A 60,948-nucleotide genomic window follows, 5' to 3' on the forward strand; every position below is an offset into this window, starting at 1 on the left:
ACGTGGATTCTGAGATACTACGATGATGAGAGCACGCACAGGATCTTCTGGGATTTCTGTTAAATCATCATAGTGGGCGTTCAAATCAAATTTTATTCAATTTGAACTTTTAATATACTAATTATATATAGTTTCGATTACAAAATGAATCAAAATTTCAAAGTGAATGTATTCAATTTCTTAGACGTGACGTATCGGTGAATAAGTACGCAAAGGGTTTCAATAGCGTCGCGTGAAATGAATATGGAAATTAATTTCGATCTATCGGAACTCAAAAAGTATCCAAGCGCGGCTGAAACCACTTTGGTTTGACGCACAAAGACAAAGGGAGAGCTTGATGGATATTGATAATTCTAGTTTCGGCCTCCTTTGTTGTTCAAAGGATAAAGTTGGGAGACAAACGGAAAGAATCAGTCTGGGGGTATTATTGTCCCTTCGGCTCTTTTGTTTGCGGGAGCTTCCTAAACTTTTCGCTTGAATTCTACATACATATAAATATAAAAAAATGTAAACCTCTTTGGATTTGTTCGAGATTCTCGTTTTTCGCTTTGCGCACACGCTTCCGGGGTTTAAGTGAAAAATAATTTCTGTCGCAAAGCTCTAAGGGCTCAAGTTTGTACGGCCGAGGGATTAAGTTTTAGCAAACCCATTACGAATGGTATAAATGTATATACAAATTCGTCATTTGCATACGAACGCCAGAAACCCTGACTAAATTCGACGGCTTTCCCTTTGTGGTTATAATGTGACAAAATGAACAATACACCAAATCTCTTCTCATTTAGGACATTTTATGCATTGATAACTTCATTTGTATGAGCTTAGAAATACACAGATATGTTTTTTAAATATACCCTAAAACAACAGTAACCTAATCAAATCGATTAAATAATTGTATTATTATGTTCTTGCGTAGGTGAAATACATATATATATTATTTTATCTCGCCTCACAAAGTATTACATAGTATTGGGCTCACCAAAAAATTATTGTGTACCAGAAAATTTATTTAGTAATTAAAATCAAATGACGTTTTTATAGTTTTTTTAGTGATTATTATATATAAACATGTGTATATATTTTTAAGTTTTTTTTTTATTTCACAAAAAACCTAATTTTTATGAAATGTTGTAATAATTAAATAGTTAATCTCTGTTTTTGAACTATGATGTAAAAATAAAAGTAAAAGTAAATATATAAAGGGACATGTTCATATAATATATAACAGTAGAGTAGTATCAGTGGCGTAGCTAGGGTATGTGCCCCCCCCTCCATACATTTTTTGCAGGGTCATATTATCAACATTTCTTAAAATAATACATTGGTTATTATTAAGCTCTTGTTATTCGTGGATTTATATATGTTTTAGTACATTCAAGGTTAAGAATCACACTAGACGATCCCATCGCGAATGTGCTGCCCCCAAGCAAGTGCCACGCGGCCCCCCCCCCCCCCTTTAGTAGTATTAATACATTTCTTCAAATTTGTAAAACATTTGTGGAATGGACTATTCACTTAACAATATTGCTTTTATTTCCTCTATGATCGCAAATCGTTACCCTTTTAATGTCTTTTTATCGGCGAATACCGTAGCTGCGGCATCAAGACGGTGTCGTTTTTGACCAAAAATTCAAGAGCGCAATATCCAAGAATTGTATGTCCACAATTCTAGTTGTTTTATTCAGATTTCCTCCAGGCTAACAACGTAAAATTGTATAGTAATACTCATGCATTTTTTTTAACAAAAAAGGTTCAGGAACTCACTTCTTGTCAAGCATTTTACTAAAGAAAATTATATTAAAATATCATTTTAATTAAAAATAAAACAACTTTTCAACAAAATTTATGTGAGAGATTTATTTATTTAAAAATGTATTGATATGACAGTATTGGTCAAAATGTATTCAAATCGAATTTTGGTCAATAGGAGGGCGCAAAAACAATTGTCACTTCTCAGAAGTCAAAAATTCACGTCAAAAGCAATAAAATCGTGTCGGTGCCGTAGCAGTGGGAACGCTCGGTAACGAGCGTTCCCACTGCGACGGCGACGGCACGATTTTATTGCTTTTGATGTGGATTTTTGACTTCTGAGAAGAGACAATTGTTTTTGGCGCTCTTCTATTGATCAAAATTTGGTTTAGATGTCCTTCGTTTGATTCTCATTTATTGAAAATCGTAATATTGTAAAAAAATCGTAAATTAATTTGTAGCTTCTATCTCTCCATATTTTACATCCATACTTTCCATAGCTTCTTATCATATCAAAATTTTCTGGCGTCGTTTCTGTTATTGTTTTGCTATTTTATTTAGTGGGACCGACGGTTGCGAAATAACCGAAATATTTTTAAGCTTGGGGTTAAACTTTTACACTTAAAAATAATAATATTGACGTCATATTTACATAAAAATAAAGAAATAAAATGTTACGCAGATTGTCAATACTGTAAAAAAAGGTGCCGGAACACCGTTCCACCGCGTTACATGACAAAAATAAGAATAAGCTGGCAATAATATTTTTATTGAACTTTTACGTTATAATATTAAAAAATATTAGGAAATAACTTGACATTCAATCGAACTTTACATACTTTTTATCTTGGCCTTTCAAGCGCTTTCATTGAGACAGTTGGATTTTTATTTCGATCCCTTAACCATACAACACTAATTTGTTACATGTTATAAGTCTTTGAATATATAAAATGGGTCAGAGTTTTTATTTTTGTAGCGTGTAACCTTAACCCTCACACGTTCTATCGGGTTTGAAGGACCAGCGAAACAATTTTATTGGTCGTGTCCGTAGATTACCAGCGGTATAAGAAAGAGCGGAAACTCTCGCTTGGATTGTTTTAAACATCTTAGCTATAACACACGTTATACAATAATCAGAACAAGCTATTTCAATCAATAATTGCTCTACAATTTTTTTCCTGATTCTGTAGAATATTACAGTTTTAAGAAAAAAATTGCCTTCTACTCATTTCATGTCTAAAATATCAGGCAAATTTAATTAACATAATCCGTATGAAAAAACAACTTTTTCAGCATTTGGTGATAACTATGCCCATATTTATTTACATTTTCTCTGTGTTTGCCCCCCCCCCCATCTGTTTTTATTTATTTTATTTTTACAAACCAGAGCATTATGGCTTGGCAGGTTTTTTTGATGCATCATGATAGTCAACATACGTATAATAATTATACCATTAAATGAGAATAAAACTAAATGTATGTATATTCATTTTAAGATGTTAGATAATTATATAAATAGTTATTAATAGTTGACAATATAAAATATTTAGGAGTAATTGTAAATATAAAAATAAATTTTATGGAACATTTTACTGCAATATTAAAAAAATAGGTGTATTATAAATATAAAAAAATATATAGGACGTGATCGCGACTCTCTAGGCTCGCCGAGCATTGACGGATTGTCGACATCGCCCTTTAGTATTTTGTTGAGTATAAGAATGCAATGATTTTTATTTCAAAGGTAGTACCAAAACGGTACTAGATTACAAATACGGATACGACCTGAACTCCTCATAATCTTCGATGTCTTCAAATCCGTTAAACATTTTAAAACATTTGTTTTAAACTTAAAGCCTTCGTTTGAACATAGTATTTTCAATAAATGCATTTTTCTATATTTGCACCACTTTGCAGCACTTCATTTAATTTTAACCAAAATTTAATGCTAATTCTTAAAATAAAGAAATCGTTGAGCGTGACAAAATGCGTCATCGATACACAAATATAGCTGATAATTGACATGCGCATCATAGAAAGTGGTACTTGATAATAAAAAAATGAGCTCAACTTGAAAAAAAATTATAACACCGAATATTTTTTTTATTACACAAGATCTAAATTGTAGTACTATTGTACCTGAAGTGTGCTTAATATGGCCGTGTCAATTCCTCAGTGATCCGTTTCTTATTATTAATTAAGAATAGAGTAAGTGGACATATTGTCAGTGAAAAACTATTAAGAAAATTCAGGGATCCGTTATATTTATAAACAAGATCAAGTAGTGCCCATTAATTATTTATTAAACATACACCGAAAGATGTCGGAAGCTCTGCGAGCGTTGGGTGCCGAAAAATGGAGCTGAATAAACTCATTATATATTATTTTTTCAATCTATCAGGTTTCTCAATTTTATGATATATATAATACAAATGACATCATATTATTAAAACGCATTTTAAAGCATACTTTTTATCAACATAACGCTCCTTTAAAACGCTAAGAAATATTTATTATTAAATAAATAAATATGTATATATATTATTATAAATGCAGTGACATTAGTCACACTTCAGATGTAATGACTTGTTAATTAATTCATTAGGTGATTTCTCGTCTCGAAAAATGGAATATTTTTAAATATATTATGGAACTAAAAAAATGAAAAAACCATCACGGTAGCATAACGGAATCGAAATGTTGTACAAGCTTTTTTCATCGGGCTTTTAATGTATTTCCATTTAAATATTGTTTATTAGCAATAGCTCTCAGGTAAAGTTACCTGATAACCTCGTTTCCTAGAAGTGCTTTTAGAGACGGACGTCCTTCGACGATTTTACACTTTCGTCAACCGTTTTTTTCTTATGAACAACGATAAGTATGACACAACAATGGAATTTTACAACGGCTCAAAATATTCCGATGAGTTGTAAAATGTTTTATAATCTTTGTCCGACTCAAATAATTCAAAGGAAAAGCGAGTTTTGACACCTTTGATAAGTTAGAAACATTTATTTTAAATTTATATGTAAATTCTACAATACGTATACTTTTTGTGTTGTTGGCTTCTTTATTAATATTTATATATGTTTTTATAAATATTATATTATATGTATATCAATTAGTAAAGACTTATTTATATTTTTTTGTATCCACTACTTGATAAATACTTATTTCCATCGTCCGTACAATAATGACAGTATTTAAAATTAATTTGTAGCAACATCCTCTCTGGTAAAGTCCCCCGTCGCGAATGCAAATTCAAAATATCATAAGCTCTCCTTGCACGTTATAAACGGGATAACCGAGAGGGACGTTTAAAAAATAAAATAACCCTTCATCAGTCCCTCTTATATCAGCAGCTTAATGGATACAAAATTAAAGAGCGGCGAAGACCGGACCGAAGCATTTATTCATCATTTCGCGGAAGGGGGAAATTCGATAATAAAAAATCGTAACATGATCTCGCATTCAAAAGCATTTCATAGTTATATAAGATATAAATAACTGCCCTCAATCAAATCTGCTAGATAAATGCTTGATAATGAGCTCATGATTTCAGCTGTAATTTGTTTTCGGTTAACTCTTCAAGTGTTTGCTCCATCATAACTTAGTATCCAATGTCATTCCGAGGTACTTTTGGGGTATCACAATTAATTGATATGATTGATCCATCATATTTTTGAATTTGACTTTGTCAATATCAATAGCATATTGAGGTTTATTAATAGATCATTTAGCCCATTTAAGAGTTGTATACAACAATTTAAATAGCAATCCCAGTACATTCCCTTGAGGTACACCAGATGATATCTTTCTTAGAGATGTAAATGTGTACATATTATTACTAATGTATCTCTGTTTTTAAGAATGATAATAAAATACATAGTTTAGTTAAAAGTGTGCATTATAAAATCAAAATTTATGCTTGAGCAACGTCCAGAAATATTCCAGAGTATATATTTTTTTTATCAATAACAAAATGCGATAAGCTTGCTCTATGATCGTCGAAGAATTTCAAGTGTTCAAAAAGCAGTTTTTTAAGAAGCTTGGAAATAGTAAAAAAAGTGCATAATATAACATAGAAAGTAACATTACTTAAGCACATGTTTAAATGAATAGATAAGTTTCATTTAGATTTTTTTTATGTAACATTTTTGTTGTACGGGTGTTAATGGATGGTAATTAGACTCAGATTAGGCCGCTGTAGTAGTATTTATTAAAGTTTATAGGTAGTAGTTATTTAATGTTATGAATGTGATCGGCGGATGAGGCACCGCCGATCGTCGTGCTGCTGTCATGTTGCTCTTGCTAACGCCATTTTCGTATTGTTAGAATGACGTCTAGCCTTTGATTAAATAATCCCCCACCTCGCAGATTTTTTATGTAGTTTTTGTCTGAATATCGAAGTGAAGACATTTGCTTTTTTTTATTGGCCTTCCGTAAAAAGTGTAATGGGTACTACTAAAGCTTCTGATACGGGCAGAACCGGAACCGGGTACCCGCGCGTTTTAACGGGTATGCGGGTATTTTAATTTCAATATAATATTTTATTTCCCTTATTTCTTTATATGCTATATTTACAGAATAATAAAATATCCGGCTATTCTTCCATTTCGCAAAACCCATTTAGAGGTTAAGTGTGTAGTGAGAGCGGTGTATCGAAAAGGGATAGGAAATACCTATTCAACAGTCCAGAAGTATTGTTTCACAATGTAAGTTATATAACACATTTCATTTCGGCATCCTCGAACATTTGCCATTAAACAAAAAAAATGCGAGTATTTCAAAAAAAATTCAGACTGCATAATCGGGGGACGGTTGTACACAAAAAGAACGACATTTAGGTTTATTTTTATTATTTACCGTCAGTGATTTATGATCGCTTTGTGATCAGATTTTTACTTTTTGCTTGGCACGATTTTATTGCTTTTGACGTGGATTTTTGACTTCTGAGAACGGATAATTGTTTTTTGCGCTCTCCTATTATTTAGATGCGCTTTATTCGATTTAAATGTCTTAATATAAATCTTGATAATCAAGTGTTTTCACCGCGAAAGCACGATTTTATTGCTTTTAACCTGTACTGAAAATTCACTGTATGACAACACTGAGCAGCATAGAAAACACGACTTATTATCATGTAAATGTTATGAGTAGATATTTTTCATAATTTTTAATGCCCAATTAAAATGTTTCGCATAAAATTTGATTTCAGAAAATATGTCGCAACGGTAGCTAATTTTTATATTTATTTGTAGCATAGAAAGAGTTGACTCATACTTATTATTATTTATTCAAGATTACGATCAATTACGATGTTAAAAAATGTATAAATTGCCATTTTTGTCATGAGGCCCAGAATCATTGTTTGCTCTCGGTAGTAGAAACACATTTTTACTGTCAATAATATATTGGGACGAGTAAGCCATTTCACGTGTTTTTACGGTGAACAATTTAAAATATTAAAATTGTCGCACGCTCGTGACAAAAGGCAGAACAAGCCATTTTATTCATCTTATTTTAGCATCATGAAAATTTAATTTTGACTGTGAGCATTTTTTTCTTCTCTATATTTTCGTGCGTGCTATTATATAATATATTATTATATTGCACATACGTTTTAAATCAATCAAAATGTAATATTTCTCAGTGAAATGTAATTTTATAATAGGGAAAAACTAATGATACAGTTGTAATATTAAAATTAAATTGAATTTTTAAAAATGACAAAATGTTGTACAGCGATAGTCTCTGAGCTATTTACTTAAAAGATATAGCGTAAATACGCAGAAATTTATGGACTGCTTTGATATTCTTAGAGCACGTTAAATTTATTTAATATGCATGAACGTATCTACTCATCGTCACTTAATAAATTTAAAGCTAGTAATTATCGTGTATAATAACTGTGCGACGTACACGAACACGTACCGCGTTGAAAATAATGCGAATATTTAATCAAAAGTGACACTTTTGCACGCACATCTAACGCTAATGACTTGTCTGATGTTTAATTTTGTGGAGTTGATTATGCGTTGACACGCGGAATTCGTAATTATATATCAGGGGAGAAAAACAATTTTTGCCATTGTCGCACACCTCTTTGATGTCTCGTAACGTTTACGCAAGTGCTACATTATACTATTTCATATCAACAATAGTATATACAAAATGAATTTATATTGTGTAACTTTTTTACAAAAAAGTGTTACACAACAGTATACCAATGTTTGTATAATCGCCACGTGACCAACAGTGTTAATTCTATCAAAGCGCGAGTTCGCTAAATTTTAATTAGCTTACATTGGCGTCAACGAGCAAATTGAATTAACGCATCGTACCTAACTAAAATTGGCATCAAAATCTAATTAACACATTCCAGTCTGAAGGCTCTGAGCTGTGAAATATAATTGAATGCCGCATTATTAATTAGCAATTATTATTTTAATGAGTCAAGAGCAACCATAAAACAATCAACATACGAGCCACAAATGACATTGTTAACGGTAATAATGAACATATTTTTTTTAACAACCATGTTGATATAATATATATTTGTATGTACATATACATTTGTTTACTTATTACTTCTTTTGAATATGGTTTCCTTAGCCTTTTGTTCTTAGTTACTATACTGTAAACTCCGACATTTGTCCATAAACGTTCTTTTCTCTTTGATGAATATAACCTAGCTGTAAATATATATATTGGTGTTTCAGATTCTCTACTTGTAATATTACAACATATAATGCTTAACAATATTCTATAATTAAAATAGCAGCATTTCTACCAGATATAAAACTCATGAAATGCTGCAAAGATTGCGAATGGAACGGACCATTTCTGCCTGAGTTTTATAACAGCAAAGTATTTATGAATAGACGCTTTTGCATTTTAATATTGTTTAAAACTGGAACATGTTTGTGTTAAAACTTATTATATTTAAAATGCAGTCGTTAAGACTTTCGTTAGATTATTTTCAATTCAGTAAGTAAATTTTATTTTAATTAAAACATCATTGCCCTATCTTCTCTTTTATAGTATTGTATTCTGGCAAGATTTTATTTTACATTTTCACCCCAACATAAAATTGCCCATGAAAGACGATTTCATATCCTATTAAATTCAACTACCGTTTTGCTTTATTAGTTTAATGGCGAAGCTTGAATTATAAATGTACTAAGGTTCTGAGAATAAACATATTCTCGCCTTTAAATTTGTCAGTCAATCGCATCCCTTTGCATTGTTTTAGTGGATCAAAACTTCTCTTTGGCATTCATTAAAGGGCTTACAGTCTTGACGGTTACTTTCTACTAAGTAATTCATAAAACAGGCAATACAAGAACAACTGCTTAATAATATATTCCTTTAACTGCAAATGGCTTCATCTCTTAACTCGAGAAATTTATTTTATCATTTTTTTTTGTAGTTACTTAAATATTTTTTTTATAATGGCAAAATACTATTATTTTTATTTTAACATTTTTGTGGGTAGGTAATTACCTACATAACATTAATGGGTATGCATTTTTCTGACCAAATTCCAAATTGGGGGGGGGGGGGCAAATTTACGATAAGACGTCCGTATATGGTGATTATCGGTAAAAGAATAGAATAGCTAAAAGGGCTTATCAATTAAACGAACCAATGAAATGCTTGTGTTGAATATTGATTTCTGGCAGAATATAAAATAAATCAAAGCGATTCATAAATTATTTATTGCCTAAATCAACCTTACCCAAAGGGCTTTGTTTACAGGATAGTTAAAATCTATGCAATAATGAGTTTTAGTGAGACAAACTTTCAGTATCAATAATTATTCTTAATCAATTTATTTGGAGCTCTTGCTATAGTGGTGTCGTATTATAACTGACGTGATGGAAGGTCGATAACCGGTGTCAAATTATAACCAACGTGATGAAAGGTTAATAACCAGTGTCAAATTTAACCTGTTGAAGCTTATCTTACAATAGTTACAGGTGGTAGGCGATTTACTTGCAAGTAAAATGAATAGTTCAAGGAATAGTTTTTGTAATTTGAGGTTGATAATCACTGGTTTTAATTCTGAATAACAACAAATTGACCCCAACAATAAATTGTATATATTGTTTATACAGTATACATATAATTACTTTTGATCCTCGTCTTTTTCCATCGTACAAAAAATATTTATAAAATTAAGTTGTCATCGGCGACCCCGCCCAGTCGGTGTAATGAAGTCAGGTGAAAAGGTGTAATGCAAATGATGTGACATGGCGGTAAACATCAAAAGGCGGCGGCTGAGGGCCTCACAAAGAGGCCAGGGGCGAGGGGCACGGGGGGCGCTAATCGGCGGCAAAACATCAAAGGGCGGCGCCCTTTGCCGGCTCTCCCTTCGCCAAACTTTTCGACGACGCACTAGGAAAATATTATTTTATGGGAACAATTTTAGTGGCTGGATTGTATAATCATAATAAAAATGTGATCTATATATTAATTATTTTTTGTGGGTTATGTGATGTATAATGTGTTTGGATATCTATGTCTTAGCTTTCGCAATAAATCTTGAAAGGCTTCTTCACATTTGGCAAACTACACTTAAGCGCTCGGGGAAGTTAAATGAATCCGTGAAAAGTCGATCTTTGCTCTGGAAATAGAAGAATGGGAAAATTCCGAAAGTAACTGCTCTAACTAGGGAGTTTTGTTTTTCTCAAATAGTTATAGTTTTCGTTGTCAATTCTATACAGATTTTTTGACATATAATAAAACAGGTGTAGATTCAATGCAATAATAATCATATGAGATGATAAATAACACTATCATAAAATTTCCCCTATCGTATGTAGTATGACCCGCATTTATCTAATGACCCTTTTATATTACAAGCTTTTATCTAAACATTTTAACTGGTGAACTTAATAAATATATATGATTCACACATGAATTACGCAAACAAAATGTTTTTACAAAGCTGAGTCAGGGTCAAAAAGATTGACGAGCAAAATAAAATACAAATTAAGAATTATACGATATTAATTTTCAACATCCATTTTTTTATTAATATTAAATAAACGACAGTTAAATAAAAAGTTTTTATTTACAAATAATTTTACAGTGAATTACAACTTAATAATATTTAATTATATTTTATTATCTAGCAACAAACTATATCAATAATATTTCAAAGCAGAAAATAACAATTTAATTATAATTAACTTAGGGTAGAATTTCTCCCTCAAGGAAAATCCAGGGTTTTTCTTCTTACGCGTGCGTAATTATCTGATCCACCAATTCTTGAGCTACGTATTTTAAAATGTGCCATATGAGCTTTTTATCTAATTTATTAAAGCAAGTCAAGATTTGCATCCTTTATTTTTTATTTGTATATACATATATACCTTTTGACAACAAAGAAAGCTTTTATTAAATTCGGAGAGATTAAATATATTAACCTTACTTTATGATACCGAAATTAATCACATCACTAATATGGAAATAAAGATCATGAAGAAAAAGTACGTAAACTAAATTTTACAATTATTTTTTAAGTCTTTCAATGATCCTTTCCATAACAGCCATATTACTATGGCAGTGATGGCGCCAAGACATTTTTAATGACACGCATTTTAAAGTTCTTGGACAAAGACCGAAGTGACGGTTTCACAATGAGAGAAGAATTGTTAAACTTAGAATCAGTTCCAATAAGTACAACAGAAAACGAAATATGTAAGGTTCCTATAAAATCATTTTTTTACCTAAGCATTGATATGTCTAAAATTGTTTCGGTAATGACAGTGAGGCACCCAATGTAGTCGTAAGAATAGGATTTTTCGAAATTGTTTATGAAAGCAATTGGATTTTCATTACATACTTTTATTATCGTTCCATTATCCATCAGTGAGTGGTGTGTTTCAAGTAGGGGTTAGTTTTCAACTATTCGAATATTGAATAAAAAATGGATGAAGTATTCGAATAATTAAATATATTTGTAATGCATCTCTCGGTTTTTACCGATATTAATTTCTTTAACCAATTAGTGCCTGTAAAATATTATTTTATTAAAAAAATAATTATTGTTTAATTATTCAATAATTACTTTCATAATCATTATTTATTTCAGTTTTAAAATATGCATAATACAAAATTTTGTGCAAATTATTTATCAGTAAGGGTGTCAAAAGAAAAATGCTTAATTATTATTACATACTTTTTGATCAGGGATGCCAAAAATTTGCAACGCACACTGATTTTTGCGACCTTTCCAACATTTTGTTTCGTTCAACGAACGAGTTCTGTGAATTTCCGTCATAGTAGACAATGACGATTAAAATTCACAAATGTTTTTCTAAGGCGTAAAAATAGTTGAATAGTCGAATATCATAGTTGAAAATCAGGTGAATAATTAGAATAATCGAATATTTTAATATTCGATTGAGAACCCTAGTTTCAAAGCAGGATTCACAGAATTAAATGTTGGTTGTAACAAAAATAGTAAATTTAATAGCTGCTCGATTTTTCACCGAAATTGCTTTAACCTACAGTGGAGTCCTGATGTTGGACTTCTTGAGAAATTTGTTCTGTACAATAGAAGTTATGGTATTTCTTGAGGATAAGAATCTGACGAACTTTTCTCATTTCAATGCTCATTGATGTTTTTACCGATCTCTCTGTTCATATAAGTCAACTGAACATAAAATTACAAGGTTATGTTTGGATACATGTAAGTCTTTGAACGTGAAGCTTAACGTCTTTTCAGCGTTTTCCTGAATAAAGCTGAAAAGACGTCCCTGATTCTAAAGCAGAAATTCTTGGGTTACCCAAAAAAGAAAATCTAAATAAAATAGTCTCGAATCTATCCAGTATTTATTTCAGTCAAATCATATCTGAATACATTTTCACCAGTAGATATGTATTTTTACCAGTGAAAATATAAATTATTTGCCAGGTGCTAGTACAATTATATGATTTCAAGTCTTACTTAACCCTTTGGACGCGTTAATCAAAAATAATATTTAATTGTTTTTTTGAAAAATTTTAATTTTATCTTGATACTGTGTTTAAATGTTCTGATTTTTTAATTTTTATATATTTAAAATGATATTTTATGTTTATTCACAAAAAAAAGTTTTTTCTTGAAAAGCATTTTTTTACTGATTTTTGCGTAAAGAAATAAATTTCCGCGTTCAAAAGGTTAAGTATAAAAATAGTTTAAGAAACACAGGTAAACAAATTTAAAAAATGCACAGGTGTGTGTATTACGTTGGCACAAAAGAAATTTGCATCTCATTTTTCCTATTTTTCTGACACCTTACAATTTCGCAGAATCCCACGGCGATAACAGCCCGTTTTAGTAAAAGGCCTCCATCGGCTTATCGGCGCATTGAATGGCTGAAAAAAAATAGTAATCGCCGGCAAGAACGGGCGGCTCTTTTCAAACGTGCATTATATACCCTCTGCGAAGGTTTTATAGATGGCAACTACTTTCAAAAGGTTTTATATGGCTCCGCGACTGGTGCAATAAAACTGGCACTCAAATTCCAATAATGACCAATAAAGGCAATTTTCCTTGCCTTGTTTACGGTACATTTTTAATGTTTGCTCTTTCCTGTCGGCATAATCTTTTAGACCCTTCGTTTTATTTTATTTTGCATTTTCGAGTTTTAGGTATTAGCGCCTAATGGATTGGCAACGGTTGTTAATCGGTTTGAATTTGGTTGCCGTTTCGGCTTTGTCGGCGTCTCTCGCTCACAATGTGGTACAAAAACAATGAAGCACAATTGTTCAATGAGCGAACCGACAGTGGTCGGAATTGCTCAGCCGCAGCAAAGTTTGGTGACTATGCTTTGACCATTCATTAGACTCTGCTTTTATTATAAATATAAAATATGCACAAATTCCTGCAAATGAAAGAAGTTTCAGTACACTAAATCTAGTTCTAAAATTAAATATAAAATTCATACAAAAATATTTGATTTTCTACAATAATATTGTCTCTCCCGTGCAGATAATTATATTAGTCAGTAACTTCAGAACATTAGGAAAGTTATTCTCGCAAAAAAAAGAAAATGCTCTACTGCAGGAATCTAATCGTCGACTACTATCTATTTTTAGTTTTAAAACCACAGAGGAATTTTAAAACAGTTATTTTATTCTTACCCATTAAAAACCCTAAGAATCTTTAAACGATTTTATAAATCTTTTGTTGCACTATGGTGCTTTCATATCTAATCAAAACTAGATATCGGGCTCCCAAATATCTTAAACCTTTTACGTTTTGTAATACATAGTTATCAGAAATTAACGATCATATACCATAGAGAATAATATTATTTTTTATGTGTATAATTTCAAGTAATCTCACGATCAAAGCTAAAACTCCAATATACACACAACGGCTACCCACATTTAAACAAATGGGTTAATCACACCCAATTTAACCCCTCAACGGCCTGAGATCCCCCGATAATTCCAATTTATCTAATCCCAACGCATTAACAACCCGGTTACCATTTGCCCCAAACCGAAATTTGGTCACCGCAGGCCCGGTCGGGCAAAAAGCGGAATCGTTCCGAGGAAAGTATACTCGTATAGCGAAACGAGATAATTCCCGAAACAGGGCCGAGACTGCGATATTCTCGTGCCGCCAAATTTTATCTGGGCATTTGCTCATCCCGGCGTGAACAGATGAACGGCTTTTTGCTCTGGTCGGATAAGCGGTGGGATGCTGAGCAGACCGGTGGTCAAGAACACCCGTTGGCTACCGCCAGCGAACGCCACTGGAGAAATTAATGATCGACACGAGCACGACTGTATTTGAGAGGCTTAATATCAAAGCAAAGTGGCCGCTCTATATTGATGCAAAGTGTAGAGATTAAAAACATGTTTTTAATGCGACAATATCCTGATAATTAATGAATGGCCCTCATTCCACATGAGATTCGGCCCATGAACAATTTCGTTCTAGGACTGACGTCCTACCTGGATTGTCGCGAGCGAGAGCTGTGATCAGATATACCACCACGAAGCTACTGATAGTATCCGGCGTCTTTTCGAAACAAATAAAATCACAGTAAATAGTAAATTACCGAAAAAATTAGCATTTTTCAACGTTTTATTGCTTTGATTCATATTACTACTATTTTGTGTTAGTATGTAGTAATAATTTCTTTCAATACTATTCTAATAATAAATTTATTTTACATATTTTGTAGATTTTTTTATATCATTTCTTAAGCTCTTAGTAGTTTTTTATAAAATTAATATAATTTTTTTTAATGGTTATTTATTTCGTACTCTTTAAAATATCGATGTTATTTTCTACCGAAATTATTTACATTAAATCAAATTTAAAAAAAATCATATACATAAAATGCCCTTTATTTATTATTTCTTTGGTTAAATATGTAAATATTTAACTATTTGGGGTAACTCAAAACATTAAAAGACTGACCGCCGTATGGCGATAGCGCTCAAAGGGCTAAGGAAATATGTACTATGATTCTTAATGAAAACAAAATATTAAAAAAAACGACCACTGACTAACAAACTTTTGCCCCCCAACCGTCCTTCCCAGAAAAAACTGAAATGAAGTCTTTGATTCTAAACCAAAATTTATCGGGTTATCCCTCAAAGATAATCTATAAAAAGACAGTCTCAAATCTATCCCGAAAATATTTGTTAAAATATGTCATTTCAGTGAAATCATATCGGAATACATCCGGTAGATATATATTTTTACCAGTGAAATTTTATCTGGCAAGTATTAAAATTAAATGATTTCAAAATTTCAATATGTAGTAATATACTTATCAATATTTATTTACATGCGATATGTAAATGTTACATATTTTGTAGCCATAATTTCACTAGTGAAGTCCAAATACACTTTCACGAATATGAGGCGACAGAGCAGAATACGTCCTTCTGTCGCGTCGCCAAACGAATAAGTCCTCCCGCCGCTGCTTTGCCACGGTAATTGAATCGGTCCCTTAAAGTATATTATGCAAAACATTGAACTTTGCAAAAATTAGACCACATATTTATACAGATTTAATCAGATCAGCAAATCCTCTTGATCATTGTATCATAATGCAACCATTTTCCTTTTTAAACTTATGATTATTTTAATCTCGCTTATACATAGTTTTGTATAGAAGCAGGTCAACGTATAAATATCGTGTGACTTTTTATCCAGAACTCTTTGAAATACTTAATTTCGTTGCACAGTAGCTGAATTGTGCAGTTGGCAAGTCGAGTGGCCTGGAAGCTCGGTTTTACAGCTTTCAACTCGTATGAATGAACACTTTGTCAACTGGCCAGAAACGATTCTTTATCCGAACTTTTACATGCGTCACCGCAAACATTTGCGTCCTTTTACGATGAAATCTCAAGAGACGTTCCAAGTTTTGAGATCATTTTCGGTTTTATGATAATCGACATTTTAAAATTGGAACATTTTCATTTTTTTTCTTATGAATGAAAGCTGGTGACGATCTGGAGAAATATAATACAAATAATCAAAATGCAATCAAATACAAATTTGATTATCGCAGAAGGAGAAAACACCTGAAAAAAAGGATCAAGAGGAAAGGGAAGATTCCCTCTTTCTTTAATTATTTCCATGGTTCGTGTTGATTTTAACGTTTTTAAGATCAACACTGCAATTTATGTTACTTCATAACAAACATAAGTTGAAAGAGGCTCCACGTGCGTATATACCACACATGCGTACACAAAAAATGTTTGTTATTGAAGAAGATCGTAAATAAAACACTCGAGATAAGATAGAGCCAGGCGATTTTTTGACTTATTAACGTTTCGAAAAAAAGTTTCCTTTTTCGTAGATAGATTTTTAGTCACGTCGGTCTAATTGCGGCGGAACGGTTCACCGGGCGTGTGTAAGAGTATTTCACTAGTATATGTGTGTGTGTGTCTGTAATAATTGTTGATTCGTGTGGGCCGCGAGCGAACGGCGGCCCGAGATCAAAAAACGGACCTCTGAGGGGACCTCTATTAGTGGTCGCCTGTCGGCACGGTTATAAAGGCCCCTTTATCTACCTACCGTGCGTTGGCCAGGTGCGCTCCGGTGCACAAAAACCGAACCCCTCTATGGATGCACCGGACGAGGTCGTGTCATCCAGCTACCATGCCATGATGATTTTCTCAACATTGAAACCATAGGTTGTTGCTAGGGTAGGACTTTACCAACCATATCGTTTATAATAAATCCGCATTCATTTATAAGTTATGCGAATAATCATGTTGATTAATTCGAGTTACCATAATATACGAGTGTTTAACTATATCAGGTTGCCTCATTAGTCTTTGCGTTTATTTTACATTTGCAAAAGCCGGGAAATGAAACAATTCTGATCCGTCATATTATTACAAAATGGTGGATATTAAAAAAATTTTAACTCCATTAAAAATATCATAAAGAGAAAAATAAGACAAACATGTGCTATTTTTTCTATATTTAAAATTGAAAAAATGTTTTTTGTTTTTTGCCACTGTAACACGATATATGCTGTATTTTTTTATCGTATCGATCTTGTTTCAAAATGGCGGATATTAAAAAAAACTCATTCAAGTATAAAAAAATTTGAATATAAAAGCTGTTTGAAAAATACTAATAATATTACAGTTTAAAATATTCAGGTGTTCATTTGTTTTATAAATAGTTCAAATATTTTATTATCATCTATTATTGTATGGCAATAAAATAAAAATGACGATATGATATAAACTAAGGATCGAAGTCTCCGTTTCGTGTCGATTGAGTAACGATAGTAATCGATAATGAACGATATTATCGTTTGTTTAAGCGATATTTGGCGGGAGAGTACAAAATAAAACAATGTTAACCAATGGTGCGCAAAATTATGCGCTCTTTGACTTCACGTTTATGACCGAACTAGTCCTGGTTTTAGAAAAAGTTAAAGATGTGAATGAGGGACTTCTGCTGATTCCGCTCAAAAAATATTCCGATTTTTCTTATCTTGGAAAAGTCCTCGCTGCTGACACAACAACTCACGAAAGAATTCATCACTGAATTTCAGAGACAAATGAAACGAGTTTTGCCGAAACCTATTACTGAGAGCACCATGTACGTATGGCCAATAAACTTTACCCGTATTATAAGGGATTACCTCTTACTCAGTTCAACAAGGAAGAATCCACTCTAAGAAATTTTTTTGACTCACATCCATCGTCTCAAAAGGTTGAACAGGAAACTCCAACAAGGCAGCATATCGGACTGGCATCAACTCCTGCCCTCGACGACATGGATTTCATGGATCAGTTGGTGGCTGAAAAAGCTCAGCATGAGACTCTAAATCGGACAAAATCGGCAGTGGAAAAGTAGTGGGACTCCTTCAAGATATATCCCGGACCTTATAAAATTGATGTATTGACCTGGTGGAAAGACTACAACGGGATCTTCCCGTTGTTGGCGACTGAAGCCAGAAAATGCCCAGAAAAGTGAACGGGTTTTTTCTGCTAGAGGAAACTTTGTAACATCTCAGAGTATAAGGTTTGACCCGTCAAATGTTGAGAAGATCCTCTACATACAACTGGATCACAGTAGAGTCCGTATCATTAAATACATCATTGGGATTCCTATTGTTAAAGAATTACCTGTCGGAGAGAGGAATGATGAAGAGAGTGGACCATCATTTTTAACTCCAAGAAGTCGTGCTGGCTCTGCATCCAGTGCAGCAAGTAAGGACTCCCGCAACACTGTGAATGCGATTACAAGAAAAGCTCAAAGACAGTTACCGAAAACTTAAAAAAAAAGTTAGAAAGAATTATGTATGCTCTAGAATCAGATTCAAAAGATGATGTTGTCAGCATTGGTCCATCAGAGACTATCAGTGCAAGTTATACAGAATCAGAGGCAGATACATAAACTGATTAAAGACTTATCTTGCTGTGAATGCATCAATGCATCTTAAAAAGTGATTAAAATAAGGTAAATTTTTTGAAATTTTAATATTTGTGATTTTTTGGCTTTAAAGATAAAGTAATATTTTAATTATTTAATGTTCTGGTAATTTTAATTTATAACTGGTAATTTCAGATAATATTGTAATAATAATAATTTAATTAAATTTTGTTAACAAATTTTTTTTTATTACAAACGAAAATTTATCGTTAATTTTTAGGTTGTGCAAAATTAAACAATATTTATAGTGATATTAATCGATAAAAACGTTGTTATCGATTAATATCGTTCACACATTAATATCATTACACGAACGGTAATATCGATCAAACGATCAATTTCATTTTTCGTTATCGACCATTATCGATCTAATCGATAATATATTTTTATCGTTTCGTATCGTTTCGTTCATTATCGATTCGAATATTTCGCTCGAACGTATATATACGATGTGTAGCAATTTTATTCCCGGATTAGTATTATGATAAAAAAACACTATTTATGAGTTTCGTATTTATTCAAAGTAATATCTATTTGTAAAAAGTTTTTGTAGACCGTTGTATTTCAGGAGTTTTTACTTGCTAGTTTAGTGTTTATTTTAATATTAATGTCCGTAAGAATAATGAATTAATATAATAGAGTAATCGAATATTTGTCGATAGTCCGAATATGAATAGGCGGTCATAATTTACTGCCAATTTTGAATCCATTATATCGAATTCTCGATTCCATAATGTTATTCGAATAGCGGAACGCTACTACATATTTGGCATTCAATACATAGATATAATGATCCACTATTGTATGCTCTAGATTGGCCTCTAAAATTTTGTTTGAAGTGTGCTATATAAAAATCTAAAAATCTCACTACTACTTAGTTTCGATTTTCAAACGTATCACTTCCGCATACGGCAAAGGTCAAAAACAAAAATACATCAATATCGTCCATCGACCAATTATGCAAAAAAAGCGTCAAACAAATCCTTTGTCCCACCTTTCACGCCGTAATTGATACGAAACGGTTATCTTGTCGTTCGTTCTTTGCGGCCATTATGCGGCCCGAGAGAGAAAGATGCGCGGCTCGCTCAAAGGCCCGTGGGCCGCTTTTGTGACGTGCAACAAAAGTGCATTGTGATGTAGGCAGATCCATTTCTTCCTGTTATTGAATTCGTTGCACACAATAAATTGCACGCACGAGTTCGTGAACGTATCGTGAATCCATTGTGAACACACCGCTGCTGCAACTTTTTAAAGTGCACATCGGCGAATGTTCTAAAAAAAATGTCTAATGAGCCAATTTGTGAGGCTTCGTGCGAAAAGCAACAGCAGTTGGGTTTTGTGCGATGGGTGTTTTTTCGTGCTCGTATGTTGTATTGCTCTTCAATGTATCGCAAAGAAGACAGGTGTGAGTTCGTTTTGGATATAGTAATGTAAAACGTTGTTATTATGGTAATTTTGCTCTTGTAAAGGCAATTTTGGGAGTTTACTCGTTGAAGGATCATCACCGAAGTATATATAATGCTAACAAGACCAATTGGTCTTTTGATTATTTGAAACCAGCCATACAAACCTTATTTGAACTAAAACACAATAATAAATGGTTTTCTGCTCACTAGAGGGACCAAAAATAAGAGCAAATAAATAAATTGTGAATTTATATCATCTGTAGCTAAACTCACTAAGCATATTTTTTAACAAAATGTTATACTCTCACGTAATTCGGATTTTTTAAAACAACTTAATTTTCAATTCCTAGATATATTATACATACATTTATATGTCATAGCGATCAAATGAGTTAACGCATTTTATTATTTTTGTAGTTTTTCCAGTTTCTCTAAACTGTAATATGCAACTTGTTTAAATTAAAAAAAAAACGTAAACTCATTTTATTAATTTTTAAGCAAAATAACTATAGGAGTTTACATATGCTTAATATAGCAGCAATGGCTTCAAAAGTCGTTAATATAAATTTCACCCAGATACCCAGAACTCACCGAGAATTGTATACAAAATACAAATCAAATTTAAAAGTTTTAACTTTTATCCTCAAAGAGAGCCGCTGGCTCGCTTGCGACCTTGACCTTCACGAGAATGCCTCTATCAGGACCTCGAAGGACCAGCGAAACACTTGAATTGCCTTATGGATATTTTACTCCGTTTGTTTTGCATGTTTTGACTATAGATACAGCATTTCAGCTTTGCCAGGGGGAATTGGCCAGTCAGTGGTCGTTATTTTAATAGCTTAATTTCAATAAGATACATAGTACTTATAAAATGACAAGCATTTTTCTGGTCACCTGCCCCGCTCCCCTTGGTAAATAACGTCTTTATTTAAAATTCACGTCAATTTTAAACAATATAGCGACTAATAATTAGTGAGAATGGAAGAAGCACATCAAAACCGAATATTGCTCAAGAGGAGAGCGCAAAAAACAATCACTTCCCAGAAGTCAAAAATCCATGTTATGGATTTTTGATGATTTTTGTGGATTTTTGACTTCTGAGAAGGGATACTTGTTTTTTGCGCTCTTCTATTGATCAAAATTCGGTTTAGATGTGCTTTATTCGATTCGCATTTATTGTTATATATTTTTTAAAATGAACGCTAGTTATCAGAGCACGATTTTATGACGGGGGGGGGGGGGGTAGATGAATTTATCCCTCCACTAAATTTTGCAGGAAATGCATTTATTTAATGAAATACTATGAATTTGAATGAAATCTAAATATTATAAAAAACAATCACAGACTAGCAAACTATTTTCCCCCCTGAAAAAAGTTGAAATGATATCATTGCATAAGGTAAATTGTAAAGAGTAAATTACAACAAGCAGCTGAGTAGCAGATTTTAGTAGGAAGCAAATAGTTTTTGAAATACGATGAAATATGAATCAATCCATATTTATTTATGATTTACCACTAACTTTTATCATTTCATTTATATGAAGCATTAATAATTGATCGAACGAATGCTTTCAAGGTTTACCGCGACGTTTGTTGTGCATCGTCTATTTTTCATCCGTTCACGGTGATTTGTTAAGTCACGAAAAGTCATTAATGACCTCGGTTAATGACGGAGCCGATACTGGTTTTTGCGCTCGGTCATTAGAACTATTTTATCTTTTACTGCTATTTTAATTGAGGATCCGGTGAGCCGGCGCCTTTGGGATTATTCAAATTTTTCGAAGGTATCGGTTTGAGATTACACAAAAAATAACGAATCGGAATCTAGATCTTGCCATTAAACAGGAGGGACCGTGAAATGTTTGATAATTGATTGTTTTAGCTTTTTTATCGGTCAAACTCGGTGCTCACATAAAAAATAGGTTTTTGCTCATTTGCAACTCTAAATAAAAAAATAATATACCTAAGCACAATCTTTTTAATTTTATACTTAATGTTTGTCTGTATCAATATTATGAAGTTAGACGAATAAACATATAACCAATATTTAAATATAAAGCAATTTCGTTTTTTTAATCAAAATGTGATGCCAGTTGCAGCACGTTCATTTTACTAATTGAAAAGATAATATATAAAAAAAGGCTACTGGGTATCAAGTTCAGTTCTTGAATTACATAAATTAACGTAAATTACCAAAGCACAGACTACTTGTCTGCTGAGGAATTTTAATTCTTACTGACTATTTGCAGAAAAGAATGTGCTTATTCCATTGATTCTTATTGATTACCCTTTCCTAATATAATCTCCAAAACGTATTGCTTTCGTAAGGACATTTGCTGAACGCGTCAAGAATTTAGTTTTTTTATTTGAAAAATTTGTAATCTATCCTTAAGGGACACTAAGCAATTTGTTTGTCCGTTTAATGGCAGGTGGGTGAGTCGCCATCAGCGATTCACTTCGCAACTAAAGATATCATTTTAGTCTTTCTTTTATAAGATTTCCTTCCGCTTCAGGCGTTTCTTATATTGGACGCCGTCGCAGTGGGAACGCTCGGTAGCGTTCCCACTGCAACGGCGCCGACATGATTTTATTGCTTTTGACTTCTGGGAAGGGATAATTGTTTTTGCGCCCTACTATTGATCAAAATTCGGTTTGAACTTTAACCATTACTCTCATATCAGAAGTCCGTAGTAATTGTATTTAGAAGTAAGACTGTAATTAGTTATAAAACTTTCATTAAAAAAATTTTAAATTTATACATTGCATAAAAATAAATACATAATAAACTTGTCAGATAAATTATATTTTTACCGGTAAAAATACATATCTATCGGTGAAAACATATTCCGATATGATTTCACTGAAATATTTAAAAAAATATTTTTGGGTTAGATTCAAGACTGTTTTCTTTAGATTTTCTACAGATGAAAATGTATTATGATATGATTTCACTGAAATGACATGTTTTAAAAAATATTTCAGCCAACCCGAGAATAAAATTTAAAATATTCTAGATAACCCTGGGGGGGGGGGGCAAATTTAACCAGTCAGTGGTCGTTTTTTTAATATTTCCATTTCATTAAAATTCATAGTATTTCATTGACATGCAATTTTCTGGACAAATTCAAGAGAGGGCAAAAGCTCTCACCTGCCCCCCACAAATGACGTCCCTGACCTTATGTTTCTCTCTTTTGCTTCAACATATTTTTGTATAGTGTTCAATGCAGTCGTAAGATCAAATAGTTTTAGTACCAAATTTATTATTTGTTTCTAATTAATGCACGCTCACATTCAAGTTCAAATTCCAAATTTCAAGCTTACATAGATTTGTGATTCGATCCTTACATTTAGAAGTTAGCTGATAAAATATATACTAATGGATAAACAACACATCATAAATGCTATCACAGTCCATATCATTTCAAATGCATTCCAAACATAGATCTGTCGCAATTCGAAGCTCCGTCTCGATGACTCATCCGAAAGTGTTCTGAGCGACACATCGGAATTCACATCTATGTCACTTCGGCGTAAACTACCCGCGACAGAGCGATAAAATTCTCAAAGCAAGGGTGGGCCAGACTAGACCAGACCCCTTTGTTTTTCCAAGGATGAGACGCCTCTTTCAGAAATCCATAAAAGTGTACACGGATTACGTTGCATCATCGGGTCCCCGGTGCGTGACGGATCAATGGCTCGCAAGTCCAGGCACACCCACTATAGGGGGGCAGTTTTTGTGTTCCGGGGGGGTGCTCGCGGGACTAATTGCTTGATTTATGTGGGCGGTCTTCCGCAAAGGACTCTCTTCTTCTTTTTATTCGTCTCTCCCGGGACATTTTTCAACTAAGGTCGGACCTCCCGCCTCGTCGTCGCGTCGCAAATTGACATAGCAGACCGACAAGACAACAACGGACACCAGATATATGACGGCTGTCGATAAACAATTTATTTTTGAGTTTTTGCCTGCGGCAGACGCATGAGAAATGTCCTTTCGTCGGAACCCAAACAAAGAAAAAAACGTAATCTCGCAACCCCCCGCTTGCCAATTGTTTTCTTACGTGCGCAAGAAAATAGCTTATTTGCAAAATTAATTATGAAACTCGATATAAGAACAACCAATGTCACTCTTTGAGATACATATGATAATTTATAACAACGTTCACTTATATATACTTTGTTTTTCACACAAAACTTTGAAGTAAACATGTATTCTGACTAGTACAGTTCTAGTATTCTGATCAATACAGTTCTAGTTATAATGGTATGCTTGGAACCTAATAAAAAGCTGTTGATCTACATATATATTACACTTATTTTTTATTTTTATTACGAATCATGACTTGATAGGTTTCTCCAATGCGTCATAATTGCCATTATACAAACAACAAATATTTAAAAAAATAATTAAAAAAAAAACAAATCATTAAAATCTTGTTTATATCAATAAGCAAGATTGCAATTAATATTTTGTAAGGAAAATTGGAACACTTTTTTCCATTTTATGTCACCTGAAATATTATCATATGAAGTATAAACATTTGATATTATTAATTCTATTATTTTGTAAAAGATCCATAAACATGTAGAGAAAGACATTGTTTATGCACCGATATAAAATGTTCAGAAAACGAGATGTAAAATAGATTTACCCATAAGTTTAGCTAATTCTCTACGATCTTTAATCTTACATTTACTGCGATTAGGGATTGCAATAAAACCAGTACTTTTAAAATCGGTATTACCGAGAAAAATATGACGATACCGGTATTGTCATATTTATTTTATTAATTAGTAATAAAAAAGACCAAAAAATAACATCTATTTTTTAAAAATATTGTTGTTACACCATTGGCGTTCGTAGAAAATATAGAATAAAATATTCAAATAGCAATCTACGTGTTTCGCTGGTCCTTCGAAGTCTCGATAAAACGAAAAAATTGTAAAATAATTGTTAGCAGTAGTCGTATCAATCTATTTAGTAACGCAATATATATTTTGTTTCAATTTTTCAACTCTAAATCAACAATTGGAGATTAAAATATTCTCATTATAAATAAGATAAAATAACTTATTATGCGACAATAGCAAATAAAACATCTGTAATGCAATAATCAAGAATGCCATTAAATGTGCTTCTAAAAAATTAAGGTTAAGGGTGTGTGGTCCTTAGCGGTTGTTAGTAATGATATTAGGGCTGTTACCAAAGCAGGCAATTTTAACTACGACAATTGTCGCTAATTTGATTGGTGGCACCTGGAGTCAATTTATGAGGTTTAATGATATGTAGCAAGCTGTGTCATCAGCATACAGAGAGAGCTGTCAGTCTATAGGAATTGGCATATCTCTAATGTACACATTAACGTTTGAGATTCAATGACAGTAACCGCGTATAATCTGTTTCTATGCTGGGTATAAAATAAAAAGGTATATCAGCTTTCAATAATTTATATATGAGGCGCGACGACGCCTTTTCGATGTCTAATAGAAACAAACCCGTGCCTCTTTTAATAACCCTTTTCGTGCCGCAGTATTTTTATATGGTTAGTAATACATGCCGCATATTTCTCAATTGGAAAAAAATGATAACTATAGAATTCATGTATTCTTTGATTATTTTTTTATATATAAAGTATGAAGAACAATCCATTTTTTTAAGTTCTTCGCAAGAGAGCCATCTTGCTGATATGTGACAGTAGAACTTCATGCATCAAAACCATCCATCTCCAATATTGATTAAATATATTTTATAGGAGAAATAAACGAGGAAGCTTTCGATTAATTTAATTGCGGGACGCCCCTTCTCGTTCCGGAATCAATCAGATTTTGTGACGAAGAGGGATGAACAGAGGAGGCTCGAGCGGGAGTGCCACTGACTGTGATTGAGAGTGTGTGTGCGAGCATACGTGTGCCGAGGCAGGTGTGCCGTGGCCATTAGTCCCCCCCCTCAAGCCTCGCCTCATACATCCCAAGCCCTTCTTGACGCATGCAGGCCTCTCCAGAAATGTCTGCGTATAGAGAGCACTCGTAGAATGTGACATTTTCGAAGAATCGAATGCTCCACTTCCGGTGATTTGAAGTTCGCGCCGATATCAACAACATCAGGCTAGCCAACGCGACGGGTTAAAAAACTCTCCCCCAATATATTCAATATTTTGATGTGGGATTTGTATAATATTCTCGATATGGGCTATTTAACAATTGATTGGAATTTAACTTTTAACATAGAATTTGACTATGCGAGACTTTTTTTTATTAACTCAAAAGGTAAATGAATTATTTCGACATAAGATATCGCATTTTTTTAAATCCAAATATAACTTTGCAATACCCCAAAAATATTATAAAAAAGTTCATTCTGTCTGTGTTTTAACATAGTCAATGAAATGCCCGTACGAAGATTCGCATTTTCTGTTAATAAAATTAATACCTCACAGAAAGGCAAGCGAAGCAATTGTAATAAATAAGTCATTTATAGTAAAATTCGGGTTGAATACACTTTAACCAATACTCTTATATCAGTAGTCCGTAGTAATATCGGAAAGGTTAGCTATCAAATTTTAAAGTGCAGACTAACTGTACTTCTTCTTACGCTTATTTTTCCCTGAAAGATGCGTTGGCTTAGTTTGTATTTTGGACTTGACCTGATGAAAGTTCTAAAGCTTTAGTTACTTTTATTGTTTGGATTTGAACAGCAATCATATTGAGTTTCATAGACATTTTAGAGCACCATTTTAGTTCAAATATATTAATTATTATATAAGCTGGTGCAAATATATTTGACTTCCCTAGTGAAAATATAATTTGACTAAAAATACACATTCGCTGTAACATTTATACGTCGCATGTAAATAAATAATGATAAAGTTGAAATTATATGATTTTACTAGCATCCGCCAGGTAAATTATATTTTTACTGATAAAAATATATCTTAGATTTTCTCAGAGGCGTCATTTCAGCTTTTTCCAAGGGAGGGGGGGGGGCAAATTTCAAAATTATTTAGATTCATAGTATTTCATTAGATGAGTTGTATTTTGCTGGCCATATTGAAAGAGGGACAGATTCCCCAGTTCGCCCTTAATATTGTAAGAAAATGGAAGAACTCCGCCACCCCGAATCGTCGGCGATGAGCGCTCGGCCGTGAAAAATCGCAACCTAGAGCCGTAGGAGAGAGGAGAGAGGAAAGACGTTCGTAAATAGAAACTCGACGATCTCGCCCTCGGAGAAGACGGGAGCGGTGCGCGGCGGCGGCGTTTTAAAAATAAATTGAAGTTGGCGGCGCCACCGTCGGCGTCGGCCTCGGCAGTCGAGGCGCGATCTTCGTTGGGGGAGGTCGCTCGCCGCGGCGCTCCGTCGTGCGGTTGAATTATGTTCGCGCGATCTTCCAGTGAGTGTGCCGTTTCATGAGACGTTACGAGGCGCTGCCCGCGGCCGAGGGAGGCCCGCGCCGCCAGCGCCCCACGGCCGCACACCTGCTGCGCTGGTGGAGAGCCAAGTTCGCGCAGGGCTGCAAGCACTTTTCCGGTACGTCCGAGAGCGATTTTCGAAAAGAGCGCTTCGTGCGCGCGTGCTTCCGCGCATGCGCGCGTGCATGTGCGCCGCTTCGTGCGACGCGACGACTCCGCGGCGCACCTGCGTTTCAAAAAGTTTATTCACTAAAAACGTATCGAACGAAAAAACAAACATGCCAACTAGACTAAATTTTGCACGCACGTAGTACGAAAATTACTAAAACACATACGGAAAACCTCCGGCCCGCGAGCCGAAAACGGCCCCAATTCATACAAGCAATTCTTTTTTTTTTTATTATATACCAATTATTTTGAAGTTTTAATTCGTTGCGCTCTAATTATGAATGGCACTTGGTCAAACTCGATGAGTAATTGTCTACTCTTTCGAAGTTTTTTAATGTATGAAATATTACAAATTCCACTATCTTGCTATACGGCATGATTTCTGCTTGAGTTGTTGTGGTTTGTTGACATACATTCTCGAAAAAAAAGTTATTCACCACCAAGTTCACGGAGAATCCATTGTCGTTCTGGCTGTGTGCGCAGTGTTTCCATCCTGCTGGAACCGTATGTCATTCTTAGCAATACAAGTTTTTAATCTCCAGAATTGGATTGACAGATTAACTTTTAAAGAGCTGCCTCTGATTTTTCATTTCAAAATTGTATGTAACTTGTGCAATTTCAGAATTTTAAATAGCAAATTTGAAAATAACATTATTTAAAAATTATTTAATAAAACAAAACAAAACAAAATTTTCACGAATATAATCAACTTTTGTCAAAGATTTTTTGCTATTTAAATATTTTTATTAAATAATAATAGTAATAGTTTATTTAAATATTTTTTTGCAATTATTCACTACTACCTAAAATTGTTCATGCATACATAGACATACATACATATATGTATATATTTTTTAATCAAAAAAAATATATGTATGTTTATTAAAAAAAAAATCCTAGATAAACAAAAATTTGTCTTATACGCAACCAAAAAGGTTTGTTGACTACTGGTTTAAAATAATCAAAAATTCACGCTTATTGACTCCCGGCGAAAATAAGTTTTGATGCGACATCTAGACCAGTAGTCTTCAAACTATTTTGCTTATGTAACCATAAGTCAGAAACAAATTATCGTGTATATACATTCATCAGAAAAAAATCAAATGTATGTAAAATATCTGCTGTCGTCTCTTACCAGTATCCGAATGAATATTTATTTGATGTTTACGATCGTGTAATTGGAGACCCCTGATCTAGACCATTTAAAAACACTTTAATTACACTTATATGGAAGATATTTGCCATTGCATCTATCAGTGTAAATTATAACTATATGTGTAACGAACACGCACAATGTAACACGCGATCTAAAAGCTTTGATTTATTCGTTGTTTTTATAAAAACAAAATTAAGCAAAGGGCAATGTTAGATATTGTTAGCTGCAAATAGTGTTAAAACAAGGGAAAAGGCACCCAGAGGCAAAAATCCAATCCATATCTGTGTAGGTCAACAATATATAAAATAATATTGTTCCATAAAACGAATTGTTTGCATTACTGTTGGAGCAATAACGAATTCTTTTCCAGAGAAAAAATGTGAAGATTTACCTCACAAAAATTCACAATGAACTCGTTTTATGGAATAAAGCATTTATTTAAATGCACATATCTCTTAAAATAATTTCCTATTAAATTGCGCCCATTTTTATTGCGTATGATATTTTCTTAAATGCAACAAGTGTATCTTATCTACGAGTATAATTTACTGTTCTCCTTCCTTTGTATTTAAAGAAGAGGGTATTTTTATTAAACTTGCGAAAACGGTATCGATAAGATAGAAATGGAATAGATCGCATTACCTAACAAAACTATTGTAATACACAGGTAAGGTAGTCCATTGTTTCGACAAACAATTGTCAGCGTATTTTACAGTAAAGCCACTTGTTGCAAAATCTATTCTAAAAAACTGACGAATTCAATATCGCTATAGGGACAATATAATTGATGGAAACGTTTTAACACTGCAAATAAATAATCATTAAATAACCCATTGTAGTAAATTTAGGGTCGGAATAGCACATATCATAATGTCTCAGACTAGTAACCCTGAGGTTGCGGGTTCAAGCCACGGCAGCAGACTCAATTTTTTATGCACTATTATTAAAAACTGTCTGTTTGACTTATCCAACTGGTTCAAATTGATCCCGTTGTAACGCATTGGGCCCACGCCTAGCTGAATAATTAAAAATATTTAAAAGTACAACACTGGCGTGACTAACTATGACAACTAATGCACCATTTTTCTTCATATCGTTATAATAAAAAAAATCCTTAGTAAGCTGCGATCGGACGGTAAACGGGAGTGACGATCTGCGGCTCACGCGTCGTTTTCGGAGGGCATTCGTTTCGGTGCCGAGCGCAACATCAAAGGTCCGTCCGACTAATTGCGCGCAAAGACGCCGGCCGGCCGATCCGGCTGGCTCGAGGGTCAAAGTTTCGATAAATCCCCCCGCGATCGCTTTTACCGAACGTTCCTCCGGCTCTGGCGCGCGAGAGAGAGAGATATGGTGAGATCGAGAGGAGGAGAAAAAACGCGCGGCGCGTTTGAAGTTTTTAAACGCGCGCTCACGATCTCTTCCACGTCTAAAACCCGTCGGGCTACTTTTGACAGCGCCACCGACAGTCCGACCTGCTGCTGCGGTTCATCAGTTTTCTTTTCAAATTATTCGGACTATTCGCTTGTTTTTATCCGCCTCGGTAATAATAATAATTTGCTTCGATATTCATTTATTTTATTTTTTTAAATTTTAAATTTGTTTTTGTTTTTTATGTAATACTCTCTTTGAACTAGATTAAAGAATTTTTGCTACCATATCGGCAAGGCCTTAGTCGATCGATGTTGATCCGTGAGATTAGGAAAAGATCGAATCTGTGTTCAATTAGAATTATATTTATTCGAACCATGTCTTAGTCATCGACTTGTTATTTCCATTAATTTTTAATACTTTGCTACACTACAACTTACTAATCTCAAATTCTGAGAACGTCGAATAGTGTACAAGATTTTACCATTGCTGATTGATTGGTACGCTTAGTTTTTTTTAGATGTGTTATAGAATGTTACTCCAATATGTAAAATTTATACATAGTAAAAGGAAGACTCCGCTTCATTATAATTACAAGACTGCAATTAGAGCACAACTTGCTAAAATACTAAATGCGCTCTGCTTTTATTTATATCTGAGATTATACTTTCTACAGTGGAAAACGGTTTTTGCTGGAAATGCTCAATATTTTTGTAAAAATGTAATGAATTATATAATATCCACTGATCAATGTAGTTGTTAGCCTAGCATATGCTACTTCTTTATCATTTGTGTAAAATTTCACTGAGATTAACTCTGATTACATTAGTCACACTTGAGTATATGTAAAAATATGCGTCTTTGTATTTTATCGTTTTTTTATCATATCAATTTATAATTTTAGGTACATATCGATAGAAATACTATATATTTCAAAAGATCTCGCTCCATGTCATCTATTTAACATCTCTTATAAGGCTGAGTTTTAATCCCATATAGACCCTAGTGTTTTTCTAGATATTCTTAATCTCGCGATTAAATATCGTGATGAATTATTAATATAAAATTGAACCAAGTCATAGTTTATAATTAATAAGATTTCCACTAAACTTATTAATATCAGCTAGACGTTGTTTAGATTTTACGGCTATTCAAAAAAATATAATCCTTAGCAAAAATATGTTCCATAATTGATTTTCAAATTATAAAACATTTTTTTATAAAAATCTAAAATATACCTTTTCATGCCGAAATCTACCTGATTCTTGCGATAAGTGCTACTATATGTTACTTGTTAGTAAGCACGGCGCCACGCTCAAAAACCATCAGTTGTTACTCCCCCACTGTTTCCCGTGCTCTTCAAACTAAAACCTAAACAAATATACCATACTGACATTAGATTTGGGTTTGAACAGTAAATGAACGTTTCGCAACTGTCAAATTCAAGTGTCGCCGTGATAATAAAACAAGTACCAAAATTTAATAAATATTTGATAATTTATTTGACTTTTATAGTACATTTTTTTTAAATGTTACATGAATACATACAACATATTTTTTTATGTATGTTTTATTATTATATGTACAGTGGAACAGATTAACTCGACACACGAACAAAAAACGTATTGCGTAACTTAATAAAAACTTTATCATTAATTTAGGTAGTATGTATTTACCGTTTAAATTGCCATTATTTTACTTCAATGCAGAACATTTATTAGACATATAAAACGTAATTTTCATTCACTGGTATTCAATACAAATATAATATTTAATTTTTTTCACTTATATATGTGCACCTCAAACTGTGAATGATCGACCACCGTACATGTACGGCGATATATATTAGGTAATATTTGGCTTAGACGTTGTTTGCATATATATTTTCCAACTTAATTCATTCAATTGTCATTTAATAGTACACTCTTTTGAATTAGCTAAAATGTAGCTTACTTAAATTAGGTTTTGTGGGATATGCATACTTCATGTTTGAGTACAAATAATGTATATTTCATTGCCGAGTATGCATTTTTTTACAATGAGGTAATTGAACAATATCAAACTTAATAATGTGTGTCAGTTGAAGCCTTGTTTTTATGAATTGTAACTTTCATTTTGTAAGGCTCGAACTAAAATCTTTATTATGTCAGTTATTCTTTATTATTTATTTCGAGTTAGATAATGCAGTATATGTTGAGTTCCACTCAATTATATTTACATACACTTCAATTATAGTGATTAGTATACGTGTGTTTAGCACAAAAAGGACCGCAAACAATGTTATAATAAAAGACTTCTAGCTATTGAGATTGTGTTTAGGCATTTTATGAGGGCAAACCCTTTAAATTAAAAGTTCAGTTATTTTAATGCTTGTTCCTCGTTTTATAAAATTATTGTTTTCATGTTTGTATCAGTTTGATTCGATTATGTTTTCTGCGTTATCGAAACAAATTGGGTTCTCTTATCGAATCGCATTATTGTGCACATCCTGTCGCTGCTCAGTCGACCGGTTCGAATCGATTGAAATTCGCCGTGTCCGAGTCCGGGTATTTTACCGTCGCTTCCGCGGCAAAGTCCGAAATCGCTCCGAGACGCGCATGCATAATTCAACGTTTCGCTGTTATACTGTTATGCTATTCGAACCCAGTTTTTGCAGAGTCAAGGTCGCGCGAGAATTGCACGCGTCCGCTAACTTTCTCGCGACTCGAACACTACACGTGCATATATATACATATATCTCTTCCACCTCTGCGCTCGTGCCAAAATATGCGATATTCGAATACCGCCGTCTCAGCGTTGTTTACAAACAAATCGAAACCGATGATAAAAACAGACCGCAGAAGCGAAAGCAATAACGTTTGATGGGGGTCGATCTTTGGAGTTCTCGGCAAGAGAACCGGCGAACGTCGGCCGTTCCGTATCTAGTTTCGGGGTCAGTATTTTCAGAATTGTTTACTGGCGACGCATCCGGAATGACGCGATTCCCACTAAAGATTGACCTGAGAGACCGATAGATAGCACTTCTCTCTACTGAGACACTAGATCGCATTCAGTTGATCGAGAATATAGCACGTTCACGACGATCCTAGATAAGTGCACATTCCAAAAGTATGTGCTTCGATTTAGCGACTTAACCGTTTCAATGCCACGCGAGCATTTTGTCGCGACGATAGTGCCGCGCGAGACTATTTTCTCTCTCGCAATAAACTATTATTTACGCTAAGAAAAAATATTACCAGCCATGTTGGGTTTAGTCATCAAAATTATGATAATTTGAATAGCAAGTTATCATAATTAATTAATAATAATTAACCACGAAAACATGTTTTGTTTCTTGAGCGGCGCACGGTGGGGTATTTGCTCGATCTGGGCGGCCAAAAATCGATTATAAAAATTTAAGCGCAGGTAAAAAAAAGTTGCTCTGTAAAGCAGATAATTTTGCGCATAATAATCAACAATTCCCCCACTCCTTGCATAACGCTAGCACCCCCACGATCGGTCGGAAGTCAATCATCCCTTCGAATGCACGCATCGTTTTCTCGGTGTCGATTGCATACTCATACATTGGACAATTATTATTATTTTATTTGTGTAGCTACTTACAAATCCAAACCATTGATTGTGATAAAGCAGATAAGTGATTCTACGTTTCATAGCTCTTTGTTGCAGTTGCTGTCATATTAAACACACAATATTGTTTTGAATAAGTACCATTTTTTAGTACTTTTTCCTATTTTTTTTTCTAATTTTGAGATCATTAGTTATATTTCCCACCACTTTTTAATGTAGATTTTATATACAATATAAAGCTTAGGTCTTTCTCTTTATGATACATATAAAATTGGCTGCGGATTTTTGCGGTTTTTAACACATTGCATACCATTATTCTAAAAAATGGGACGGGGGAAATGGGACGAAAGTTAGGACGTATTATAACTTTTTAATTAGGTGACGTGTTAACGTCAAATTTAAAACACAGATTTATAATGATTGTTATTTTTTAATAATATGGTCACCATGGTAAAATCAGTAAACCTCAAATTGTGGATCGCGTACTAATAAAATAAAATAAAAATTTGTTTAGAATCACCAAATATACACATATTTAAAAATTATAAATGATAAATCAGAAAATGCGGATTTAGCCAAACATGTAGAGGCAAAACAAGACACTAATTTTTTGCCACAATATGTATTTATCTTTAGTGTACAGTAAACCCCCTTATAGCGTTCCCCCGATAGCGAAGTTTCCTATAGCGTATGCAGCAGTCTCCTATAGCGTACTTTTTGTTACTGTTTGTCCCTTGACTTCGCTAGACGTATTCTGTGACAGGCGAAACGCTGTCGCGCTATAACATTCCAGTGATATTCATCACAATACAGTACAGAAATATTTATTTTTGTATAGCTATGGAAAAATGTTAATCAAGCAAATCAATGTACGCGTTTTTTAATACATTATATGTACCCTTCTCAGGGTGTTTCAACCATTCTAATTTATAATAAAATTATTTAATTATGTACATATCAATTATAAATCTTATGAATCATAAAATATATTTAGATATATGCTATGACACTTTATATCCAACATTAAAATTTTAGTGCATTTAAAATAATACGTAATCTTTCCAAACTTAGCTAATTTTTTATTTCAAAATTTAAATGCAAAACCCATGTAAATATAATAATTTATTCAATACGGTTATTCCACAGAGCAATCTGCTGAATTAAAAAATAATTAGAAAAATTGTTAACACAATATTATAAAATTCGAAAAGAAATGTTGTAGACTTACGGATTTTAAAAAATAACTCAAAAAACTCCACTGGCACTCGCAAATTCAAGGACATTCTTCGCGCGCGTGTCGCAATATGAACATAGGGCACGTGCTCTTGTTTACAAACAAAATACAATACAATCGTTTAATACATAAAAATGATTTCGATAAATTCACAAAATACAATTGAAAGAACCTAACCTAAAACTTTGTATGCTTAGTCCCCCCTATAACGCAGTATTCCTATAACGAAGTCCCAATCTCTACTCTACAGGGGGGGTCGTCTGTATTTCCAATTATAAATTATTCTGAAATTTGATTATTTTCAATTCTAGTTCATTCTTATTTGCTTAGTTGTAAAGATTTAACTTGCGATTTATTCTATGTTTGATATCTGTAAACAATTTGATGAAAATGTGTGATATTATCAAATCATCGAATTTGGTCTTCAATTGCTTTTCAACATTTTTAATTCCGAGGATCATTATGTTTGGGTCGAATTGAGTCATATCCGGTTATATACGCAAATATTTTTCAATGCACAGGAAATGCTTAAAAATATTTTAAGTTTGCTTATCATATCTAATAAATATTTATCTTTGCCTTGTAATTCAAGATTCTAATCACTAAGTTTTCAGCTAAAGTCTGGCAAAAATGATAAATTAAATAACCATTCTTTGTTTGTTAATTGTAGGTAACTATCACCTCTATCAGAGAGGAAACTTTTTTTATGTCTTCTAATAACTCGAAAAACCTCATAAGGACTTTTGCTAAGCCATCATCTCCCACTGCAACTACCGAGCGTTCCCACTGCAACAGCAACGACACGATTTTATTGCTTTTGACGTGATTTTTTTACTTCTGAGAAGGTATAGTTGTTTTTTGCGCGCTTCTATTGATCAAAATAGTTTAACATAAATGTTAAAATAATGGTCCGGCGGACGAGTCACGGTCCACCAAATAATAAAAGTTGCTCTCACCGCCTTCACGTCAGTGTTCCAGAGTGCTGCCTAGTTTGTGTCCAAATAAATCCGTCCCCCACCTCTGCATAATAAGCTTATGATCGTATATCTTTTGAAATGTAATTTTTTATTATTATAGTCCTTAAATAGTTTCATCTCACACACGCACACAAAACCAATATAGCTGTGCCGTAAAATATTCGATGTAAAAACTTGCCGAATGAAATAGATTACATAGTCCGGATGGGTTGCCTTTTGTTGGTCGGCGCCGCTCTGTTTGTCGAGCACTTTGGCGCTGTCAAGATTTCGAGCCGGATAGTGATAATGCGGTACTCTTTGAAGTCCATGTCACACGCGCGATAAACTCTAGTGCGATTGATACACACTGATTTTTCCGACTCGTTACGCGCCATGTGCGCGATAAGCTCCGAGGCCCTATCTACTCGGCTCCACTAGCTCAGTTTTTGTTTGTTTATCATCCGATGAATCACTTCATTCCGTAGAATTCTTGTTTTCCTTGGCGCCCGTGTGCAGTCAAAGGTTGACGATGATTCGCAGACATGCCGCTGAGATTTTCTATTTCTCGAACCATTGGAGGTCGATCGGTCATTATATTTATTTTAACCTTTTGGAGGTCGCAAACGCCGGTGCAGATTCCAAAATGTTGTTTTTCAAATGCACCAGTATCTTTGAGTAAAACTTTCTAACCTCTGACCCAATGACTAAACAGCTATGAGAATGATTTACTGTTCTTTGAACTAATCTTGGAGTATCGGTCCCTCGAGCCTCAAAAAGTTTGGAACCAAAGCCTTTTGGGTAAATTAGCATGACATGTATCACCAGATAAAGAAGTTTACGACGCCATATTGTCGTTGATAGACGTTATCTATATTATCTAGTATTTACGTTCATCTTCCTTCCTTCATCTTTAACGAGTGAATTTACACAATAGATTCCGATCTAATCAAGGAAATGATAACATTGGCTACTTGATCATAAACTAATATTGTCTTCGAAAAAAATGACTTACTGGCCTTATGATGAAATATTGTGGATTTTACCGGGTTTTACGTGGATGCTCCAGAAACGATACGATTTTTTGAAATGCAGCAGATCTAGCAACTCCTTGAATGAATTAGTCACTTCTCAGACCGCTTATTTTTTTTTTACTTATTTATAGTTAAACTAATTCGGCTAATATCAAATACACAACCCGATATTAAGTCATTATAATTATAATAAGTCTATTGCACCCGATATTGCTGGTCATTATAATTTCGCTAATGTAATAATATATATGTTGGTCCTCTCAGTACTTCCTCCCCAGCAATTTATAATTGCAAAAATTAAATTAGGAAGTGAGATGGAACTCTTGTAGTCAGAAAAAATGTTACTGAATTTGAGAATATTTTTGTAAAATTTACCAAAATATTCTCACAATTTATAATAAAAACACTCAATTAATTTAGATGTTTCCTATAAGAAAAATATATTTTTTTTAAAAAAACTGATTGTCTTTATTAAAAATGTTTAAATTAATTATTTTTTCTTATAAATTACCATAAAATCAATGAGAATATTTTTGTAAATTTAAGTAATAACAAGATGTATAATTTAGCAGCGCAGCGCAAAAAATCTGAACAGTGGTTGAGTAAACAATTGCAAGGAGCGGTTTGAGATGCTCTAATTAAAACTCTTCTTAACTTCCGGTTTTTTTATTGTCTACTTGAATAGCACAACATTAATTATATACACGAGAATATCGTTATGATATTGCCACCACGATAGCTCAGTGTCGGTGTTTTTTTTAATTTCTATCGTATTTAGTTACTAGTATATAATTATAATTCTGATCAAACATCACAGATTAGGTTTTCTTAGATTTTCTTAATCTCACTATAAAATTTAAAAATGAAATCGAGCTAGGTCTTTCATAGTCGCATATATTGATTATAAGCTGTAATACTATATAATATAATTAATTGTATTGTACAATCATCCCTCGATTTACGCGGTAGATACGTTCGAGGAAATATCGCGTAAATCAAGGTATATAGAACGAACTTTTAGCGATACGCGTGCACTCCAAAAAGCAATTCATGACACACTGCATGGGCAGTGGGAGAGGTTCCAGATGTAGGTCAAGTTAAAAAAGTGTGAATAAGCCACCCATACCCATGCGCGTATAACCAAATTACGTTTAAATTGCAGTATTTAAAAAAAATACGTTTTTTCCTTAACCGCGTTAATCTAGGAATACTTTAGAATAGTGGTATAAGTTCGTGACTAAAAATACCCTAAATACCTCGGTTTGAATCCTGTATGGAATTTCAATTTTTATAATGTCTGGAATATCGGAATTAATGATTATTATATATTGGCAACAAATTAAATGGTAAGAATTTAAAACAACTTTGGGTCAAAATAAAAATCTAATTAATAGCATGGTGAAAATAAAATAAATCTAATTAATAGCCAGTATCAAAATTAAAATAGCATACGGTCAGAATAAAAATATAGGACGATCGTATAAATTTAAAAAATATTATAGCATTTATAAATGGGCGATTAATTATTTATTTTAGAAATATCTTATGAGATATCTCGCTCGCGTCTAAACTGTTGCACAGATATTCTTATATATACATATGTGTATATTGAGTACGAAATTTTCGTTTGCACAATAATCACCAAAGTAATTAGAGCAACGAACGAAGCGGGAATAACGACAGAGCGGCGACGGAGCGCACACTTGTTGCGACAATTTGGCCCTTAAACACCTTGATACCGCCTAAGCTGATCAATCATAAAACTGACCTTGAGGTTAAAATCCAGATTAAGTAATAAAACTGGCTATTATTTATAAATACTGACTGACATCTGTCAAAATTTCAGTCAGTATTTATATCAGGATCAATTTTAATCCAGTCCAATTCTTAAATTCAAACTATTTAATATATATTCTGATCATCTAATACTTATCCTGGCCATATTTATTCAGACCGATGTATTCTGACCTTTTTTATATAAATTCTGATCACAATCGTGTTCAAGATTCTGACCCAAAAAATACGAGCCCAGTATAATTATGATTCCGATCGATCATCATAAATTTTCGTAATCTTACAGATGAGTTTTTCATTAAAATCTATTGATTTTAAGCTGTAATGATATTTATACATATATTTTTAAAAAGTACCCTTTTATTATGTTTGATTTACCTCGCGAGAAAAATGCAAATAGCATTGAAACTTTATGTATTCCTTTTTAACCTAATATATTATGACCGATTTTATTTTCCGATAAGTCTCGATTTCTTGGAAACAAGTTTTAATCTGGTTCAGAGAAACGTCGTTATCTCATTCGGCAAAAGTTGTATCAACTTATTAGTAAAAAAAGTTTCCTTTTTTTTTTATTCGCAATGGTAAAAATCAGTTAATACCAAACTGGATTGCGTACTAATAAATTTGTGATAAATAAAGATAGGAGCCACTGACCTGCTTTAACCTCTTCCCGGTCATGCCCGTGTTAATACGGAAATTTGTATTTTGTGAATTCTTATCTCAAAAATCAGCAAATTTAAAAAATAAAATCATAGTTTTTTTGTTAAAAATTAAATTTATACGAACATTTTTAAATGTACTTTACCGCTGCATAGGTAAAGGTGGGTCCGCGTGAGACGTTTTAGAGAAAAATACTGTGAAATGATTAAAGCAAATCGAGACGATTTCTGGGTCAAATATTAGATGCAAAACTTTGGTAAATCGCTTAGATAATTTAGGGATTGATGAATATTCAAAGAATATAGTAAGATTGAGATTGTTTTATAATAAATATGATTTAAGGGTTAAATAAATTCAGTAAAATGAGTGGGTGGGTATATTTGAATACCAAAATCTGATTTCCTTGAACTTTTACTCCATTGTTAATTTTGTACCGTAATTTCGATGTTTCGGTAAATTTTAATGTGTAAATTCTAAGAAGGTGAAATGACGAAATGCACAAATTTGTCTTATCAACTTTGCGATATCTTAATTCGCCTAGTAAATTCCCTATGTCATATATTATAGTATGTGAAATTATGAATCAATTATTGTGTATCTAAAGTTCTAGATAGGTATGTTGGTCAACTCATGTCTAATAATTTCACAGAATCTATACTCTTTAAGACATAAACCATTTACTATTAAATTTATGGCTAATAACCACATAAATCTCTACTTTTATCGATCAAGTTTACGATAACATAACCATATTTCATGTTTCATAATTACAATTCGCTTTTACGAGGACACGCGGGTATTCCTATTCATATTAAAACAACATTAGAATAGAACTACTCGAGGAAGTTCGCGAAGTTCAGCAAATTATACAGCTAACGGTTGTTTTATCCTGTACCTACTATTCAATCAGTTTGCGGTTTCTTCTTACTTGCAGTTCACCAAACCCTCCCATCAACATTTACGACTGAATTCACGACTACGGCTATAGGTTAACTTTAGCTGTCTCGTGTGTAATTAGAATAAAACGACACCTTCCGCTGTGACAGCGTAATATCCGTTAGTTGAATTGAATCGGCACAAAGTAATTGACGACTAGAAAAAAGTCCATAGATATTCGTCGCTAGGATCAAATATATAAACAATCGTTTGTTGCATATTAACTAACTGCCAAAAAAGACTATCCTTTCTCATTGATCAAACGTGGAAACTATGGCGACCGCCCGCATCGTGGTCGTCTGCTCTTTTGCATATTTATGAGCGTGTGACTCAGCCTAATGATCTGTCCGCGAGCTCGACAACAGATCCGAACCGAACGACAGGAAGAACCCGAACTTCTCGATCCTTGTTTTGGAACTCGTCTGCACTCGACCTCGTCAATCGTTGATAACGTGCCAATTTCATTGATCTCGACGCACGCGCAAAAACGTGTTGTTTACCATCCAAAAACTTCATTCACACAACCGGCAAACGTGTGCGGAATAATCGAACCGAGTAACGGAGCAAGATGCAAAACGTCGATCAATATTCCGGAGAGATGAGTGGCCGATTTTTGAAGGTCGGTCTCTGAGGTGTGTGCAGCAGATTCACATTTGTCTCGTCATTTTCTCAGTACTGCAACTAGAGTGGGACACAGTTTCGAGTCGCTCTCTCGCTCGACAAAGGGAGCGGGTGTCCTTTGATGTGTGACATCAAAGGACCCGCGCTGAGCACACGTGACGTGCGTCCTTCTCCCGCGGAAAGCAGATGGGCGCGGAATGATACTTCAAAGGAGAGATGGCAATAATCTCGGCTCGGTTGTTGCCATCAAACTTGAACCAAATTCATCTGCACGCCCCCGCGCGCTCGTGTCTTCGATTGTGAATCGAGAGAAAAGTACGCGTAAACCTTTTATTTCAACATTGAGGCCATCAGGTGCGCAACTTTAAGAAAGATCTGATATACCTTATATATATAGAATCCAGATAGTATTGGAACAACTAAGCCACCTGTTCTGATCGGGACTGCATAGTCGGTACAAAATTGTATGTGTGATTATGTGAAAAATTCCTAAAATGGTAGTGTCGAACGTCTTCCAGTTCCAGTCCCAACAACCATAAAAGCTATAAACTTTATCAAAAGCAGTTCTCTGATTCGTATTTTTAAAATATTTTATCAGTAAGTGTTTCTCGATGGGTGTTATTTAACAGAGAATTGTTTGTGCATTTATCTAAGGAAAAAGGATTCGTTGCAAAGAATTACTCATAAGGTGCTCACTGTTCTTTTTTTATTGGTCGCCTGCGATTAGCATACATTAACTAGTGAAAGCATAAACCAAATTTAGTAAATAAAATTCATATTTTGTCTAGTCATTGCTGAACACAAATTTTATGAAATTTTAAATAAAACTTTTTAGTATAGTGGCCATCATGACGCATTGGGAAAACCTGTCAAGTCATGATGATCAGATTTTTAATAAAATATAACAAAAATTATTCTAGGTTTATTGGCCAATCTGAGTAACATAAATTAATTATATCTACGAGATCGTTTTAATAATATCACTACCACGATAGACCATCCCATATGAATCCTAATATTTTTAACATTATCTATCTCGTCTTCGAAATTGTATTTTTTACCTGTTATCACAGATTAGGTTTTCCTAAATTTTCCTTATCTCACAGTGAGTGTTTCTATTGGCGGATGACCACGCATAGATTTTCAACATCAAATTAAAGTCTTTTACAATCCTCAGTAAAATATATTTTAATTTATTATGTAAATTTCGTCTTCCAGTCTAAAAATAATAATGAAGCGTCTGTTGCTGACCGAATTATTATTGCTAAGCTAGTGACGCGACCTTCGCTTAAGCCCATGATATATACATATATAACATTATTTTTCTGGCAACACAATAAAAAAAATCAGTGACTTTAAAATATGTTTGTTTAAAAGTTGCGATGCATCTGATTAGATATGATTATAACACACTTTATCAATAAATATAGTTTTAAGTGCATAGTGACTATAGATCTGATAATTGCTTATAATTTATGAAACATAATACCAATTTCAGTCTGGCGTCTCACTACCTTCTTAGTAGTTGTGTTGACACCGTTGTAACGCATTGGGCTAACGGCATTAACGCATTAGGCTAACTATAATGATTATGTACGCATGCTTCCTAATTTCAGTTTAAATATAATACATCAATTATACAGGTGGCCATAAGTTTATGCACTTTTGAAAACTTGATAAAAAAATGATATGATAATGAATGTTTATTTCACTGAAAGAACACAATTAGAAAAATTATGTCTTAAAAATAATGTCATCTAAATGTCCACCATCCCGCCGCTGACATTCCTCGAATCGGGCACCTATGTTTTAAAACACTATGATACAAAGCGCGTGGGATGTTGGGGATCAGTTTGTTAGGAAACTTTTCTTTCACTACCGGTATAGTCACATTGGAAGCATGGTAGGTTGCTCAATCTTCCATATGGGTGTAGTTTCATGTGCAGTTTCAAAATTTGACGCAAAGTTGATCCTGGTATCGCTTTAGCAGCAGAACGCTTGCGAGTCGACAAGCCCGGATCTTCTCGCACAGACTCGTGAACTTGCACGATATTCTCTTCGCTTCTCCTGCTCCATGGCTGTCCGGCTTTATTTTTATTTAGCATTGAACCGATCTCCTCGAACTTCCTAAGCCACGATTTAATTAAATTAACACTCGGACATTGATTCACACTGTAATCTGCAATGAGCGTGAACATACAAAAAATGTTTTTGTAAGCTAGCATATTTTTTTTATATATGTGACAAAATTGCCGAGTAGCAATTAATTCCGACATCCGCAACAAAGGAAGAGATTCCAAAGATTGCACACTGCCATCGTACAGCTACATTGTCTCAACACCACTCATCTCGCCGACGCAGCTGTATGCTTACACTTCATTAAATCTCAGCTCTAATTACTACTTTAGCCTTCGTGCCTAAAATGTATATACATATGTATGTACATAGTGAAAAGAAAGCTCTTTACACGTCTACTTGCGAGAAGATGCGGGGGACGTTTTCTATTGCTGGATATATGAGTACCTCGTAGCGTAGAGTTGACGCGTTCAACAGCTGTTTTTCCTCCTCTTTTTACGTTGATGTATGCCGAGGACTATATTTCATTCAACGGATGATCTCATCTTGATGCATATCCTCAGCGGACGCTCAATGGCCGCGGCGCGACCCAAGGGAAGAAGTACCTCCGACAGTTCCGTCTTGCGTCTCTTTCTATGCCTACTATCGGTGATATGCTTGTCTCTGTCGCTCGCGACGGTACTTGCGGGGTAGAACCGCGAGAAATCAAATCAGCCGTAGACAACTATGTTCTTTATATTTAATACATTGAAGAGATATATTATATTAATTCTAAAGTAATTTGATGATGTGAATACTACTATGGTTTTGAAACATTGGATATGCTGATGCAGAAAACAATCTAAAAAGTTGATTTTGATTGCTGATTAAATGATTGCATGGTTTGCGAATAAATATGTCAATAATTATTATATATTTTATAGAAATTTAGAATCTTTAGAAGCATCTCAAATATTTCCGATTCTGTCGGAAGACAATATCTGTTGCCTGCATTAAACACTAAGCCGGCAGCTGTTTCCCGCTGTTAAGCAAATATAGCAAAATCCAATCGTATCAAAATTATAATTTAAAATAATGATTATCTCCGGTCTTCTAGATCTGATATAAAAATAAAAATAAAATAGTTCCATGTGAGATTTGAACCCAGGACCTTCAACTTATAAGCGACACCTCATACGGCTGCTCCATCGCGTTGTTTTTATCATTATTTTGAGTTTATCAAGGGATTTCTTGAGAAATGTCGAGATTAACAGAAACACTACCCATGACGATATAGTAAACAGTCTTGTTTATTCTTCATACCCGTCCGGCGAGATTCCTCGTTTCGCACCGGTGTCACAAACGGCACCGTAAAGGAGAGAGAGGCTGTACAAGACATTAGCATAGATCTGCTCGGTGGTTGTAATTCGAAAACGAAATCGGTCTTACGGAGGTCAGGGTCCGTGGCGAGTGGTTGTCGGTCGGTTTGCGCCACTCGCTCTCCTCAAGATTGTTGAACCTGGCCGAGCCGAGGCGGTGTTGCCAGATGACCGCGGCCTTGGAGCACAACACAACAAACGAGATGCACTTTTATTCCTTATTTACGTCGAAACGGTCGCTCTTCCGCTCGGCGGTGGGTAGCTACTTCCTCGAGAACGCCCTCCTGTCAAGCTACTGCTCTTTTCGCTCGGCCGACTGGAGGTAGACGCGATTAAAACCGACATCTATCAACTGGTACCGCGTATCAATTTACGACTTGACAATTTGATCCTTTTATGAGGATTCAATTACTGAACATTTGGAATGCTTGGAATCAACGTGTGCGCGCATAGCATACCTTACGTTCTTAATTTTCAGTCAATTTTCTTTTCCAATTCAAAATCACATTTTACTGCTAAAACAGCAGTATTGAATCATTGTCCAACTGTAAATCTTATATATCAATATTTCAACACTTCTGTAGAAAGTAGACTTGTAATTTGGAATTTCAAGGATGTGCTTTTAAAATTCTAAAATGTTGAGCAATACTGGGCGGACAGCTCAAATTTATTACATTATTGTAATTCTTCTACGTGTGTATTTTATTCTTAGATCAGTATTTGCGCTAAGTTGAATTAGAAAATTTTGGCTAATAGGTCTATGTTCAAATCCTGTATGAACCCTAGTGTTTTTTTAATTATTATCGCACCTGTGAGATCTGTTTTATCTGATCGATCATAACAGATTAGGTTTTCTTAGATTTTCCTAATCTCACAGATAAATATCGTGATGAATAATTAGAATAAAATTATTTATTTAGCTAATATAGCTTAATTTTATATAATCAAAAAATACGTAAACGCGCTACATTTTATTTTTGTTACAATATTCCCCTGGCAGTACTCGTTTTCCATTACATATCTATCATTAAATTGTATTAAATCTATTTATATTTTTATTTCTTATTAAGTATGTACTTATTAAAATTTTCTAACGTGTATAAATACTAAAACATTCATCTTGAATATCCAATCTTTCAACCATACTTCTAAAAGTAGTAAATCTATTTTTATTTAAAACTATGTACTCTCATTGCCCTATTTTCTAATTTTTGCAACATCGTCTTATCTAATTTATAACGCATATTGCACTATAATTTTAGTGGAGCAATATAATACTATTGTAGATTATTTTTTTGTATTTATTATACTTAACATATTTCTCAACCTAGATAATATACCTATTTATCTACCAATTTTTTTGATTATGTAACTACAATGTTTATCTAAAATTACTCTTAAATATTTTATATTATTATCTAACATGTCTTTATAATTAATAATTTTATTCTCGTTTTGTTTAAGTTCGTTATTTTTTAACCATCATTCTTATTATCTACAACTATGCAATAAATTAAAGTGTCTGCAAACAGATGTATTTTGCATTTTTCGATATTATTAATTATATCAATATAATATAAAAAAAACAATGGTCCTAATTTGAACTATTGTAGTACACCATGAGATTTTTTTCCTCTTTGGAATAAGCATAATTTATTAATCTCTAAACTTATAATCTCTAAAAAAAATTTACATTATACTTCTGTATATTGTTTCAAAAGCTCTCTTGAAATCCAAGAAAATGTTTTTGTTTTTGTTTTCAAAAATCCAATGACTTTGTTTAGTTTTTAAAATGTTTAAATTTATTGTTTTACAAGTTATGATTTTGTTCCTACCCTTAACTAACAGCCAATCATTTATAACTACTTGTGATGCAGTCTCTGTAGAAACTTTTTCTCTAAATCCCGATTTTATAAAATAATAAAATTCTTTAATTGCTTGAAAACCATTTCTTCCATAACCTTTTACATACAAGGCAACATTTTAACTGGTCTCAATTTTTAATTTTAGGTATAGGTATAATAGTAGAGATAAGAAAATCTTCAAATTATCAGCTATTTTTTCCTTCGCAGAGTGCTGTACTTACTGAATAATGTAATTTAGTTCTTTGTATTTCCCATGTTTCAAACTATGTTACAAATTATGTTCTGAATTTCTTCTGTTGATCTATTGATTTTATATAATTTATAAAAATATATGTCAATAATGTCAGTCTAAAAAAAATCAACCATTTTTCAGTAAAATATTTATATATTTCTTTTAAAATAAAAAAAACCGTGTGCTCTTTATGATGTGTATGATAATAAAAAGTGATAATATGGATATTTTACAAAAATAAATCTGGTACACAAATTTATTTAGAAAATCTATTATTAGTCGATGAAATCCATCCATCCATTTTTTCTTTTTATAAAGAAACAATATTTTTTTCATATTCGCCTAAATTATGCAAAAAAAATTATGTTTAATTAATACAATATATAATACTAATTATTTTAATTAATTGCATTGAAGCCCATTTGACATTTCGTACATATTGTACGAATTGTTCATCGCTTTGCAGCACCCCTTTTATTACCTCTAGTACTACAATCTTTCACAATCTTGTGAGTTTCACCAATTTTCGAACACTGCCCGAACTTAATTTATAAAAATATGAAACATCTAAAATATCAAAATGGGGAAAAATTTTTAAATATTAAAGTGCTATTTAAGTGGCATCCCATTTCAAAAAAAAATATTGCTTAGCGACTACTTGCTTTGTCACAAACAAAAAATACTATAAAACGTCATAGATTAGATATAGAGAAAATGTATCCGTTTTACTTAGAAGAAACTTATATATGAAAAAAAATCGAATAAGTTTAAATTTGTGAAAAATTTTTGCATAAATAGTATGGGCCGATTTTTCGGCCCTCTAGCACTAAAAGAGTTAATAGCTTACTCCCACTACTTGCACTGGACGTACATTTTGAGCCTCTCCCGCTGCCCATGCAGTGCTTCGAGTTACTTTTTTGAGTTCACGCGTGTCGCTGAAGATTTTTCTAGTTTGTTTTATATTAAAAAGAACACGAATATTATTCGCCTTTTTTTATTAAGTATTTCGGTTTACGAAAGTCCTTTCCAAGAACTGGTAATGCAGTTTCTACTGTAATTTACTAATCTCTAAGTATCATTTGCCGGTTGTTGCCAGAAGTTGTCCATCAACTGCACCAACCCCTTTAAGGATTACAGATAAGCATTTTAGTTACTACATCCTGTCTTCCTATAGGAAAGATTTGCTTTATATAGGCAATGTGTTGCGTGTTGTTTTTACAAATAAACAATAAATATATCGGGCCAGCGTTCACAAATAATTTATAATTTTTTAACCAGAAATGATATGAAATAAACTTTTAGATATATAAATGAACAATGCGTAACGATTGCTACACAATTGCTTCCTTTTGAATACAAGGAGAAATTGTGAGATATATTTAGGCTTACAAGATAATTTCATCCTTGCAATATTCACGAGAAAACGATATTAGGCTGCGCAGCGCAAAATGTATTATCACTGTCGATACACGCCCGTGCGTAAAAAATAAAAACAGGTTTCTAAACTGTGTATTGTTCAAAGAATATGAAATCTTCATTCAGTTCTGTTCATTTTGTAAAGGTTGGCATCAATCAAGCGTATAAAATCTTCATTCTGGTTCTTTTTTTTAAGGTTGGCATGAAGGATTGCGTATGCAATTCACATGTGCTACCGAAACATGAACTTCTGTAGCTACTGTAAGTACTGCTTAAATCTTTATTTAAACTAATGTGTTTGAGACGGGTTATTATGATAGATATCAGACTCTTCTATTCTAGAAACCTTATGAAAATATTCATTATATTTCTCCACGCGGGTCAAGCAACCGATTCGAAGACCGTTGGTCGCGCACCATTTCGGTTTGATCACGCGCGCAATAATGTCGAGTCGTCAGATCGTGTTACCGGTGTACCTGGCCATTATCTGTGTTATTATTTCGGCCGGGTCGGCCTCTCCACAATGGACCAAAAAGCGGCTGCCAGCTGCGAGCGCCTAAAAAAGAAACGCTCCGAGTGCTGATTGCCGCGCCATTTACACACGTAATTATTTTTTGGAAGGACCAGCCGCCGGTCAGCGGAGGGACTTTGAATCGAGCTGTCTTCCATCCCGCCTATTTATCAACGGATGTTTATGAAATACCAACCAAAACCAACCCTAACTATTCGTGACTAGTCCTCGGCTTTTTTCTTCATCTACTTCTACTTCCACGGTATAGATTAACGGCGACCTAAGAAGTCGACCGTGACGGCATTTTAGATCTTCTTCAAATGCGCTTAGAAAAAAACGTAGGTTTTCACCACCTTGTGCAGTGAGAAAAATTATCTTCCAGCACTAACCGCAATAATCTGATAGATATCTGTGCATATGTTATAGAACAATTGATATGTTTTGGCACAAATTTATGATTCAAAGTTCAAAATCATTAAAAATACGGATATGATATAAATTTCCATTTGATTTTAAAAACTGCGCAAAGATAGCTTTTTTATATATTATATAAGCTTCTTCTTCTTGATCGTCTTATACGTTTTAAACCTCTCCACTCTATCATGAGCGACTATTTGGCACAAGACCCAATTTTAAAATGCTAAAACATATACACAATTATTATGATTTCTGCAAATGTTAAAGCAATAGTATGAATTTCAACAACCAGCTAAATATAATTTAAAATTAATGAATTTTGCACACTATTTTATTTCTCCTGTATTGAGAAAATAAGCATACTAATAATATTGAGATAATCTATATATTCCTATTATGCGATTAGATCCACTAAATCTCACAACTTTGGGAATAATAGCAAACTAATTAAACATCAACATTTTGTTTGTATTTTCAGAATTTTCGCGCCAAAATTAAAATTATATTTTTCTTTATGCCCCCATGAATCTGAAAACTTGTGTTGTAATTATATTAGTGATTTTTTTTATTTACTGTTCAACGTTTCGCCACAAATGTTTTTAGCATCATCAGATCTAAAGTAGCACTTTTTTGTTATTGCACAAATTTAATTGAATTAAAAATAGTGCGATAACAAAAAATTAAATATCAACACACTTTTCTATTAGGTAAATTTAGGATATTTATATTTTTAAATATAAGATATTCTCTATGAGCTAAAATAGCTCATTAATTAATATTATTTTTAAATATTAATAAATACACCTGTCCTTCGATTTACGCTGCAGCACGAAAATTCACGTAAATCGAATATATTAGCACAAATATGATGTAACCACCTTTTTATGATTCGGTTTAATATAACTAGATAAAATCTGCATATAAGAATTGGATTTATTTAACCAAAAAATCTGTTACCAATCATTTTCTTATATAGTTTTTAGTTAAATTAAGTTTTTTATAGTTGCTGATTTTTTTAATAATTTCAACTATACAAATATTCGTTTATACTATCTCGAATGAAATTTAATTTTTTTTATATTATACAACTTGAGCAACACAGGTAGGCGTTTTTCTCTCAATATATTTTTTTTCCAAATACTAATCCAAAATGTATGCACCTGTATTTTGTTTCGAAATGCAAAACAATGATACGCTTCTTCTAAAAAATTGATTTACTCCTTCGTAAAACATTTGCAAATATGATGGTTATCAGCGGTATCTACTATGGCTGAAATTCGCAGAATTACCTAAACGATTTTTTATTTAAATTAGTTTTTAGAATTATCTTTTTTGATACTGAATTTTTACAAACGAATAGTTATTGCTTTATTTTATTATTTTTAATAATATTTATATAGTAATATAAATCGAGGATGGGTTCCATAAAAAATATTTATTATCATTGATTATCAATAAGTTCTAAAAAATCATAATAGCTAATTTTACTGTTATCAATAATGTAACCGACCTTTTTTCTAATTGATTCGATATCACTATCGTTATCATTAGATAAGCAAATCTAATCCTGGTACATTTAAAATGAATTTAATTTGTTTAAAAAATCTGTGACTAATCGTTTTTTTTATTATTTTGTTTACCGTTAGATTATAATTTATTTCAAACATTATATTATTATAGGCTATATACAATATCTTCCCGTATTGCAGTAGCACATAATCGGTCGTTGCACGTCGCTGTTCAGCTCAGAAACTGCAGCTAGAATTACATGAGTAAATGTCACGTCGCTATTGTATACCATACGGGAGTTCTTGTGACAGACAGACATATATTTTCTGTTTTATATTATAGATGTTTTCGTTTGATGTTTATTTTACATTATTTTTCAATTATACTATATACGAAAAATTGCTATAAATAAAAACTATAAATCAAGTTCTTTATTCAATATCAATAAGTTCCAAATATATTGCCTAAAACGAATATCCTACTGCTGGATGATGATTTCGAATCAATGCTTTACCTAATGAGTGTGTTAACTCTGAACTGTGAAACGTCATTTCAGCTTTTTCTGGGGGTGGGGGGGGGGGGGGTAAAAGTTGACCAGTCAGTGGTAGTTTAGAATCGAATGAAGCACATTTAAATTGAAGTTTGACCAATAGGAGAGAGCAAAAAACAATTATCACTTCTCAGAAGTCAAAAATCCACGTCAAAAGCAATAAAATCGTGTCGGCGCCGTCGCAGTGGGAACGCTCGGTAACGAGCGTTCCCACTGCGACGGTGTCGGAGAAGTGATAATTGTTTTTGCGCCCTCCTATTGACCAAACTTCTGTTTGAATATACTTTGACCAATACTCGATGCTTAAAATACCTAATAAATATATTATTTTTATTTTGTTTTGAATACTCTGACAAACGCAAGCATACAATTATTAGTTACATTGTTCATAAATTATTTTGTGTGTTCTGTAACTGAAGTGATTTGACAGTGCATACATTGACTTGTTAATGTATGCATTTTTGAAATTCATACTTGTAACATACATACATACATATATAAAATAAGTATATTTTACCACGATTCAATATTTTATTTATGCATATATTCCACGACAAATCATGTAAAACGAATATATTGGCACAATCAAATAAAATACATTGCATCTGTGATATTAAAGATTCAATGATGTAAATCGAGGATGAGTTCCAGAAATATAATAACTGCTTTATCAAAAGTTCCAAAAAATCATTTGCAACTAATATCTAATAAAATGTGTATCAATGGTCATTCGTTTTATGCTTGTCAAAATCACTACAATGCATCTTCAATATCACTATCATTATTAGATAAATTCTGCATATCTTTATCATCAAACGTTATAAATCTCTGAAATTTAATGCTAGGTTCGATTTTTAAAACCATCGGGGCTTAGTCATCACGTTGATTGATTCTTCGTTTCGCCACGAACTTTTAAATGTCGAGTAGACCGCAGTCGTCCCTTGTATAGATAATTTCTGATTCCCGAGTCCCATGCGTGTGAGCGTGTGTGGGTTGCGGTCTGTCGTATATAGCATTTTGCCGCCAGAAGTTGCTTGATTTTGTTTTCTTCTCGGTTCGGCGTTCCGAGAACCCAGATCCTTTTCAAACGAGATTATGATTTAGAGTGGGCTCCGTCCCTTTCCGACACTAGTCTGGGTCCCTCTTTTATTTTTTCTCTCTCCCGAGCTATTACACAACAGCAACGTTCGGAGCCAGATTTCTTCTCGGAAAAATGCGTATTATGACGATGGCATGGTGTCTATTCTTTTTCAACTCGCGATTCCGCGGCTTTCGAAAGAGATTGTGACGTTGATAACCCGTAAATTATGTGGGTTATGTCACATAGTGGGTTAGTTATAAAACGAAATAAAATAAATATAAAAAAATCGAGAAGAAAAAAACTCGTACAAGCCGGTGGCGGCGAGGCCCGGCCTCAGAAGAAGGGATCAAACGGTCGCCGACACTTTATGGCTTATAGCGGTTACATTCTTGTACCGACGCATGCGTTCGCCAGAGGTGTCCAACTCGATTATTTTATTTCTCGAGCGTAACTTCGTTTCTTAGATAGTTTCGTTCGGAAACTGATGGAACTGCTCGCGAATTGAGGAGCTCTGGATGACATTACACGTTAGGCTTCTCGCGAGGAATGTTTCTGATACGTACGACCGGCGCCGTATGGCAAGAGCCAGTCTGTAGAAACTCATTGATTGGCTCTCGGGAAACGCGGAAGATGGATGAACGGAAGGACGAAGACTGCAGGAATGCGGGGGCATTCTTTCCCTGGAACCGCAGTTCAGATTTTAAAAACCAGACCAAAAATTTAGCTCCGTTCTTTGGAGGTGTCGATCTTTTCAGTGAAAGTGTTGCGCCTCTCTTTGTTTCACAATGGTTAGAAATAGAAGCTGGTCCGTCCGGAGATAAAAACTTTTTTTATGGATTATAAAACGTATTTTCGGAGAGGCGCGCGCGGAAGAGAGATAGTCGATGGATAGAGAGAAAACGAGAACCGTCATTATTTAAATTATATACACGGCGCTTCGATCGGCGGACTGCCATCGTGTGTAATTTGCGGTTTGTGTAAAACGTCCATATTGTTCAAATAACATGGAATTGCCAATATTTATGCTAATCGGGGCGAGAGTGCTCGCTTTGAGTTACTTCCCCCGCGTGTGTGTTTATCGCTTGATCCTCTTCCCTCCGCTAAAAAGGTTTATTTAAGGGTCTATTTCCGGCTTGGATCGGTACAAATATAAAATGCACAAGTACAGTTATTTCAACCGTGTGATCTGGCTCTTAATCAAGAGTTAAAATTGCACTTACAACTCAAATAGTATTTTAACTTTTTTTTAAATAAAACTTATATATATCTCGACTAAGTTCATTGAAAACTTAGTTGAAAAATATTATATAATAAAAATATAAACAAAATACAAACTAAAACAAAAATTTATTTTCCATAAATGTGAGAAACTGTTTTTTTTATTACGATAAAATCGCAATTTTCATCCGATTTCTGTAAAACCTATTCAAAAATTGACCTTATAAATACCGATCCGCCATCTTGTTTTGTAACTTGTAAAGAAATCAAGAATATTCTATAAAGAAATTTGAAACAAAATGCAAATTCAAAATATAAAACTTTTTGGACCATGAATGTAACCACGATTTTTGTGATCAGCTGATCCGCAAATGACGACTATTTTTTTTTTAATTTTGAACTTTGTTGTAAAAATCTTCTATAATGGAAATAGAGATAAAATATACATTAAAATATATGTGAGATATACTGATTTTTATTATTACGATAATTGTAATTTTCATCGTATGTATTTCTATAAAACTTTTTTGAAAAATTGACCCTATAAATATCTCGTCCAATTTCGTTAGCTAATCCATAGCTCCGATTGAAAAATTCTTACCGAAATAAGTAAAAAATCAAAAAGTTCTTAAAAGTTATTTGCAACAAAATTCAAAATAAAAAAATTAGTAGACCATAAATGCTAAGATTTTTGTGCTTTAGTTTTATTGGATTTCCATAAAACTTTTTTGAAAAATTGCTTTCAGCTAAGATCTTGTTTCAAAATGGCGTCTTTTTTAATTTTAAGCTTTATTGAAAAAAATTTAAAAAGCGAAAATATATATAATATAAATGGAAATAAAATATAAATTAAAATAAAAATCTTTTTTCAAAAATGTGAGATTTACTGATTTTTATGATTACGATAATTGTCGTAATTTTCATCGTATTTCTGTAAATTAAAAAAAAATAACCCTATATATAAAAATCAGCCAAGTTCGATAACTTCATTTAAAAAAGTAAAGAAATCAAAAATGTTCTATAAAATAAATTTAAAAAACTTTTTGGATCATGAATGTAACGATTTTTGTGCTTTTTTAGTTTTATTGGGTTTCAATAAAACTTTTTTTTTAAATTGCTCTCAGCCTGATTTTGATCAGCAATCACGTAATTTAGCTTAAATAATATTAAAGCGAAAGTAAAGAAATTAAAAAAATTATAACTTTAATGTAACGATTTCTGTGTTGTAGTTTTTATCGGCCTTCCATAAAACTTTTTTGATAATGGCTATACAAAAATTTTAAAATTCGTATTTTTATTAAAAAAATCTTACAGAAAAATGTTATATTACAAATTATAGCAAAATTTAAATTTTAAACTGTAGGTGGCCAAAACTTGTTTTAACCAGAAGATTTTTATATCGAAAGGCTAACACTTTCGGGTGTTAAACTTTGCGTGTTCATATTAAGTCGGACGGTTAAAGGTTTTTTAAAAGTGTTCAATTTTGCGTGTTCATATCACGTCGGAGTCACCAGTTTGGTGAGTTGACGGGTGGCAAGTAGACACAGACTGAACCGCTGCAGTAGTATTTTATTCCCGATTTGAAGTTACATTTTGTTTATTATTTATATACAGTGAACGGCGTGCAACCCAACCCCGCTAGAGTCGCCAAGTGAAGAGGTCGTCACGCGTATTACTAGAGTGCCGTCAAGTTTTGGCCATAATAAAGCCTAAATATAAATATCACGATTCTTAAATGTGGGATCTAACTTTTTTAATTGTCTGATCCTTATTAAATCTCATCAATGAAGACAATTTCAATGAGCAATATGTAAAATAATTGTTCCATAAAACGGATAGTTTGTGCATTACTATTGGACAGATGTACGAGCGAGCATTAGTCAGAACAGTAAATAATACCCCATGAATAACCCTACAACGAATCCTTTTAGGAAAAAAATTCGAAGATTTATTTAAATGCACATATCTCTTGAAATAATTCCATTTAAAAAATCTTAAAAACTGTTTTGAACCATGAATGTGGTATTTAACATTTTTGTGCTGCAGTTTTTTTTATTTTCATAAAAATTGCCCCCATAAATATCTCAGCTAAGATCCGCAAGAATAAAAAAAATATAACTGTTAAAATTAATATAAAAAAAATGGATCTAATAGATATTTTGGCTGAACTGATCTTTTTCAAAATGGTGGCTATTAAATTTTTTAAAAAAATCGTAATATTTTAAGAAAGCTGTTCTATAATAAAAAGTATGATTTTTTACACATTTTATATATACAAAAACCTGCCTAATTCTTGCGTCCTGAACCGAACGGATTTTTTATTCATGTGTATGTGATATTCTCTCATTATTATTAAAGATTTTTATATCATATATGAACAACCTAACTCGAATTTAATTAGTTATCACTATGAGACTCGAAAAATCTGTAATTTCTAATGAAATTTATTCATCTGACCTTTACCACTGATTTATCAGCTTTCCACCTTCTCAGGAAATCTGTTTAATGCTTTTCAAAATATTTTATCTTACGCAGCTAAATTAAATATTTAAAAATATGTAGCTGCGAAACCAAATCTATCTTTATTTAATTTAGATAAAAGAGCAGACAATAAAAATATTTAAATAATTTGCGCTGCGCGGCTATATAGATTCTTTGAATGAAATAACCATTTTGATACGTAAAAAAACCGTTTCGTTATTTGAGAAACTATGAGCAGCACTGGACTGGACGAGTTTTGCTTAAAACTTATACTAGCCATAATGTTTTGAATGTCTATTGAATTTTGCTTTTGCTTCTTTTGAAGCACATGTTTCTTTTACGGTCTCCTCAGGAGGAACAGCTGCCACGCGATCCGTAAAATTGGTACTCACAAAGCTTGCGTCGTTATAATAGATAATTGCCGGAAATGTTACACGCTGTGAATGCGTACTGATTTGTTGGCAGCAAAAGGATCCTAAGAAGCAAATATTTTATAATGAAAATGACGCTTTTCGCTATCTATTTATCTAAAAACGTTGTAACCGGCGATCTGGAGGACTCGTGTATTTTTACTTTTTATTGGAAGAGGTCGTCACTCGTGTCGAAATTTCTATTTCCGTTCCAGTGTTGTGTTTGCGCGTTGTTTTTCCGCTTCTCTCGATCGAATAATTGTCTATCGGTAGGAAATTTCGCTAGAAACGCATTTTCAATACCACCCAACCCACGGGGGTTTCGGCTATTGATAAGAAGGCGATTTTCGAAACGCCGCGTGCGCTTTTTTTCGCCTCTTTGTATACAGAGAGACCGCAATTTCATGGGATTCTTGGAAGGTTTGAAGCCGGCCGCTTCAGGTACAAATTAAATTTTGCTTTTGTTGACACAGGCGACAGCCCCTTGTGTGTTGTTTGCTTTTCAGAATTTTGCCGTTCCCCTTGTTGTATTATAAACGCATATGTACCTGTGCGGGTTCTTTATGTATTTTTTTTGTTATCCACGAATGTGCAAAGGCGAAGTTTGTCTATAATCGAGTCTATTGTTTTTTTGCAGTTCTTGCCGAAGGCGAAAGGACGGACACGGAAGAGCTGGTGGGAAGAGCGCCCTCGCAATGCTCCGCTCCTCCAGATCTCCTGCCGAGCGAAGCCAGAGCTCTTCTGGTCCCCGATCCGACCCTGGTTACTTCTTCTCCGCCTCCAGCGTCTCCTCAGCCGAGGCCCGCAACGCCACCTGCGCAATCGGACCGACTTCATTTCGAGGTATGTGATGTAGTCTTTCACCAGAAGGGCACCCTCGGGTGGAGACGTGGGCAGCAGACGCATTCCCGCGAGCGTTCGTGCCTGTCGCAATTAAGATGCGGCCAGATTAGCGATATCTGACTCCATCTAGGCAACTAGCGGCGCCGTCTTATGATCATTGCTCTGGTTAATGCCACTTATTTCAAGTGGATTCTCGAAAGCCAACAACCTAGGGCTATTACGATTCTGATTTAAATGCGTCGGAATGTAGCCAAGATCCATTTCGAAACGATCTATGGTCAGCATTATGCATAATGATCTTCGCTATACTTTTTTTCCCTTGCGTCGTTTCCTGCTTTAGTTGTTTTCGATATTACCGTTTCCATCTGAACATAATTATCTTTATTTTGGCTAAAAAAATTCACATCATGGTGTTACTCCGCTTTCCACGTTTTCTCTCATATAGAGAGGTATTAATTTATCTGTAAAAAGTGTCAGAAGTAAATATCATATAATTTCAGGAATTCACTTGTGATGTGCAGGTCCGAGGAGGTACATCGCCTGGAGGAACGCAGCCACTTCATTTCTCTTTCACCCTTTACGACTTTGATGGCCACGGAAGAATCACAAAAGATGTACGTTGATAGCGATTTTTAAAATATATGCCACAATCATAGCACCTTTTACTAATACTTTTTTATATGTTTACAGGATATTGCGGGCATAGTATCGACAATATACGAATCGTTCGGTAAAAACGTCACAGTGCCTCACTACGGATCGAAAACGATACAAGTTCACTTGACCGTGTCGCCTGACCAGAAAAAGGCCGAAACCGATTCTCCAATAACTGCCACGTCGAATACGATATCCGGCGATCATAAAGTTCGATTCAAACGGGATCTAACGAATCACGTCAGAGAAGGCAGGCGGAAACCGCGTCGAAGATTGACCGAAACTATACCGCTGATGCCTCAATCTCCGCAAATGTCTCGCACGGCTGTCGATAGCGAAACTGCGGTTATCATCGAACCGACCGAAGAGGGAAGAAGATCCAGACTTTCGGTCGACGATGACGTTTCCGAATGCTCGGAACCTCTTCGAACGCCCAAAAGTTTCAAAAGAAACCTCAGGCAAAGGCAGTATCAAAAAAATAATCTAAGTCCTCGGTACCGAAACCAACAGAATAATCTATGCCATAGAAACGACATTTGGAACTCTCAAAAAGAAAACGTGCTCCCGACGCAGAGCTGCATGTCGAACTCGGATAATTTGAGCGGACAGAAGGACAGTGTGTCTGCAGACGGGTCTCGAACTAGAAGTCACATGGACAAGAAACGATCGGGAAGCTTACAAAGAAAAGAACTTTTAGAAATAATACAAGCCAATATGGAAAAAAACCATCTTAGTTTCCAAACTCCGAGGTAAATTATCTAATCATCTGATAAAAAATCAACGTATTATACATTATCTAAAATTATTAATTCTCTTTTCAGGAAACAATTCGCGGAACCAAGAATCGTCAGTAGTTTAGAAGGAGACAGCGTCAACAGTAAAAACAGACATCGAGGCCGATCAAACACGTTTACTTCCAAACACACCTTCGAGCAAACCAACAACGCTAACGTCGAGTATCCGAATAACGGATATTTAGATCTCGCTAGTACCAATATCAACGCGCACAAAGAATCGAACATTTGCCGGTATGACAGTTTTCTACATGCAGTAATATGCTCGTCATCTCAGCACGCTAAAACGGGGATTCATTCCAAAACGGCAAATCCGACGCCCGTTCAACCGACGAAGCCGTGGAAGAGCCATCACAGATCTAGATCCCACGACTTAGCTCAAGGACCCTTTCGTTACACTCTCTTAGAACCTTATGAAAACACAGCGCCGGATGCGTTGCAAGAAATTAACAAAAACGCCGAAACTAGAACCAAATCGTTCGAATATTGCAAGGAACAGGATTTAATACATAGATTTAACATTTCATCAGAAGCTAAAAATAAGCTGCACTCGAATCGTTCGGAATCTAAATTGAAAACTTACGATATAGATCAAAAAGCTAACGTTAGTCGAAAGCCTGCGGCGCACAATTGTTCTCTGCATCACTTGAAACATCAAAATCGCGAAAAGTATCACGCCAGGGCGATGGCTCAAGTCGAGAAGTGGCTAGAGAACGATAACAACACTAGACTGACTAAAAACGCAAAGAAGAAATGGATCGAGCAAGATTATAAAGTCAGCGAAAAGATCGATAATCTCACTGCGAATATAGACATCAACGATTCTTTGGAGTGGAAAGGTCTATTGCGGGGTTCGGAGGGCGAAGAAGCCGACGAAAGTAACGGAACGTCCACGGTGCACCGCTACGTTCACGAGCACATCCACCACCACTACCATCACTTTGGAGATAAAATTCCACCGACTAACACAGTCGTCGTGTAATGAACATTATTTGTTATAGGAGACACGTTTATAACCCCCATGACATAAAAAGTGATAAAACACGATTCGTGAAACACGTTTAATTTTTAAATTAGATTATTTCCGCAACTGACTGATTTAGTTTATAATTTACGATATTGTAATTTATTTTTTAAACAACTGCCTGATAGTACTTAACGTGAATAGTAAGTTATTGATCGATATGTATATACGGGAATATAGGCTAAAATTTATTGTCATTATTGCATAAAAAATAAAGTTCAACATGTTATTGATAACGATGCCTTAGTTTAAATAAAACATTGAAGTTTTAGATGATTATTGGATATAAAAGTGAAATGTTTTTTGGCACTAGCTTTACGAAATTAAAATTTATTAATATTTCTGTTAAGAAAAATATGTACATATAAGTAAATGGCATTTAATGTTGCAAATAAAATATAGCTAGTCTCCCTGTGCTCATATATTTTTAGATGTATGCGCTACGAGTTAAGATTATGCGATATATTTATTCAATCAAAGCTGCTGTCGCATAATCGTAACTTTATTCCAACGAGATATTAAAATAAGATCGACTTCAAATACTGCAGGGTATTTCAATAAATTTGAAAGACTGGCATCGGTTGAATATTGTTTATTTATTATATTGTAATTTTTGACTACACAAACTTTCTTTTCAATACAATCAATTCTTAATATATGTATATTTAGTTTTAAAATTGATACTTTTGTATCTCTACGATGAGCTGACTTTGGCAGCTGCGAGCTAATTCTTAAAAATCGAAATTCAACTCATCGACTCCTTTACACGCAGTTATCGAAATTAAAATACGAATCGAGTTGTCTTTATTACGAATGTTATATTTGTCATATTTTAACTCGTTTGAAATGTTTGTCGCTTTTATAAGAATATCTTCTATATATTATAAACGTATTAATTTCCGTTCTTGAGAGAGAATCGTTCACTGTATTTTCGGTGTGTAAATATATTATCATAATGTATTTTTTATGATTAAATCGTTTCCTATATTTGCCTAACAGTATTGTAATCGACGGAGAAAAGAATTCTCAGTGAATATGAACTACCTCTTGTTTAATTGATATTTTATATTTAATTATTGTAAATTCTTAGGCTTCTTTTTTTGTATAATGTGTTTTTTAAATTATTTTCACTAGTTGTAAGTATATAAATGATTGTGATAATCCAATTTATGGACTATCATATTATTGAACAATAAAATCAATTGTAAATTATTTAAACTCGTATTAAACATATTTATTGCTCCTAATAAATAAAAATACATGAACTAATTTGTGTGTTTCATTCAAAAATTAAAACAATATTCTTGAAAAATTATCTATAAAAGTACACATCAATATACAAAACCTAAATCTTCGTTAAATTTGATTTCAATGTGATGCTGAAATATCTTTTATTTTAAGTCAGCTCCAGATAATGTAAAAGCAACAGTTAAGTAAGTATAAATGATAAAATATTTTTATGCTATATAAAAATAAACCATATTATTTACAAAACACAACTGAAAAAATATTGCATTCAAAACGTCATGTG

At 33.5% G+C, this 60,948-nt stretch overlaps 1 protein-coding gene across 4 annotated transcripts; it reads left to right on the forward strand.

The window, feature by feature from the left end:
- The first annotated feature begins 27,235 nt into the window (after nucleotides 1-27,235).
- Nucleotides 27,236-60,686, forward strand: nkd (NKD inhibitor of WNT signaling pathway naked cuticle). 4 transcript variants are annotated; one of them, XM_088203819.1, is made up of 6 exons: nucleotides 27,383-27,602; nucleotides 48,122-48,186; nucleotides 56,740-56,945; nucleotides 57,446-57,559; nucleotides 57,636-58,348; nucleotides 58,421-60,686. In XM_088203819.1, the coding sequence occupies exons 2-6, from the start codon at nucleotides 48,153-48,155 to the stop codon at nucleotides 59,373-59,375; spliced, it is 2,022 nt and encodes a 673-aa protein (XP_088059945.1). In that variant the 5' UTR covers nucleotides 27,383-27,602; nucleotides 48,122-48,152; the 3' UTR covers nucleotides 59,376-60,686. The 4 variants fall into 4 exon arrangements, with proteins under 4 accessions (XP_088059943.1, XP_088059944.1, XP_088059945.1 ...); XM_088203820.1 differs by having other exon boundaries at nucleotides 57,467-57,559; XM_088203817.1 differs by lacking the exon at nucleotides 48,122-48,186 and having other exon boundaries at nucleotides 27,236-27,602.
- Nucleotides 60,687-60,948: the final 262 nt, after the last annotated feature.

This window comes from Plectrocnemia conspersa, unplaced genomic scaffold, assembly GCF_051122295.1.
Source record: "Plectrocnemia conspersa isolate PC_06_02 unplaced genomic scaffold, ASM5112229v1 ptg000014l, whole genome shotgun sequence".
NCBI lineage: Eukaryota > Metazoa > Arthropoda > Insecta > Trichoptera > Polycentropodidae > Plectrocnemia > Plectrocnemia conspersa.

Bases quoted from the DNA above. Each gene is read 5' to 3' on its own strand.
- nkd (XM_088203817.1), top strand. From the start codon at position 27,482: ATGAGACGTTACGAGGCGCTGCCCGCGGCCGAGGGAGGCCCGCGCCGC. The intron at 27,603-56,739 runs GTACGTCCGAGA...GTTTTTTTGCAG, and splicing joins GGGCTGCAAGCACTTTTCCG to TTCTTGCCGAAGGCGAAAGG. The intron at 57,560-57,635 runs GTACGTTGATAG...ATATGTTTACAG, and splicing joins ACGGAAGAATCACAAAAGAT to GATATTGCGGGCATAGTATC.